Genomic DNA, 53,975 nt, shown 5'->3' with positions numbered 1-53,975 from the left:
ATGCTGATTGTCTTCTAAGAAATGCTGGTACTAAACCACAAGTAGAGAAAACATGTTTATATAATAAGGAAGTTCTGTTTTTCTAGAAACATAAACCATCTGTGAGCTACAGTATATGTGAACTCATGAAATGCACAGAAACCAGAGATAGGCTCCCCCTTTAGGATGCACTCCTTAAGATGGTGAGGGGGGTTTGAGAGTGTTGAAGAAGCTGAGAGCAATGCCATCAGGAGTCTAGACCAAGAGGCTAGACTGCTAGCAGGGTCACCCATGGTGGAATGGTCAAAGCTAAGACACCAGACTAAGATACATCCAAATTCAGAGGAAGGCAATGGTAAACCACCTCTGAATACCTCTTACCACGAAAACCCAATGAACAGAGTGTCCAAAATGCAACACGATAGTGCTGGAAGATGAGACCCCCAGGTCAGAAGGCACTCACCGAGCTACTGGGGAAGAACAAAGGACAAGTAAGAGTAGCGCTGTGACTCATGACGCAGCTGGGTCAAAGCCAAAAGGAAGCCCAGAGGCTGATGTGCACCGATGCGAAAGGAGAGTCCGGAGTTGTACGATGTACACAATAGGAACATGGAATGTGAGAAGCATGAACCAGTTAGAAATTGTCAAGCAAGAAGTGGAATGTATCAACATTACAATACTTGGCATGAGGGAATTAAAATGGATGGGAATGGGACATTTTCAATCAGGCAACTACAAAATATTTTATGCAGGAAATGAGAAATTAAGAAGAAACGGGGTTGCTTTAATAGTGAGAAGTGATGCAGGAAAAGCAATTAGGAGCTACAACACAAGGTCTGAGTGAGTGATGTCAATGAGATTAAATGGGAAACCTATTAATATAACCATTACTGCCGCCCTGGGCTCCTGCTGCTGGAAGGAAGGGCAGGATATAAATCAAATAATAAATAGATAAATCATCCAAGTCTATGCTCCAACTGCAAACGCAGAAAAATAGGAACTGAAGAGATTTTATGCAGAATTACAGGAAGAAATTGATCACACATCAAAACTGTTGCTAGTGCTAAATTTGTTTAAGCAGCACAGCAGAGAGTTACAGCGGTCTGAAACGCAAGTGTGCCAGCGTGTCCATCCATTCCAACCCCCAAGCTCGCAACAGTATGTTTGTTGGTGTTCTTCTTACTTAGCTTCTTTTCTGTGTTACTACTGTTTCTACAAAGAAACTAACCTAGAAAATTGTATTTCTCTCATTATTCATCCTAGGAATTTGTGTCAAATTTATAAAAAGCCTTTTTATTGGTCAATGTCATATGATGGTGAAGACAGCCTTTTGTGTTTCAAACTGGAGGTTATGGTCTATATCTATTTTGGGTGCATTAACAGTTGAATCTGAAACTGCAGTTTGATGTAAAATCAGATTGATTACAATATGTTGCTACTTAAGCAATGGCTCTAGCTGTTGGAAAAAACAAACTTGGCCTGCCCAAGATGCATGTTTTCAGCCTGCTATGCTTAAACTACTCCACTTACAAAAAGGTGGGCATGGTCAATTAAAAACATGGAACACATTTAGAATTTTGCTAGAATACATTTCACCTTCCACTATTTTATCTTCTGCAAACTGACACTCCTCATGTCCATAGGGGACTATTCTGCAGAATAGTCAGTGCCATTATTCCACAATTGTTTTTGGAGCTTTTTTTTTTAGCGTTGCAAAGTGTTGCTGTGCTTCACATATTCACAGAAACAGAAGCAAAAGAAAATGATTTACTCAGCTGTTTTAATATTGTTGCTTCCTCCCTGCTAAAACAAGATCAGCACAGCACGTCTTGTTTCTGTTATTTGGGCTGATTACAGGTGTTACCACCACTCACCGTATGCTCAGTGGCACATGTTACCAAATTAGGGTTGCCAGGTTCTTGGCCTGAGACTGATCCTGTATCTTTAGGAGATGAGAAAGTCAGCCAAGTGCAGGTGTTCTTACAACTCTGTAATGAGAAAACCCACAAGGTGGAATTCTCCCTCCCCCCTGCACAATTTTTAAAGATGCAGAAGACCTCTTGGTTGCCAGGCTCAGCCTCCAAGACGTCTTCCGTATCTTTAAAAGTTGTGGAGGGGGAAGGGAGAATTCCACCTTGTGGTTTTTCCTATTAAAGGGTTGCAAGAACACCTGCACTTGGCTGACTTTCTCTTCTCCTAAAGATACAGGATCAGTCTCAGGCCATGAACCTGGCAACCCCATACCAAATTATTCCAAGCTACACAGGAAGTATATTGGACTGTGAAAGACCAACCCAAATTGTGTTTGCATTTTGACAAATTAGTAGGGTAGTCCAATATCTCAGAGAGGAGGTCAGGTCTCCTGCTCCCCTGGTACATTCACTATAGCTGGCCAATTTCTCTGCTTTTTAAAGTTTGATAGAAATATCTGTTGGCTATAGGTACATTCTTAAACCGTAAGGTTTTTTTTGCCTATTAGTGAATTTCTCTGCTTTTTAATCCGGGAGGTAAGAAATGGGATCCTGTGCAAGTTTGCTGAGAATGGATTGATCATTTGCATGGTTATTTAGTTCAGTGGAATTTACTCCCCGCAATCATGCCTAGGATAGGTGAAACAGACCACAGGGGAGGGGGAGGGGGAGGGGAGCAGAGGGAGGGGAGCAGGCAGGAGGGGGAGGGGAGGAGGAGGGCAGGTTTGATCATTTGCATGCTTATTGAGATCAGTGGGATTTACTCCCATGCAACCATGCTTGAAAATGAAGTGGACTGCCTTCAAGTTGATTCTGACGTATGGTGACCCTATGAATAGGGTTTTTATGGTAAGTAGTATTCAGAGGTGGTTTACCATTGCCTTCCTCGGACGCTGAGAGGCAGTGACTGGCCCAAGGTCACCCAGTGAGCTTCATGGCTGTGTGTGGATTTAAACCCTGGTCTCCCAGGTTGTAGTCCTAGGATAGGTAAAACTGACCATGAGGGAGGAGGAGGAGGGGATTAAAGGGGGATGTGGAGGGGAAGGGAGGGGTGGAGAAAGGGGGAGGGAAGGGGCAAGAGGGAGGGGATAGGAGGGAGGAGGAGAGGAGAGCAGGTTTGATTATTTTAATGCTTTTTGAGTTCAGTGGGATTTACTCCTTTGCAATCATGCTTAGGATAGGTGAAACTGACCTGGGGAAGGGGGAGAGCAGAAAGGAGCAGGGAGGGAGGAAGGGGAGGGGAGGAGATTGGGTGGGTGGACACTGGTCAGAGGGGAAGCCCCTTTCCTTTCCAAAAGGAAAACATTGTGAACAGTATCATTCTTTTTCAGGGTTTCTCCCACCTTTTTATTATACAGCAGGCATATGTAGCCTCCCACTCAATTTGAAACCAAAGCTGTCCCTCGCCACATCCACACCAGACCTTTACTTCACTTTAGACAGTCATGGCGTCTCCCAAAGAATCCTGGGAAGTGTAGTTAGTGAAGGGTACTAAGAGTTGCTAGGACATGCCCTGTTCCCCTCACAGAGCTTCAGTCAGAGCAGTTGACTGTTAAACCACTCTGGCCACTGGAGCTCTGTCAGGGGAATAGGAGTCTCTTCTCAGTCCCTTTATTTATTTATTTATTTATTTATTTAATTTGTATCCCACCCTTCCTCCCAACAGGAGCCCAGGAAGGCAAACAAAGCGCTAAATACACTTTAAAACATCATAAAAACAGATCTTAAAATACATTAAAACAAAACAGCGTTAAAAACACTTGTTTAAAAAAACTTTTAAAAGGGGTTAAAAACATTATTAAATATATATTAAGCAATTTTAACACAGACGCAGACTGGGATAGATCTCAACTTAAAAGGCTTGTTGAAAGAGGAAAGTCTTCAAAAGGCGCTGAAAAGATAGCTACACTTCCCAGGATTCTTTTGGGGAAACCATGACTGTCTCAAGTGAAATAAAGGTCTGATGTGGGTGTGGCCCCCTGATTAGCCAAGCAGCTGTGAGTGTGGCTTTTAGAACACTGACAGTTGGTTCTTACTGAGCATGCCCAACATTATCATTGAGTTCAATGCAAAATTTCTTAAATTAATTAAACAACAGCCAGGCATTTTTTAAACTTTTAAACTGCAGAAGATGAAGATAAGAGTATGGTGCAAGGTCAGTAACAGGATTACAGGTATTCTGTGAACATGGCTGATTTTTAATCAATTTCAACAGAGAACTCATACAGAAAAAAGTCCAAAAGGGGTCTGTTTTTTTCCTCTCTCTTTTTACACTTTGAACTCTAGATTCTCTCTGACTGTTTTGTGTATAGCCATGAAAATGTAGAGGGCTGTTAAGCAAGCGTTTCTGAGTTCAGGACTATACATTTTATAAGGTTTTGTTTTGAAATGAGCTTATGGGAAGCATCAGAATGGCATGGGGGTATTTTCAATTTAACATTGTGGAATGCAAAAAATCCATGCTGACTATAGTATACAGCCACTCTTGTAATAATGCCAGGATCAAACATCAGCCTGTAAAAAAACTGAAATTTTTAAGAGGAACAATCCCAGCTGACCTAATGGAATGAGTGTTGCTATCTGATCTCTCCAGGTGCAGCCAGGTGGGGATACAGTTGCAGTTGCCCTCTAAGTCTTAAAAAGATTTTCCCCTAACATCCCCTAAAGAAGCTAGAAATATTTGTCAGTTAGCTGTAGGTGCCTAAGAGTGACATTTGGGCCCAAGAAAAAAAATCCATTGTGATTCATGCAAGGATACTGGAAGAGATTATGTCAGAGGCGTAGATAGCTCTTATTGAATGAAAGTGTACCCCAGCATTGCATTGGCTAAATAAACTAAGCCATACCTTAGTTCATCCTTCTGTTACAAAAAGAGCCAGGCCTGAATGTAGGCCAGACTGATAGGAACTCTATATTCCTTGAGACACCAATAAGGAATAGAGACGAGACCAGAGTACTGCAAATGCTTGCCTTTATTTGAACCTTTGCAAAGGGAGGGCCACTCTCAAGTGGCTCTCCAGAATTGCTGACAGCCATCATATTTATAGGCTATAGATGCGTCACATACATAACATTAGAAATGCATAGCTAATCAAGAATACATCATTGTTTAATTTCTCAGCATCTGTCTATTCTGGTCCACTTCTCTGTTCTCCCTCCAAACTTCCTCTATCCTTGACCTTTGGTTCGATAAGCTGGGAACAACATTTTTAATTGTTAAAGAAGCTGATAAGTGGAAAACTCCCATACTTTTCATAAGGGAGGCAAGCATATGTTTCATTTAGCATTGTTTGATTTTATTTCAATACAATATTTTAATTTTAACTCATTGCAACACTTCCACAATCTGGTGTCCTCCAGTCCAGACATTTTGGGCTAGGGCTGATGGGAGCTGCAGTTCAAAATGTCTGGAGAGCACCAGGTCGGGGAAGGCTGCCTTAATGCATGCTTATCTTTAAGGTGTGCTTATACAACAGTGACTCTGTTGTAATTTATCTCCATGCAAGAAAAATACTTCACCTGATTACCTTTTTTGCTAGGATGATGTTAAAAGTACATGAAATGGGCCAGGAAAAAAAGATGGTATCCAATATTGCCTCAGGAAGTTGGTGGTAAAGGGAATCTGTTGGAAATAATGAAAGCTTACCCATATTTTAACATCAAAATACATAATATGCAAGCTTGTGTGGCTTTAGACATGCCAACAGCAGTCCTTCCAGTACCTTCCACACAGCTCAGTACTGACTCACCTGGCAGTATTCACTCTATCGGAGTGTAGCACACGGAGAGATGAGAAGCAAGGCCTCTCCATTGGCTCTCCTGAGAGAGCAGTTCCACTTGGCTCCTCATGCTGAACTCTCCATCCATCATTATAAGAACTTTATAATTTTAAGGACTGGTGTCAGAATTTGGCTACTTTCTTCTTCCTTCCCTGTTCCTTTTTCCTTTTATGCCATATCTTTTTTATGCCACTGTCTGCAGGCAATCTTACGCAATCTGTTTTGGGAAGCTTTTTGGCTGAAGAGCAGGGTTGTTGTTGTTGTTATATGCCTTCAAGTCGATTACGACTTATGGTGACCCTATGAATCAGTGACCTCCAAGAGCATCTGTTACAAACCACCCTGTTCAGATCTTGTAAGTTCAGGTCTGTGGCTTCCTTTATGGAATCAATCCATCTCTTGTTTGGTCTTCCTCTTTTTCTACTCCCTTCTGTTTTTCCCAGCATTATGGTCTTTTCTAGTGAATCATGCCTTCTCATGATGTGTCCAAAGTATGATAACCCCAGTTTCATCATTTTAGCTTCTAGAGACAATTCTGGTTTTATTTGTTCTAACACCCAATTATTTGTCTTTTTTGCAGTCCATGGTATGTGCAAAGCTCTCCTCTAAAATCACATTTCAAATGAGTTGATTTTTCTCCTATCTGCTTTTTTCCCTGTCCAACTTTCACATTCATACATACAGATCAGGAATACCATGGTCTGAATGATACTGATTTTGGTGTTCAGTGATACATCTTTGCATTTGAGGACCTTTTCTAGTTCTCTCACAGCTGCCCTCCCCAGTCCTAGCCTTCTTCTGATTTCTTGACTCTTGTTTCAATTTTGGTTAATGACTGTGCCAAGGTATTGATAGTCCTTAACAAGTTCAATGTCCTCATTGTCAACTGTAAAGTTACATAAATCTTCTGTTTTCATTACTTTAGTGTTCTTGACGTTCAGCTATAGTCCTGCTTTTGTGCTTTCCTCTTGAACTTTCATCAGCATTCGTTTCAAATCATTACTGGTTTCGTCTGCGTATCTTAAATTATTGATATTTCTCCCTCCAATTTTCACACCTCCATCATCTTGGTCCAATCCCGCTTCCTGTATGATATGTTCTGTGTATAGATTAAACAAGTAGGATGATAAAATACACCCCTGTCTCACACCCTTTCCAATGGGAAACCAATCAGTTTCTCCATATTCTGTCCTTACAGTAGCCTCTTGTCCAGAGTATAGGTTGCGCATCAGGACGATCAGATGCTGCGGCACCCCATTTCTTTTAAGGCATTCCATAGTTTTTCGTGATCTACACAATCAAAGGCTTTGCTGTAATCTATAAAGCACAGGGTGATTTTCTTCTGAAATTCCTTGGACTGTTCCATTATCCAACGTATGTTTGTGATATAAACACACAAATAAATAAATAACCTTTAACTGCAGTGGCTAGATTCTTCACCTAAAGTCCCCAGGTCATGTCATAACCCCTTTTTAACCCTTGCCTCTGACCTGTTATTAGATGCCCTTATTCATAATTGATGCATCAGTGAATAAACCAAAAATAAACTTTGACAACAGCTTGTGTTTAGTTAGGAAAAGAGCTTAGCATGAGCTGAGGTTTGGGCAACACATTCAGCCAAGCCCATCACAGTGTGGGAGTAAAAAAGACTGGGAGGAGCACTCTCCAGAAGCCCACAGTCCTGATAAGCTATAGTTTGGCTTACCATGATGTGTGAACCAGGCCCGTGAATGAATACTGGCTATAAAAATGATTTTGAAGATCTTAGAAATCAAGAATGTGTGTGAAATCCCGACAAACAGCTTTGGATAATTCTACAGTTTATCTAAATTCTGCAAGAGAGTCAGCCACATTTAAAGCACGCACACACACACACGCACGCACACACAGAGCCAAAGAATCCTGGGAACTGTAGTTTGTTGAGGGTAGCTCTGTGAGGGGTAAACTGCAGTTCCCAGGATTCAGGGCCGGGGGATATGCTTTAAATGTCTGGTGGTGTGTATGCAGCTGTCTTATTCTGCAAGGGAGAATATTCTGCAAGAGAACGTTCATTCTTATCTGCTGAGGGGTATAAACTTGATAGCCTCGTAGACTTTTGCAGCTCCATGAGATAAATGGGATAACCACTCTGCCAGCTATCTGTCATACTCTGGGGGCATCAACTGCCCAGAATGGAACTGGAGCATGTAATTTCCAAAAGACCCCAGTCCTTGTTTAATCCAAGGACCCAAGAACCAAAATGCTGGTTAATAAAAGCCTGTGATGTATTCCTGTTTTTTTACTACCATTATTTAGAGGAGCTCAATCGCATACTGACCCAGGTTTGTAATTTCAGAACCTTTGAAGTTGGCTAACCTGGCCTTTTTTACTGCCTGGGATTTGAAATTGTTCCCTTAAAATGTGCCCTCCTTCCACATCCCTGGGTCACTTTGGGTCACACTTGTTCCTGTCGCTCTAAACATCCCCTTGGCCCCCTTGGTGTTGACATCCCTCCGTTATTTAATGTCTGCTGGCCTTGGCAAAACCAAGCTGGACTGATTTAGACTGTTCAGTTTGTCACGATGAACCTTGCTCCCCAAGCTCCCTCCTATGATTGGTGTGGAGCTCTCATTTCAGTTAAACGGTAATTTCCTTGAGAAGTGACAGAACTGAGAAAATCTCTTTGGGCTAAAGAACTAAGATAAGGCCTGAGATCAGGGTGGAAACTTAGCATTCAGCCAGGACCCCAATTTTCTCATAAACTGGTTTGAGAGGATCTCAGGAGACAAGCCTAGAAGGTGAAATTCCAGGTATGTTGCTAAGAATTTGTAAAGGCTTGATCTGTGTGGGAGAACTAAAAACATAGTTTGATTCTGGATGCATGTGAAATGGGTTAACAGTAGTGATTTAACAGTCCTACTTACTGAAACAGACACTTCCTAGTTATTGTAGGCATCTTATATAATAATTAAGACAGTGACAGTGCAATCCTATACTTGTCTACTCAGAACCAAAGCTCCATCTGCACTACACACTTAAAGCTGCATTAAACCACTTTAAATAGCCATGGCTTCCCTTACGCGGTGCAGTTCCCTGTGGTTTAACAATCCATCCCTCTTCCCAGGGGACTTTGGGAAATGCTGCTCTTCGATGGAAATAGAGGTCTCCTAACAACTCTCAGCACCCTTCATAAACTACCCTTCCCGGGATTCTTTGGAGGAAGCCATGACTGTTTAAAGTGGTAAATTACTGCTTTAAATGTATAGTGCAGTTGGGGCCTAAGTCTTGAGTTCAATGGGACTTACTCCCAGTTGTGTGTCTAGGAATCTGGTGTGAGCTACAAACAGGAAAGCATCCTTAAATTGCCTTAGGCAAGCCGCTTTCTCTCTCTCTCTCTCTCTCTCTCTCTCTCTCTCTCTCTCACACACACACACACACACACACACACACACACACACCCCTGATCTCTAACACAGAGATATAAATTTGTAACTTTGAGGAATTAGCCACCTGAGCGATCTTACCCAGCCCTGTGATTCTTGGTTGTAAGACTGAGGTTTGATCAGGAGAGGATTAATAGAATAAACAAGATTGCTGAAGATGGCTCTAGCAGGGTGGTCAACAAGGACTGCTTCTGTTAAGGCGATATCTCTGAATACCAGGGGCTATTCTGAAAAGAGAGACTTAAAGACTCAGCACTGGAGGCGAGTGTGAAAACAAAATAGTCTTGTCTTGAGGCTGGAGCTAGGGCACACACAAAAGCCACGCCACCAACAATGGTGAATTGGTACTAAGTGTACTGAATAAGTTTCAATGTCATTCTTTGCAAGAGCTATACCTAAGGAATTGGAAAATAGGTGGTGGCCTTGCAGTTAGCACTGTCTTACGTGTTTTTTATTATACTGAATTTGGTGCCTAGTTCCCAGTTCCTTTTTCACGCTTGCTGTGTGAATACCCTAGATAATTTATTTGGCACGACACCACAAGATATGGGATATGATACTCAATATCACACATCTCCATCACTGGGAAACTGTCCCCTTTGAGATGCATCATAATTCCCTTGGGTAAAAGGTGTTGTTTTTGCACAAAGCATATCAGTGTGCAATCACTGCAGTCTGCAGGGAACTGTAGAGGCCTGATTTGCTCTCATGTGAGAATCCAAAGCTGTGGTTCCCCATCACTATTTAGAAATCTAGTGAGGGAGCAAGATCTGTTCGGAACGTTTTGCTGTGAATCTTCTGTCTTATGTTTAGCTTGTACACATGTGTAAACAAAACCATATATCACAAAGACACACCAAGGACTTTTATTCCAAAGCAACCGAACCTAAGGTATACGCTGAGACCCCTGAGATCTCTTACTGCTCAGGGATTGAGGTGCACATAACAATACTATCCTACTATGCAGGGTTGTTTTTAGGTTTATAACAAGATCTTGCACAGGAAACACTTTGAATATTCAAAAGCTTTTTGTTTTTCAGTTTTCTTTTTTAATTGCATTCTAAAGTAATTCTCCTGGTGGAGGAGCTGCATTACAAAATATACTAGATTCACTGAAAAGCATTAATTTATATATTAAATTCAGTTATGATGAATAAGAACATTGGTTTCCAGCCCATTGTTTCTTTCTCACAATAACTGTTGTTTCTCTGATACACAGCGTGTTTAATTAAGGTAATTGCTTCCTAGATTTCACTCAGTCAGTCTTTCCTTGTCAGTCGTATAGGATTTTTCCATCTTAGCCTCACTGTTTTCAAGACTGAGTTGGTTACATCTACTTTATTATTTTTACTCTGGTATCCTACCTCTGTGGCCCGTTAGTGTCCACAAAGAGATCATTTTGACCCATCTGAGTTTACGGCCGCCCCACTCCTCTCAGAGACATTTGGGACAACTACCGTTAAACACACTGCTGAGTATGATCATTTGGGGGAAAGAAATTGACGGGTGGTGCTTCTCACCCAGGATCCAGCTGACCACCATATTAGAGGGTCAGGAAATGGCTAGCTAGTGGGAAGCCTTCCCTTATAGCCAGTGGTTCTGATCCCCTGCTTGAGTCTTCCGGAGCAATCTCTTCTGCAGGCCTCTGAGTGTGATGTAGCTGTCTCACTTCTGCTCTCTGTGGCACTCTGGAATATATGAGTGTGAGTATCTGTGGGGAGATGTTTTGGGGTGGGTGGGTGCATGGGGCTGGACTTAACAACAAAGGAAGTGCCTTATACCAGGCCAGATTAATCTTTGTTATTAGATAATGTTTGGTTACAGATTAATGTACAGGCAATGATGCAGCATATATAATTCCCATAGAAGTTGGGTACATGCAGAAAATGTTTTGAGCAAACAGTAGTAGCAAGCAGTATATACTGTGGCATCCAAGTCCTCTTAGGGAAGATGAGTGGCAGGTCAAGGTCAAAGTCTATGAATGAATTTCAAGAATATTCAGAAAGGAAGATCTGGGTAAAGCCAGTCTGGACGAGTATAGGCTACTCTGACTGGCAGCAGCTCTCCAGGCTCTCGGGCAGAGGTCTTTCACATCACTTGCTACCAGAGCCTTTTACATTTAAGGTGAAGATTGAACCTGGGACCTTCTACATGTAAAGCAAGTGCTCTGCCACAGAACTATGGTCCACCTCCCAAAAACTACAGATTCTCTCTCTCTCTCTGTCTCTCACACACAGAGCGCTCTTCCCTCAGCAGAGGCAGGACTGGCCACCCTAAACTTGATTTGCTCATTTTATTTATATTTGGATAATTTTATTTTGTTTATTGCTGTTTTTAATGAATATTTTATACCCTTGTTATGTAAACCGCTTAGAGGTTTGGGGTTTTGCATTGTCCTCCATTGCATCTGAGGACAGCAGACTAGTTAAGGGTGCACAGGGCAGCCCATGTGTGACGCACAGCAATGTCCTCCCTACCTCACCAGTCTCCTTGCCCCTCAGCATCTGCCATCTGAGGCACATGTCTCACTTTGCCTAATAGAGCTTAGAAGTAATTAGTTACAAAAAACGAATTACTTGTAATTCATTACTTTTTTCAGGAACGAATGGGTAATTGTTCTACATTTTGATTGTAATAGAACAAGGAGTAATTTTATTACTTTTGTGGAGTAATTGTAATGTTTCCAGCATTACTTTTGGGCATTACTTGGGGGAGGGAGTAGGGGAAATCTTCTGCTCCTCTGATTTGTGGTTGAAAATCATGTGCCTCAAACTGGGCTTCTGTGCAGCGTCGCTCTTCCCTCATGCTCTGTGGGTGGGTAGGAGGCGATGAGGGAGGAGGTGGAGAGTGACATGGGGCTAAAGTGGAGAAAACAATGGTTAAAAAATGGACGGAGAAGAAAGGAGTGGAGGGATAAAGGTGGAGAAGGAGGCAGCAGCAGAATGGAGAATGGAGATGAAGAACTGTGGAGGTGAAAGATGACTCTCTCTCTCTCTCTCTCTCTCTCTCTCTCTCTGTGTGTGTGTGTGTGTGTGTGTGTGTGTGTGTACACTGTGTTTGCACTTGGCACACAAAGCCACCTCCACCACCCTCCCTGGCTTCTTGCATTTCAGGGGGAAATGTTTGCTTGGGTAGGTGTCCCTTAGTTGGTGGCAAGGCAGGGTCCAGGAGGTGGTTGAGTGAGAGAGATGCTTGCTGGCTGAGTGTGTGGAAGGGGGGTTGCACTTGGTTTGATGTGCAAAGATCTGAGTAGTGGCCTCTGACTCCCTCCCCTCCTCCTTTTCCAGGGGAGAGACCACAATTGCTATCTTATGAATCAAAAGAATTATTCTACTACCACTGTGTGCGTGTGTTTATTTTTAATGTTGTTTTAGGGAACTTAGTGAGCAGCAGCCAAGGCCAGCACTGTGTAGGCACTCTAGTGTTTTTTAAAGTAACTTAAGTGTAATTGTAGTGATTACGTTTGGGTAACGGTAAAGTAATAAATTCCTTTCAGAACAATTGTAATTGTAATGGTAATTTATTATCTTTTGGGGCCTTGTAACAGTAACTGCAATTTATCCCTTTTTAAACGTAATCTTCCAAGCTCAGCCTAATAGTAGGGCGGCCCTGCACTTCACACATCATTATGTTATGATCACTGGCCTGCCATTCTTTTTGTTAGGGAGACTGCTGGGCAATGGCCCAGGATCAGTGACTGATGGTTGTTCAGTGGGAGTGAATGGCTATGTAATAGCTAATAGTTACATGGGTGGTAAGATGGAGCCACCCTCCTGACACCACAGCATCGCTGCTGTTTACCTCATCAACCGTGTTGATGAGGATGGGGCCACCTAGTTGCACCAAAGGTAATGCCAAATTGGCAGTGGCACTCCCATCAGTGCAACCACCCAACTCAGCCTGGTACAGGTAGGCAGCAGCAACATCAGTGTGAAATGTGGGTGGGTCTGGCCAACCACACACACTCCTGCTGGAAATAACTAGAGACTCTTGAGTGTTTTAAATGAGCAACATGCTATGACAGACCTTTCCCTCTCCTCAGCTAAGGCGAAGGGCTGGTGGATGGTCTCTCTGTGTGAAATAACAATGGAAGAAGTGTTTGAGACCGGGAAAGAGTGAGAGCTTCCCAACAGCAAGAAGTCTGAGAGCCTCTTGAGGGTGCAAGGTGCTTCTCTCTGGGGATCTGGGACGAGGTATCTGATCTGCCTCCTGTCAGGAGTGTGTATGCTACTTGCCTCTAGCTATGTTCTACTCCCATATGTGTCAATCAAATACTACAAAAAGGCTATAAAGTCAAGAAGTTCTGCCCTGCTGGAACTTCTCGCTGCTTTAGGTGGTGGTGTGAGCAACATGCTCGCAGTGGCGTTAGCAGTAGGATTGTATTTCCTTTGAGAGGAACCGGGAGTTCTTGTGCCTGAGCCAAAATGAAGGATGTGGCAGCAACACTCCTAGAGTAATTGATGTTGCAACAGCAAAGCTGGTAGCTTGAAGCAAAAAAGGAAAGAGAGGGAGAGAGAGAGAGAGAGAGAGAGAGAGAGAGAGAGAGAGAGAGAGAGAGATTCACCATCCAGATGACCCTTTTATCTAGGATTCATCCCGATTTGCTTCCACAAAGCTTATGCGGAGGTTACACTATGTCCGCTCTTTACTGAGTATTTGTTCTCATTTAGGAGCATAGGGAGCTGCCTTATACTGAGTCAGACCACTGGTCCATCTAGCTCAATACTGCCTACTCTGACTGGCAGCGGTTCTCCAGGGTTTCAGGCAGGAACTCTTCCCAGCCCTATCTGGTCACACCTGGGGTTCAACCTGGGACCTTCTGCATGCAAGGCAATTGCTCTACCACTGAACTTGGAGCCTTCCCTTTGCTTGTGGGAAGGTTTTGTAACAGTAATCTTGCATTCTTCCTGATTTTCAGGGTATTTTTCACATCTTCCTTTTAATTATTTGTTCATCCCACCCTTTTCAATGCATTCCCCCATCACTTTCGAAACCGCAAAAATTCCAGGTGTTTTGTTTTCATGGATTTGATGTGCTAGGCTGAAAGAGGGCTTTAATCCACTTTAAATGCTGCAACCTAAAGTTCTAGTATGTGCTTATTTATTTATTTATTTATTTCCATTTCTATACCGCCCTTAGCCTATGGCTCTCTGGGCGGTTCACAGCAAGGAATAAAATACAATACAGTAAAATAAAAATCAGATAAAATCACTAAAAACATACAGCTTGAGCATTTAACAACTTGGTATAAAATTAACTTAACATTAAACATTAAAATGCCTGGATCTAAATGCTTAGATCTCTCCCACAAAATGCTGACAGTCTGGAGACACCCAGAGAGGTGGGGGAGAGCCTGCCTGGAGATGAGGTCTTTGGCTGATGAGCAGCTACAAGGAGTCAAGGCCCAGCAGCCCAGCGGAAGAGTACACAGAAAGAGGTGGCCGAGGACACCCACATGGTGGGAAAATAGTCAGCAGCAGAGAAGCAAGTGGCTCTGTCTGTCTCAGGGCCTGAAAGCAAGAAGGTGGAGGGAAAGCCCTAGAATGTGTCATAATGCCCAAGCCAGGCAGTAAAACAGGGCTGAGAACATTAGAGGCCAGGCTATGGGAACTATCAACAACAACCAACAACACAGAGGAAAGTGCAAGTAAACTGAAGCAATTGCTTTGCCCCTAAGGGACCATGTCAAAATTACTAAAGCTGTGCAGTTAGGGAACAACTGTTAGTCCCAACAACAAGAAACATGTATATCATGAAGATATGAGTGGGAAAAGAATTTGCATGAGTTGCAGCTGAAGGGCTGGGCATGCTGAAAATGGACAAAGCAGGTTGCAGAAGAGTGGTCAGTGGGGAGGGGCACCACCAGGTACCTAGCTTCCTGGCAGCGGCGTCACCACTGTTTACAGGGAGGGGTGAGGCTGCAGGGAGATTGGCGCTATGTGGCCACACCAGCAAAGTCAATCTGGCGCTCCCACCAGTGAGCCCACACAGTGCCAAACTCCATGCCCCTCCTCCTCTCCCTCCTGGTAAGCGACACCGCTGCGTGGGAGGCCAGGTGTGCAGTAGCAGCACCCCACACGGCTGATCATTCCTCTGGGTGTAGGTGTCTGCAGAAAAAATGGTTGCTTGCTGGCTGTGCTGAAGGAGCACAATGTTCTTTTTTGAATGAGGTTGGGTTGTCTAGGGTGAATTGGCCCCTGTCCTCTGGTAATGCAGCGTTGATGTCACAAAGTGGAATTCTCATATCCTTGAATACTGTTGTATGGGAACTGGAGGGGCTGTTTGGCCTGAAGGCATTTTAACCTGTTGAAAGCAAGAATGAAGCCGATTGCCTAAAGAACTGTGATGCGTGTGCCGCTGGGATTCCTTTGTTTTGCTAAAGGTGATGGTCTGAATGGGAACTACACAAAAGGGGGGATAGTTTTAACCTAGAGGGAACATGGATTAGTGATGGAGAAATGACTTTGTGATTTGTTACTAGCAGTGGAGACTGTTGGCTCTGATGCCAGCGGGGCAGTGGAATCCACTCCGGATTTTAGTCTGAACTTTCAAGGAGCTGTCCAAGGTACTGGACCTATAGGCTTCAGCATCTGAGACAACTCCTTGAAAGTTAAGACTAAGACCCAGAGCGGATTCACTGCCACACTGATATTGGAGTCACCAGTCTCCACGGTTACTAGCTACCCTTATATGTTTTAAATTTATTTGTTAAGAGACCCATTTATCCTGTCGTCTTTCTTCTTTCAGGAAGAGCTTTTAGCCCTTTTGAACTAAGCTGGGGATCTAGAAGTTCTGTTTTGAGAGAGGTGCTTGGGCTAGTGGTCAGCTGAATGCTTGACTTTCCCCGATGGGAGCTACAGCTATAAGTAATAGCAGTAAACCAGCAGTGGGGACCTCCGAATGAGGCCTGCTAGGCCACCCATGAAGCTGTTTTGTTCTGGCCACTCCTACCTGTCATTCCCTTGACATCATATGGCATCATGCATGGGACAGAAACAGCAGCATATGCAGAAGAACCATCAGAAGCCTCACGTTACTTTGCAGCCCCAGCTCAGAGCTCCCAAGTGGATTCCATCCCTGCTGAAAGCAGCAGGACTTGCATTTGGCACCAAATGCAATCTCCCACATTTTCAGGTGGGATAAGATCCACCTGATGTCAAGTGATGGACACGCGGGTGTCCCTACCCACTTGCTTGTCCAATGTGCCCTGTAGAGTGCTGGCCACTTTTTTGATCCAGCCCACCAGCCAGAAGTAGCTCCTCACCCTTGCCATAAACCCTCAGTTTAGTGTTTTGAATGGGAAAGACTGTGGGAAGGTGATATACCTATTTGCTCCCCACTCCAATGGCGGATAAGGGGAGATGCTGAAGGAAGATCTGTATGTTGCTCTTCACGTCACTGAAATAAACAAAGGAGAAATCACACATGATGTGAGAGATCCATAATCACATCTTCTAGCTTGCTTTCTTTTTACTTTCAAACTGTGGGGCTCCAAATTTCACCAGAGCAGTGGCAAATAGATACATATGCAAAGTTCATTGTATTAGGACTTTTTCAGAGGACATACACACTAAAAAAGGATCTCCATGCCATATCCTTCCCTTCCCTATAGGGCTAATAGTAGGTTTGGGGGAGATTTAGATCAAGGAAAGGGAGCTTTACATCCTTTCTTCAATATAGGAAGTGGACTTTTAGTGCTGTGGTACCTACCTTTTGGAATTCCCTCCCCTTAAATATTAGACAGGCACTATCTCAGCTGTCTGTTTTGAGCCTACTGAAGACTTCCTCTTTCAACAAGCCTTTTGTAGAGCAAATAAATTCCAGAAGAAATCTTGATATACAACCGAGGAGCGTAGGGTGGCATGCCTCATTCCCCCTGTCCTATAATTCTTGTCTCATACCCCTGAATTATGGGGTGCTCATTGCTTTTGCAAACTGCTTGCCTAGTACTGGAGTCTGAAATGTTCTGTTTAGAGCAACAAGCTCAAATTGCAGGCTTCTGATGCTGTTTAGGAAGAGATTTTTCACTCTGTCAAGAATAGAGACTGACAAAGGATGTTTAATTAGTCAAAACGAGCAGGAGAAAGACAGCTTTCACACACTGACAGGTGGGGAAAAGTCCTCCCAACTATATTCTCAGCTCTGGTGAGAACAGCTCCAAGTTCATTGTGAGGTAAACAAAAGTCAAATGTGTGGAATCTAAAGACACTTGCTCCTGGGAAATATAAAAATCTCACAGGTATAGGTGCCACCTGCGCCCCCTCCCAGAGGGTCTTTTTGGTATAAATAAAAGACCCTCGATCTGGGCAGATAGGCCTGACCACTGGCTAGAAGCCTTGGCACTGGCCTGCAGGGAAGAGTAGTGCAGTGTAAATTTGAACAGGGCCATAAGGTATCTCTCTGTCCTGCTGTCTGAGGGGCTTCCAGCAAGAAAAAAAGGGGAATGTAAGATAAACTCTGTGCTCATTAATTGTTGAGAGTATTTAGGGGCTGCTTGTCACAACTAATAGTTTTTTTGCTTCATTAAAGCACTACATTTTCCTTCCTCATCAGTGTGTTTCATGGTCATTCAGATCTTGAACTTTCTTGTCTCAGGGAAGGGAAAAACCTTTGGCAAAACACTTTTTGAATAGAGACCTTGTCTCAGCCTGCATTTGTGTCAGAATTGGTTTTTAAGATATTTCTCAATATGTTTTTAATTTTTTTTTTTAAAGATTTTTAAGATGTTCCGTTTTAAAATATGTTTTTACGATATTTTGTTTTTAAGATGTTTTATAGATGTGTTTAGTGTTTTGTCTTTTGTTTGCCACCCTGGGCTCTTCAGGCAGTGGAGACTGGTGGCTCAGATGTCAGTGGGGCAACAAATCCAGTCCAGGTTTTAGTCCAAACTTTCAAGGCTCTATCTAAGGAGCTGAATCCTAATTCTCAAATAGGTTCAGCACATTGGACAGTTCTTTGAAAGTTCTGACTAAATCGCAGACTAGATTCACTGTCCCACCGACACTGGAGCTGCCAATCTCCACTAGGGCAGGATATACATTTAATAAATAAATAACTAAATGAGTCATTTCCTTGATCTGAATCCCTCCTGCTGCCACTGTTATCCGCACAGTGGGAAAATGCAGATATGGCTTTTTTTTTTTTTGTCCCCTGGAAAGGCTTTAACATAGGAATAGCCAGCAAGGTGCCCTCCAGATTATGTTGGACTACAACTCCCATCTCCCCTGACCATTGGCCATTCCAGCTGGGCTGATGGGAGCTGAAGTTCAACAACATACTGGCTGCCCCTGCTCTAATGCAACTAGCTTCCAATGTGTGAATCTATTATAACCGCTGCTAGCCATTTAAGAATTTTTCTTCTCTTCTTTCTAGCAAGCATGATGGATGAAAACTCTCCAAAATGTCCCCCTGGGAAAACAGTTTGTTCAAACTGTTTGAGGCCTTGTCAACAACCAGCCATCAAATCCTGCGGGCACAGTTTTTGTCAAGCATGTTCCAGCCATGTCTGGGGAGAAGAATTAAAAGAGAAGGTCGCCTGCCCTGACTGCAGAGAAATCTTTTTGAGAAATAAACCAGGCTCTAAAGTACCTCTTGGGAAAATGAAAGAGCCCACTAGACTGACAACTATAGATGAAACAAAACTGTCCGTTAAGAGTATCTGTGAGTTACACAAAGAAATTTTAGATCTCTTCTGTGTGGAGGATCAAACCCCTCTTTGTTCAGTCTGCAGAAAATCCTGGGATCATTCATTGCACACTGTGATTCCCAGAAACCAGGCAGCTGCGACAGACAACCAGGTAGGTCAAAATGATCATCATTAATGGAGTCCAGGAAGCCAGTGTGTAAATGCACCAGTGCTTTTATTATGTCCTCCCATTTAGCCCCCTCTTCCAGATGGTTTACTGCCACTATCTGTACCAGGTGAAATTCCTGAATAGTCTTCATGGGCAGCCCCACATAATGCACAATAAAGTAGTCTAGCCATGAGCTGAGGAGAGGCAACAGTGATGGCTGCTGTGTCTGGCAGAAAACATCATAGCTATAGTATCAGAAATCTATCAAGCCTTTGGACATCCTCAGCTTTTGTGATACTAGAAACAAAAATGCTTTTCTTTGGCAGCTGCAGCAAAATATTGCTACCCTATACAAAACCCTAGCAGAAACCAGTTATGATTCAAAACGAATGCTGATGAAAGGAAAGCACAAAAGCAGGACTACAGCTGAACGTCAAAAAGTAATGCCAACAGAAGATTTATGTAACTTTAAAGTTGACAACAAGGACATTAAACTTGTCAAGGATTATCAGTACCTTGGCACAGTCATTAACCAAAATGGAGACAATAGTCAAGAAATCAGAAGAAGGCTAGGACTGGGGAGGGCAGCTGTGAGAGAACTAGAAAAGGTCCTCAAATGCAAAGATGTATCACTGAACACTAAAGTCAGGATAATTCAGACCATGGTATTCCCGATCTCTATGTATGGATGTGAAAGTTGGACAGTGAAAAAAACAAGAGAAAAATCCACTCATTTGAAATGTGGTGTTGGAGGAGAGCTTTGCGCATACCATGTACTGCATAAAAGACAAATAATTGGGTATCAGAACAAATTAAATCCGAACTATCACTAGAAGCTGAAATGATGAAACTGAGATTATCATACTTTGGACACATCACGAGAAGACATGATTCACTAGAAAAGACAATAATGCTGGGAGAAACAGAAGGGAGTAGAAAAAGAGGAAGGCCAAACAAAAAATGGATTGATTCCATAAAGGAAGCCACAGACCTGAACTTACAAGATCTGAACAGGGTGGTTCATGACAGATGCTCTTAGAGGTCATTGATTCATAGGGTCACCATAAGTCAAAATCGACTTGAAGGCACATAACAACATATAAAACCCTATTCTAGGCAACTATCTAGGGTGGCTGAGGATGGAGCAGCAAGTAATCCTTGCACATGCATGTTGCCAAACTCATATTTCCTGAGATAATGCACATGCAAGGGCTGGAAGGGACATTTATAGGGAAGGAACAGGACGAGGGATAAAATCACCAAGTCTTCCCTGGAAACACACCCCCTCGCAGCTGTTTCCCCCCAGACTGGAGTCAGCTAGGTTGAAAAAAAGTTGATTATTTTTGTGTTGATGTAAGCCGCCTTGTATAGTGTTTGATGGAAAGGCAAAACAAAAATATTTTAAACAGGGATTTTCAGAGCCTCATTTATTAGCCGAGGCAGGATTAAGAGACCCATTCCACTTGCCAGTTCTCCCCTGCAAAGAGTTCCTGCCCTGATTTTCATATATGAAGATAAGAGAGTTGGGAATCCTGAGTTTTTTTGTTCGGGTGTATTCAGGCAACAGTTTGTTCTGTTTTCCTGATGTTTCCTTACTTGATGATGTCTGCATTTTATTTTTCAGACAATGTATAAACCACTTCTGGGAATCTAGTTGAAGTTTAGTGCTCATTTCCATGTTAATTACTTCCAGAAAAGAAAAATCCACTTGCAACACCATTCACCCAGAAAATTGCAGGAGTAAAGTGACAAAATTTGGGGCAGTATACTGGCATAAGTTCTTTCCTGCTGTTTTCATGGAGGAATCATGGGGGGACAGAAGTGTACATGTGTGGCAAGGGTGAGGGAGTAGCGACATGTCCAATGATATTCATTGTTGTGTCACACCACACCCACTGGTGTGAATGAAATTTAACATGACATGGCAGTGTATTGGTCAAAAAGCCACAGTTCAGGACAGACAAAAGAAAGTCCTTCTAAACAAAGCACATAGTTAAATGATGGAATTCACTCCCACAAGAGGACGTGACGGCCATCAACGACGGCCATCAACCTGGATGGATTAGACAGCATTAGAGAAAAGGGCTGTCAATGGCTACCAGCCATGATAGCTATGCTCTGCCTCATAGGTGGAGGCAATATGCTTCCAAATACCAACTGCTAGAAACTGCAGGAGGGGAGAGTGCTCTTGCGCTCAGGTCCTGCTTGCAGGCATCCCATCGGCAACTGGTTGGCCACTGTGAGAACAGGATGCCGGACTGGATGAGCCGTTGGCCTCATCCAGTGGGCGCTTATGTTCCATAATGGAATAGGTACCACAATGTGATAGGAATGTTAGATATCGGGACAGAAGCGCTACCATTACAGTCAGTAAAACTAATGCAATAAACCTCATGTCTGAATGCAGCCTTAAATGTCTTGTTCTTCCCTGAGAGGTACTGTAAATAAGTAAAACTTTATAGCTTTTGCAAAACCTCTCAACTAATTTGTTCATAAGCTGTCAGTGGACAGAGTGCAATGCATACTGATAGTGTGACTGATATCAATGCCTACAATTTTTTGCCACAATAGATCAGTTCAGTTAAAAACATTAAGATTTTTTTAAAAAAAGCATGCATGTAGTTTCCTACCGCTTACCATGAAAACCCTATTCATAGGGTCACCATAAGTCGGAAATGACTTGAAGGCAGTCCAAATGTAGTTTCCTACCAGCTGTGGCAAGCTATGACTGCTATACAAATGCAGCAGAATCAGGTGATGTAGTTTGTCCTGATTGTTTAGATCACTTCCTCTGAAAACCACAACTCCCCATCAGTTCAATGTATTTGTTTCCACCGTAAGCCAAAACAAGTTAAGTAGAGTAAAAGTTTAGAACAAAATATGGTGAACAACACAGAACTTTTTTACCACCACAAAAAAAACATCAGGCACTCATAAGCATATTATGGTATCTGTTGCTCAGAGGAATCTACTTGAATGTAGTCCATTTCATTTCCATTGCCTAAAACTCAAAAGGCATCAGCTGGAAAGAAAGAAGGAGAGAGGAGGGCAAAATCATTTATTAATGAGAACTGCCTAATAATCAAATTTCTCTAAAAGTTACCAAGGAGAGGGCCTTTTCAGTGGTGGCACCCTGACTATGGAATGTTCTCTCTCTGAGGCTCATTAATAGTTTGTGGTCATTTTCACACCAGGCAAAGACCTGTTTATTTTTCTAAGGCCTTTTAAGACCTCTTAAGATCTCTTTTAGGCTGCAATCCTATACTCACATATTGGAGTAAGCCACATTGAATTCAAAGGGACTTGCTTCTCAGTAGACACACAAATGTTTGTGCGTTGATCTTTTAAATTCTGTTTAATTCTGCTGTTTTGTTGTGTTTTTTAATGGATTGTGGTGTTTTAATATTTTATTGGTACTGTAAGTCATCCAGAGAATGTTATTATTGAGAAGCAGGCATATAACTGTGATAAATAAATAATCAAAACAAATGTGACTTTCTGCCATTAAAAAAAAAGGCAGCTGCAGGGGTCCTGTGGTAAGGCCCAGTGCCAGTGGATGGCCAGGTCGGGCACTGGCTGAGGGCTCCTGTTGCTAGCTGAGGGCCCTGAGGCTGAGAGGGTAGAGCTCCAGCTCTGTAATCTCCACCAGCGTTGGGCTGTGGGCTGCAACCAAACAGTGGCATGAATTGAGGAGGAGGAGCTCTGCTGTCCCAGCCAACAGCACACCTGCATGTGTGCACAGCAGCTGGGTGCTTAAATATGTCTGGTTACTTCACCTTGTGCATCAGCACACATGTCTGCCATCACCCAAGACGGTGGCGGGGGTGTCAACATGCCCCTGTCACCATCTTGGATGATGGCAACCATGCGTGTGGCGTGTGAGGTGATACAACCAGGTTTATTTAAGTGCATGTACTGTATGCACACATGTGTACAAACACACATGCAGTGGGGAGGTGGGGACCCACAGCAGGCTGGTGTCAGCCCTGCTTGTGGTGGCTGAGGGTGAGGGGCTTGTAGTCCAAAATATCTGGAGGGCATCAGGCTGGAAAAGGCTGTTCTCTTCAATTTGGTAACAGCCCTCCTGTATGTGTGTGATATATATGCTGTCATTTTTTATTTATTCTTTTCAGAAAAAAATACAATAAATGTGCTAAATAAGTATTTTCTCTCTTTCTAATTATTTCTTTTCTAGGAGACTGGAAGCCCAATGAGTGGGTAAGTGACACCCTCTGATGTATCATTATGTTGGGAGGGATTTATTTATTTATCCCTTTGGAAGATTTAGACCTCACCTTTTTAGCCAAATGATTTTCTTAAAACAGATTACAACAATAATATAAAAAACATTTTTCCAGGAGTCCTTGTTCCTCTGGCCTCTAGAGCAAGGTTGAGGAAGCTTTTTGAGCCTCAGGGCCACGCTCCTTTCTGGGCAAGTTTCTGAGGGCCACATGCTAGTAGTGGGCGGGGCCAGGGACAAAAGTGGATGGAAGAACAAATGTAAATGTTCCCTTTGCAGAGTAGACTAGTTTCTACATGCTCTCACACACCCCTCTGTATCCTCCAGGGAGGCAAGCATTATCTGCATTCCAGGACACATTCCAGCTAGACAAAAACACTTGTGGTGCAAATCAAGGCCAGTGAGGGGTGTGGCCTGGAGAAAGAGGGGGGTGGCTTAACCTCAGAAGGTTCTCATAGCCAGCCAGTCAAGCCAATGCTCAAAGTAGGGTGCTGAGCAGAGGAGAAGTGAAATATGTGACAAACTGTTTTTGAACGAATGTTCCTTTTAATAGAATCATAGAAGAGTAGAGTTGGAAGGGGCCTATAAGGCCATCGAGTCCAACCCCCTGCTCAATGCAGGAATCCAAATCAAAGCATTCCTGACAGATGGCTGTCCAGCTGCCTCTTGAATGCCTCCAGTGTCAGAGAGCCCACTACCTCTCTCTAGCATTGCATCTCCGCCATCTGTCTGAATTAGATAACATTTACTGAATGGATAGGCTGTTATGTTTTGATATTGCTATATTGATGTGAACATCCATTGATATTGTTTGAAATCTTATTAATATGCTTTTTTTTTTTTGCATAGCAGCATCCCCTCTATTTCTGATGTTCAGGTGTGAGTGACGTTGCTTATGTAGCCACAACGGCAGCATCCACTCATAAAAAAGAGGTTCAGCAGGCTGGGGGGGACGGGGCACCCAGACCTGCAGAAGTACAATAAAAAAAACTTCAGGAGAAAAGAAGCCTGAGGGGGAGTAAAACCTCCAAAGAGACCAATGAGAATTTAGCATATTAAGTGGCCATAGAATGCTGACTGTCTGTTGAAGGGAGGACAGGAAAACAGGTGGGTGGGGAAATGGAATGGAGTGTCCTAGAGGAGGGCATTGAAAAGCAACACTCGACTGCAACACTGTAAGTGCCACCTGCTGCTACTGTTACCTTTTGTAAGTGCACCTGCCTTGAATAAAAGGATACAAATAGTTAACGCTTTTTTGGTAAAAAAATAAATTAAAAAAATGAGGTGCCAGTACTCATATATTGATAAAAGTGCCTTTGGGTGCCAGCATAAAATGACTCCTCTGGTCAGCAAAAATAAAGATTCCAGTATCTGTTCCAAGAGTCCTGTCACAAAAAAAGCCCTGCAAATAGTAAATCAAATCATACTGTGACATTTCAAAATTCAATTGTTCTTACATTCAATGCCATCCCCCCCCCAAAAAAATTCACACTTTAAATTTTTTTAGCATAAAATTCAGGAGTCTTTTGCTCTACAGATGGGAGGAAGGTTTTCCAAGGTCGGAGCCCTCCAGTTCTGGCGTTATAGGATACTCAAACGTGACAACTGGCTTCAAAGGAAAAGGTAAAGAATCTGGCATTGTGCTTTAAAATGGACATAGGAATTATTAGATAAATGTTTGGAAGTAAAAATACAGTTCACCATAATGCTGTTTTATGATTCCATGCCCTGCACCTCATCAAGAAGGGGAAATTCCAGGGCAGCTTTACAGAAGCACTTTATTTTGGGATGGGGGGGGGACAGAAATCCAGAGCTTGGAAACGTTACTTTTTTGAACTACAACTCCCATCAGCCCAATCCAGTGGCCATGCTGGCTGGGGCTGATGGGAGTTGTAGTTTTAAAAAAGTAAGTTTTCCAAGCTCTGCAGAAATCTAGAGGCTTAGTGGTCCTGATCCAACAGAGTGCCTGCATAGCTCTTCAAAGAAAGATAGAAGTACACCAATCAACTTATTGGGGGCAGAATGGAAATAAAGTATCTTGAATTTGCACCCACACCAGTTATTTCATGTGTATCCCTGGGTATTGAATCAGACTGGGAAATCTCACATGTGACATCTGAACATGTAATCCCATATTTAGCTAAGAATCCATGCACTGAAGCCTTTTTTCTTGCACATATCCCTAGCTGGAACAGCGTGACCATTTTTGTAACGTGTTTATTTCCAAATGCACAGGGTGAGCAGGTAGCAAGCAAGCTGGTACAAACAAGCAGCATTAATTCCAAAGCACAGCCTCAGACACCATCACCCCAGAAATTTAAAGATTGTCCATATTTGATCTCACTGCTTACCAATTACACCTGAACAGATTAGAAAACCTATCTAGAGAAGGTGTTTTCTATGGCCATGAAAGGTACAGCCACAATTCATGTTCAGTTTCTGTTTACTCTTCAAAGGAGAGGCCCTCAAAGGGAATGAGAAGGAGGATGCAGATAAGCTCCTGCTGATCGACCAGTGGGTTGACTTCAACTTGGAAGAGAACAAGGAAGAAGGTAAAAAGTTGTGGCTAAGAGCACAAGAATCATGTTTCTCAGAATGCCTTTGAATACCAATTGCTGGGCAGGCAGCAGCCAAAAGCCTATCCAGTCCAGCCTCTTGTTCTCACAGTGGCCAGATGCCCATGGGAAGGCCGCAAGCAGGACCTGAGCACCACAGCCCTCTACCTGCTTATGATCCCCACAGAGACATGCTGCCTCTGACAGTGGAAGTAGAGCATAGCCTTCATGTTCAGAATGGCCATCAGAAGGCTGCTGCCTCCACGCTTTGCTTGTGAGCTTCCCACAGGCACCTGGTTGACCATTGTGGGGACAAGGATACTGGACTTGGGTGAGCAGCAGCAAAGACTGATGTGGAAGAGGTTGAGGAACGGCTGTAGCCCAGTGGTAGAGCATCTGCTGTGCATGCCGAAGGTCCCAGGTTCAATCCCTGGCATCTCCAGGTAGGGCTGGGAAAGTCACCTCTCTGAAACACAGGAGAGCTGCTTCCAGCCAGCGTCAATAATCCTGAGCTAGATGTGCTAATGGCCTGACTCAGTATAAGGCAGCTTTCTCTGTTCTGTGAGGAACCAGGGAACGCTTTCCCCAGAGAGGCACGCCTAGCGCCTTCTCTATCCATCTTTAGGAGCCAGGCAAAGACCTTCTTCCTCACTCAGGCTTTTGTCCCTTGATGTGTACTGCCCTAGTTATCCTTTTTTGTTATTTGATGGGTGTTAAGATTTTATTGATTATGTATATGGCTTTTAAGGTATTGATGAGTTTTATCGATTGTGTTTTTATCCATGATTCTTGTTTTAAATTTGTGAGTGTTTTTAATCTGTTGTAAATTGCCTAGAGACCATTTGGTATTAGGTGACTAACAAATGAAATAAATAATAACAATAACAACCAGCTGCACCATAAGGACCAGGAGCGTAAGCTGTGGAGGCGCTGAGACCTAGACCCAAACCCAAGGCAGACCTGTCACCCAAGAGCCCTCAGCTCAGAGCACCCTGAGCTGAAACCCCGTCAGAGACAGCCCTTCCTAAGCCACATTCCTCTGAAGACTTGGCCCCCTTTTACACTGGGGCCTCCCAGTCCCTGGGGCCTGCTCACCAGGGCAATTGTGTATGTACTGCCTTCAAGTCGATTCCGAGTTATGGCGACCCTATGACTAGGGTTTTCATGAGGCTGAGAGGCAGAGACTGGCCCAAGGTCACCCAGTGAGCTTCATGGCTATGTGGGGATTCGAACCCTGGTCTCCCAGGTTGTAGTCCAACACCTTAACCATTACACCACACTGGCTCTCACCAGGGCAAGCAACTACTCAAATGTGAGAAAGGACCGAGAGGCTATGGAGTGCCAGGCTCCCAGCCAGTGTATTGTCCCTTTAAAACTCTCCAGGAAGATGGTGGAGCCTGGTTGGTGTATTGTTATTTATTTATTTGACTTATTAGTCGCTAGTTACCCAAAGCTCTCAAAGTATAACGTTGTTAAAAACAAGAATAAATGTATCTACAATAAAAACAAAACAATAAAACACCAGCAGCATCCTCCATAGAGCCACAGGAAGTTTTGGCAGCACATTAAGAACAAATAGTATCATCTTGGTCTATCAAAAGTCTGGGGGAAAAGGTAAGTCTTTACCTGGTGCTGAAAAGATGTCAGTGAAAGCACCAGGCAGACCTCGCTGGGGAGAGCATTCTGCAGACAGGGAGCCACAACTGAAAAGGCCCTCTCCCTTGTCGCTACCCTCCAAGCTTCCCTCAGAGGGGGGACCTGGAGAAGAGCCTCAGAAGAAGATCTAATGGTCTGGGTAGGTTCATATTGGGAGAAGTGTTCCAGATGATACTAAGGTCTTGAGCCATAAAGAACTTTAGAGGTCAAAACCAGCACTTTCCATTGGGCTCAGTAGTGTAATCTGACCCAAGAGGGATCAAAGGTCTCAGCTGACCTTCAGAGCTATCCAAGGTCCTGTAGCCTTATCTGCCCCGTCTGGCACCTCCAGATGACCTCTTTATTGATTTGTTTGCACAAAACTCACAGAGAAGTTAGACTGTGTCCAGTCTTTATTCTGTATTCTTTCTGATATGTTTGTGGGGTGGTTATACAACTGATTTGCTTGTGGGGTGTTTACATATCTTCCCATTGAACATTCATTCATTCCATATTTTTCAATGCATTTCCCCATCACTTTGCCAATTGCAAAAGCTCTGTGCTTTATTTTTAAAGTGGATTTGTTACGCTAGGGCAAACCTAAATTTCTGCTATGTGCTTGAATCTCTTTTGCAAAACAATGGTAGTCTGGGGGCACCCTACATTAGTCTCACACATCTGGCATAGATGGCCTAATGGTCTGAATCAGTGTAGGGCAGATCCCTATGTTCCAAGGATGCTTCATCTGCCTGCAGAGTTTGCTACATCATTGAAGTGACTGGAACACATCCTTCTATAGGCTTCTGTTCATTATTTTGGGCTCCCTGGAGTTCTGGGTAACATTATCAGTCTCCAGAAGAATCTTTCAAGCGATCAGAATAACTTTCTTTTAATTTTGAGGGGTGGCACCCAGATTGTGAAGTGCTCTCTCCAGAGAGCTTTGCTGAGGCCGCCCACATTATTGCCTTTTCAGCACCAGGCTGTCTTTTTTGATTCTTTTAGACCTTAAACAAAATAATATTGTGATACTTTTAACCATCAGTCATACCATTTAGTGTCTTAATATTTTATTTGTTCTTGACTCTACTATTATAATGATTGGCTGTGGGGTTTATGAGATTGTTTTTAGCTCATACTATGATAAGATCTATGTGGTGTAGCTGGTTTATGTTCATAGTGTTGTTTGCTGGGTTTTAGTATTATATTGGTTACACTGTATGCTTTAGGTTTTGTTTGTTTTGATTTTGTTTTAATTGTGCTTTAATTGTATGTCACCTAGGGAACATGTGCTGTGCAGCGACTCATGTACACAGCAAAAAATTAAATAAATATGTATCATGTATTATCCTTCACAGGTGCTCAGTCTAACTCCAGGGTCCAAAACTCCATCACATGGATCGTTCTGATACTGTTCATCATCCAAATTGTGGGCTTGGTGACAACCGTCTTTGTTTTTACCAGTGAGTGGGAAACAACTGTGCATATCAAGAGATCCAGTTTACAGAACTTTAGGAATTCCCTTTAAAAAGTTCAAATATCCATTACTTGCAGGGTTTTTTTAAAAGAATCCCCCACCTATTTTTCAGAGGAAAATTAAGGGCCTGTAACCAATAAAAAACAAATATGAAACCATCCAGTCTGATAAACAATCAAAATATTTAGTGTACAAAACATTAAAAATAACCAATTGCAAAACACCCACCAGAATTAAACAGTAATTCTATTAAAACAAATATTTAGAACGGCTGTGTATTTGAAAAGGCAGGTGTATCTATTTTGCCATGTGTAGGTGTTTGCAGAACCACTCCTGCTAACACATGTGATTTGTGCACATGATGTTTTTAAGTTACACCCCTGTAAGTATAAAGCAGGCACTTGGCCCTTAGTACAGCTGAGGTTTTTAGTACTCTCCTCCACCCTCTCACAATGCCAATAAATAGTCTGAAAATTTGCAGCAATCGCATTTTGAATACCAATCCAAAAATTACTTTGTATAATTTTTCAGGTTGAAGGTACGGGGGAAGAGGGGAATATCAGGTTTAATATTTTTCTGAAGAAATTACTTGCTTCAGTCATGTTCCCCCTCCCGCTGGTCACGTGATAACCTTGAGAAATTTGGTGCCCAGTCCCAAAATATCTAAGTCCAGTCCCAGGCATTATGCCTGAATATGAACTTGAATGGGAGGCACAAAGCATCCTCATGTGCTGGAAGTCAGCTCTACTCCCTCTGTTTCCTGTGTTGAACAGAGAAGGTATGAAGGGGACAGTCTAACCACATTCGCTGGAACACCAATTGAACCCGTGTGATCAGAAACCCTGATTAAAGTGGGGTTCCTGATCATACGGAGGCTTCTGCTCATGAATATGGGTAAAAGCATTGGGTTGTATTTAACTAAGTTCTACTCAGAGTAAACCCATTGAAATTAATGAACCTAAGTTAGCCATATCCATAATGTCAGTGGGTCTACTCTAATAAGGTCTAGCATGAATATTACCCACCCTTCAGATCTTCCTTGTTCAACAAGTGGGGGTTGAGTGGTCTCCTGAGTGGAATTTATTTATGACATACTTGTATTCAACTCTTCTGTATCACTGCATAATGAATTTATATAATGATCAGGTAGAATGGCCACTGAAGGAGGCAAGTACTGTAAGGAGAGGAGTCTAGTGGCAATTGGTCCCAGCCAAGCCAACCAAGGGAGCTTTACTGTATCACCTCAGCTAGTTAGAATGCACAGTGTTGGTTATCTTGTGATGTCATTACCTTGTGCATTTCCCTGCCTCACCTCACTTCATTGGCTGTTGGCAGTGGCTGTCATGACATCATCCTACGCGGGAGGCAGGGAGCTTCATGTCTCTTGCAGTGTCTATTTATCCCAGCCCCAGCTCCTCAGAAAATGGACAGGGTTATATAACAAATAAAACAGTGCTAATTTTCATTGTCAGAGGCTAAACCTGTCCTGCCAGCCACCATCACTGTCAACCCTTGTTGCCCCCTTGGCTGGATCATGAACCAAGGGAACTGCTATCATGTCTTGGAACTGGAAGGATCCTGGGATGCGGGACAGCAACACTGTTCCTCGCTGGGTGCATCCCTGGCTGTTGTTGATAACTTAGAAAAACTGGTAAGACAAGGATCTGCGGAAAAATTGTTTTATAGTTTTTTGAAGACCATCTTCTAGAATATTATTGTTGTTATTCTTTATTGAATTCATATCCCGCATTTCCTCCTGAAGGAGCCCAGGATCTCAAACAAAGCAGTTTAATGAGAAAAAGAAAAGCATACTAAAAACATTTAAAAACATCCCAAAAATGCAATTACGATAAAAAACATTCTATAACACAGTCAACATATTCTAAAACATTGTTAAAAGCATTCTTTCATCAGTGATCTTTGGGTTGTCAGAAGAATCCCCTTCAGCCACTACGTGCCTGGGTAAACAGGAATGTTTCCAAATTCCTCCTGAAAGTCAATAGTGATGGAGGCAGATGCACCTCACGGGGGAGGGCATTTCACAAAGAACCACCACTGAACAGGCCCTGTCACAGGTCAGCACCAACCAGGCAGTGCTCAGTGGCAGCACCACTAATAAGGCCTCATCTGCCGATTGTTGGATCTGAGATGGTTGCTACTGGGAAGGTACTCTTTTAGATACTTGGTCTCAAGCCATTAAGGGCTGTATGTGCTACTACTAACACCTTAAAATGGGCTCAGCAGCTCACTGACAGCCAGTGGCACTTTCAGGACCAGTGACACATAGTCCCATCGGGCTGCCCATTTACCAACCTAGTAGAGACATTCTGCATTAGCTGCAGCCTCCAAACAATCTTTAAGAGCAGCCTTGCATATAGCACATTACAGTAGTCCAGACAGGAAGTCATGAGAGCATGGACAACTGAGGCCAGGCAATCCCAGTCTAGGAGTGGCTGCAGCTGGCAAATCAACCTCTGCTGGGCATAAGAATGCCTAGCCATGGAAGCCACTTGGGACTCCAGTGACAAGTTGGAATCTACTATATATCCACTATTGCAGCAGATTGCTAATATGGTACCCTCCATATGTAGTTGGTACAACGCCCATCATCCCTGACCATTGGCCATGCTGGCTGGAATTGATGGGACTTCGAGTCGAGCAATAACTGGAGGGCATCACGATGGCTATCCCTGCACGGTTGCATCCAAACTGTCTTCAGTATTCATGTTTAAGTGTTTGCTGAAAACGTTTCTATGCTGCCAGGCATAGTGTTTTGTGCTTGTGGTTTTTATTGTATATATATTTGTTGAATACCATGAAATTAGGGCACAAAAGTATTTCTATTAAATAAATGAATAAATGTGTGAGCTTGGTGGCTTATTCACAATTTCCCTGAAATAAAACCTTGCCGTTATCTCTCAGCTATGCTCTGACTTTCCTATACACATACATTCATGCATTTGTCAGCTAGCCCAGAGTTTAAAAATGATTAAGCTGATTTTTTGTTGTTTTTGTTTTGGTCAGGTCACTTGACAATTCTAAATGTACAAAATCCAGTTCTAAAACATTCTAAATCCCAGTTTTTCTTCATTTATAAATTCAGAATGTTGCCGTGCAGGACAAAGGCCCCTTCAACCACTGGGTTGGCCTCCTCAGAGAGTCAAGTGAGATGTGGAAATGGACTGATGGGACTGTGTTCAACAACCTGTGAGTTCATAGTCCCTTAAGTTCAGCGTCTCTTTCTGCTGTTTATCCAAATCCACAGACCATCCTAAAGGAAGGGGTCATAGATCAACGGGCCTCTAGCCCTGTTCTTTACATGTAGAGCCAGGGAGGGGTGCAATGACCCACAAACAACTGGAGGAATGGCCTCCTGGGGAAACTTAGTTGGGTCCCTTCCATGTATCCAACCTCATCAGCTGTCGGAAGGCAGAGCTGGGGTCCCAATCCCGGGGATCTGGATCCTGGAGAGTTGGGAGAAGAGTATTCGGATGGATGGCAGAGGGAAGGGGGAGGAACTTCCCCCCTTTGGAGCGAAGATGAAACAGAGGAACTGCCAGTGATAAGGTCACTTAGCAACGGGGAGCCTGAGCCCTCCCTGGACATTCTCATGCCTCCCCCTCTTTCAGGCTCAGAGCAAGAGGGGGAAGAGGGAGGGCTGCTCACAGCCGAAAAGCGGGGAGGCAGTTTACCATCAGCCCCTCCCCTATCCCCCATCCTGGAAACGGAAACTTCAGAAGAGGAGGGGGTGATGCTTCCCCCCTCACCGCGCACACACAGACAGCTGAAAAGACAGGAGAGAAGGGGGGGAAGGCGGGCAGTACCTGAAGGGCAGTTAAGGAGGAGCGAAAGATTGCGCGCCCGTTTGGCCCCTTCTTAAAGAACAGGCGGGAAGAAGTCCCTTGCTCTGTCAACTTTCTCCCAATGCCGCAGGACCGGTATCCCTGTATTGATTCATGAGAAAACGCAGTCTTTGTTTGGACATTACCCTAATAAAACACGAATTAACTACAATCGTTGGTCTGGTTCCTGAGTCACATCCTGGGCCTGACAGCTTGACAGAGCCACCTAAATCACCCTCAACGCTCTCTTCACTTGACTGGGACAAGATGTCAAAGGGAGCAGCGGGGGGGACGAACCCCACTTCTGAGATGGAAGAAGTGGAACTCCTGAGGACTAAGGTAGCTGATTTGCAGACGGATGTTCAAGCCCTGCTAGCAGCAGTCAAGGCGCTGAAGACGGATAATCAAACCTTGAAGGCCACGATAGACCAGATGCGAACAGCCCCTCCAGCTGCCGTAGTAAAGGTTCCCATTGGATTGCCCCCAAAATACACGGGACAAAGTGATCAGTTGGCAACCTTCGTGGCTCAATGTGAGTTATATCTGGATGTCAGGCACACGGAATTTCCAGACGATGGGGCTAAAGTAGCTTTCGTGATTAGCCTCCTGGAGGGAGAAGCTGCAAAATGGGTGACTCCGTATCTCGTGAGAAAGGATACTGTCTTAGGAAGGTACAGAGGATTTATACAGGAGATGACCGAGATGTTTCAAGACCCGCAAAGGGCTGAAACAGTAGCGCGGCAACTAGGCGCTCTGAAGCAAGCTAAAGGGACTGTTTCCGAGTACACTAACGCTTTTAAAATTCTGTCCCAGGAAACTGGTTACAATGACGCCGCCCTGATGTTTATGTACCGGAGTGGATTAAATGCTGAAATCCTGGATGAGTTGGCCAGGACCTCCCCCCACGCTGACCTACCAGGGCTCATCCGGCTATGCCTACAGATAGATCACCGGATGGAAGGAAGGCGCCTGGAAAGGAAGCAGGAGGTCCCGAGATACTCAGCCTCGGCATCCCGCAACAAGACCCTTCCCACTACAGGGATGGCAGGTAATGCAACTGAGGGACAGGGAGGGGCTAGGCCAAGACTGTCGGAAGAAGAAAAGGAAAGACGACGCCGGGAACGTTTATGCTTTTATTGTTCAAAGCCGGGCCATGTGGCCAGAGACTGTGGACTGAAAGGGGGGAAAGCCGAGCTGTCGGGAAACTAGAACACCCAGTCCACGTGCAGGCCGGTGGACTGGGGGCAGCGTTGTATAAAGGCCCCCCAACGATCCAACCTCCCTCAAAGGGGGTGTTGGTCTTGCCTATTCGGATTACAACTTCCAGAGGAGTGGTGTTTAATTCCACGGACTTAATTGACAGTGGAGCCTCCACAAATTTTATTGATGCAAAGTTAGTCAAGCGTCATGGAATTTCCCGGTGGAAACTGGACGCTCTCCTAGCTGTGGAGACTATCGATGGGAGACCCCTGAAGTCAGGAGGGGTGACACAAGCTACGGAGGAAGTGAAACTTCAAATCCCTGGGCACGAAGAGTTCATTTTGCTATACGTGTCAGATCTCTCAAACTTTGAGGTGATTCTGGGAATGCCCTGGCTAGCAAAGCATGAACCCAAAATAAGTTGGAAGGAGGCGGTGGTGTGGTTCACCTCACAGTATTGCCAGGAGAACTGTCAACCTGAAGGAATCAAGAACACCTTAGCGGGGGCAGTGCAAGAGATCGAGCAAGTGACCCTGCCGCCAAAGTATGAAGAATTCAAAGATGTGTTTGATGAAAAAGAGGCAGAGACTTTACCCCCCCACCGCCCTTACGACTGTGCGATTGATCTAGTGCCAGGAGCCAGCATCCCATCAGGGAGAATCTACTCTCTCACAGAGAATGAGAGGGAGGCCCTGAAGGAATTCCTGGATAAAAACCTGAGGCGAGGATTCATACGCCCCTCACAATCCCCTGCTGGAGCGCCACTATTGTTTGTGAAAAAGAAGGGGGGAAACTCAGACCCTGTAACGACTATCGCGCATTGAACCAGATCACCATCCCCAACAGCTACCCGCTGCCCCTGATCTCAGAGTTGCTGGACCGACTGCGCTCTGCAAAAATCTTCACGAAGTTGGATTTGAGAGGAGCGTACAATCTGATCAGAATGAAGGAGGGAGATGAATGGAAAACAGGATTCTTGACCGCTTACGGACAGTATGAATACCTGGTCATGCCGTTCGGGCTTTGTGGAAGTCCAGGAATTTTTCAAAAATTCATGAACGACGTGTTTAGAGACTTGTTGGACACGTATGTAATCTGTTACTTAGATGATATCCTGGTGTTCTCAAAGAACCAGGAAGACCACGACCAGCATGTGAAGACGGTGTTGAAGAGACTGAGAGAAAATCACCTGTATGCTAAATTAGAGAAATGTGGATTTGACCTCAAGTCTCTAGACTTCCTTGGATATCGAATCTCAGCGGAAGGCGTGGAGATGGACCCAGGGAAAGTAAGCTGCATATTGGACTGGGGCCAACCTGTCACCAAAAAGGATGTACAACGGTTTTTGGGGTTTGCCAATTATTACAGAAAGTTCATTCCAGGGTTTTCCAAATTAACAGCTCCTCTGACTGACTGTTTAAGGGGGAAGAAGAAGTTTCAATGGACAGAGAATGCCACCGAGGCCTTTGAGGAGCTGAAGAGAAGGTTTGCTACTGAGCCCATTCTGCGCTTTGCTGATCCGAACTGCCCTTTCGTAGTGGAAGCAGATGCTTCAGATTTTGCCATCGGGGGGGTCCTGCTACAATTAGACCAAGAAGGGAAGGAGCTGCACCCCTGTGCGTACTTCTCTCGGAAGTTAAAGCCTGCAGAGAAGAACTACACAGTTTGGGAGAAGGAGCTGCTGGCCATCAAGGACTCTTTTGAAAACTGGAGACAATACCTAGAGGGGACCTCTCATCGAATTGAAGTGCGCTCCGACCACAAGAATCTTGAAAGCCTCCAAACCGCCAGAAAGCTGAACCAGAGACAGATAAGATGGTCCCAGTTCTTCACTAGGTTTAACTTCCAGATTACTTACCATGCCCAAGCCAAAAACCAGAGAGCGGATGCCTTATCCAGACAGCCACAATACAAAGAAAGTGAACCCGAGGACCAGCCTCAGTACGTGATCCCGCCAGATAAATTAACGTTGGGAGTATGCCAGCCTTCATGGGAAGAGGAACTCAAAAAGGCACAACAAGAAGATGCAGACATGCTAAAATATCAGCAGGAGACGGGACAAGGTCAAGACTCAGAAGTAACCTTTCACTGGAGAAATGGACTGTTATGGTTCAAAACCGCCAGATATGTGCCAGAAGGGGAATTAAGGCTCAGAATCCTACGCCAGTGTCATGATTCCATCACAGCGGGACACTTTGGGATTTACAAGACCATTCAGAACGTGGCCAAGGACTTCTGGTGGCCTAAAATGCGTCGGGATATTGAGAGTTATGTAAAGTCCTGCTCTGTCTGTCTGCGGACAAAAACACAAACAGGGACACCAGCAGGACTGTTACAACCGTTGCCTGTCCCACACGAACCCTGGAAGGACCTCTCCATGGATTTTATAACTGATCTACCCAAGTCCCAAGGAATGACAGCCATCTTAGTAGTGGTGGATCTACTTACCAAAATGGCACACTTTCTTCCTTGTGCAGGGGCCTTAGAGGCTAAAGAAACGGCCAAGTTATTCATAAAAGAAGTCTACCGGCTGCATGGATTGCCAAACAGCGTAGTCTCAGACCGAGGAACTCAGTTCACAGCCAAATTTTGGAGAGCAATGTGGAAACAGTTGCAGACGGAATTAAAACTCTCCTCCGCCCATCACCCCCAGACAGATGGGCAGACGGAACGCTTGAACGCCGTTTTGGAAAGATATTTACGAAGTTATGTGTCCTATCAACAGACTGACTGGGTATCATATTTGCATTTTGCAGAGTTCGCCTACAACAATTCTCTGCACTCCAGCACTCAACAAACCCCGTTCTTCGCTAATTATGGATTCCATCCTAAAGTCTTTCCAAGCAGCTCAAAAGGAATGCTGGTACCGGCAGCTGAGAACTTCCTTAAGGAATTGCAAGCGGCGCAACAGACACTGAAACAGCAGTTAAACGAAGCCAAAACGGAGTACAAGCGAGTTGCTGACCTGCACAGGAAGGAGGGCCCCCCCCTTCAACCGGGAGACCAGGTATGGCTGTCCACCCGCTTCCTCCAGATGCCGGGCAAATGTAGAAAATTACAAGACAAGAGGGTGGGTCCTTTCGAAATAGAAACTCAAATCAATCCCGTGGCGTACTGACTGAAGCTGCCTGACACGTTTAAAATACATCCTGTGTTCCATCGATCCCTCTTAACGAAAGCTGCCCCTCCCAGTGAATTACAGCCGGAGGAACCTCCCGGAGCTCCACTCCTGGTAAATGAGCAGCTTGAGTTTGAAGTTGAGGAGATCTTAGATTCCAGGATCAGACGCCACAAGCTGCAGTACTTGATTCACTGGAAAGGCTATGGGGTGGCTGACAGATCATGGGAAGATGCAGCTGATGTGCATGCTTCAGAATTGGTAAAACTTTTCCATCAACGTTTTCCCCACCGTCCCAAGCCAGACAAGGGGAGGGGGGCACAGCCTGGGAGGGGGGATGGTGTCGGAAGGCAGAGCTGGGGTCCCAATCCCGGGGAGCTGGATCCCGGAGAGTTGGGAGAAGAGTATTCGGATGGATGGCAGAGGGAAGGGGGAGGAACTTCCCCCCTTTGGAGTGAAGACGAAACAGAGGAACTGCCAGTGATAAGGTCGCTTAGCAACGGGGAGCCTCAGCCCTCCCTGGACATTCTCACGCCTCCCCCTCTTTCAGGCTCAGAGCAAGAGGGGGAAGAGGGAGGGCTGCTCACAGCCGAAAAGCGGGGAGGCAGTTTACCATCAGCCCCTCCCCTAGCCCCCATCCTGGAATCGGAAACTTCAGAAGAGGAGGGGGTGATGCTTCCCCCCTCACCGCGCACACGCAGACAGCTGAAAAGACAGGAGAGAAGGGGGGGAAGGCGGGCAGTACCTGAGGGGCAGTTAAGGAGGAGCGAAAGATTGCGCGCCCGTTTGGCCCCTTCTTAAAGAACAGGCGGGAAGAAGTCCCTTGCTCTGTCAACTTTCTCCCAATGCCGCAGGACCTGTATCCCTGTATTGATTCATGAGAAAACGCAGTCTTTGTTTGGACATTACCCTAATAAAACACGAATTAACTACAATCGTTGGTCTGGTTCCTGAGTCACATCCTGGGCCTGACATCAGCTAAAGGAGTAATCAGCAGTTGCTACACTTCATTGGGAATTACAATTTATGGAGATCTTGTCGTGTATTGGTGTTGTTTGTTCTGGTTTTTAAATACCTTTATAATTGTATTATGGGCTTCTCCACACAACGTGTCTATTCAGCATCCATCCTGATTTGTTCGCACATAGCTTACAAGGAGGTTAGATTATGTCCAGTCTTTATTGAGCATCCATTCTGATTTGTTTACAGGATGCTTATATGACAACAAACATTCATCCCAATTTGTTTGCAGGGTGTTGTTTATCCCACACTTTTCAGTGCATTTCCCTGTCACTTTCATAGCCATAAAAAGTCCAGTTTTTTTAAAAATGGAGTTTTGCACTAGGGCAACAGAGCATGTAATCCACTTTAGTTGCAAAATAAATTTCCTGAAAAATAGTGACAGACTGGAGACACCCACCATTGGTTGTTTTGTTGGTGTTTTGCTCTTTACATTTTAGTATGTGTCACCTTGAGCTAGGGACGGCAGAGAAATTAAATTCAGTTCTCATTTAAAGCCAAATCTATCAAATCCATACTTTCTGACATGATATGAGAAGCAAAACAAAGCCATCCTTCAAAATTCACACTTATCTGAATTTTGCAATGTAGTTCTCCAACCAATGTTTGCAAAAATGCATATATTGGGGGAACTATGCATAAAAATGAATATATTGGTGAAAATAACATACAAAAATACATTGTATTAAGGGAAATTTCTTGCAAAAATGTGTGCACTAGTCAAAACTGCATGCACAAATGTCTTTATTCGGAGAAATTGACACTAAAAATGCTGAATAATTTTCATGAGGATTTTTTTAAATGCTAATTGCTGCAGAAATGTGGAGAACTGAATTTAAGGTTGGAGAAATTATAAAATGAGAGAAGTGAAATGGACAGATCTTTCCATCCCTACCTTGAGCCTATATGTTGGGAAAGCAACACAGGAATTTTACAGACAAACATCTGTACATTCATATGTCTCTTTTCTCTTCCTTTATAGCTTTGAAGTGGAAGGAGACGGGCGGTGCGCTTACCTAGTCAAGGGGGCTGTGAGCAGTGCTGACTGCTCAGTTGAGAAGAAGTGGCTCTGCAGCCAGAAGGTGAAGACAAGTGGAGGGTCCCATGGCCGCTGCCGGGGGACGTGAGCTTTTAAGAGCTGAACTTGTACCAAAGGAACTTTCTGTGCTTTACCATGTTACTAGCTGCCACTCCCTCTGTGTGTGGTGTGTGCAGTGATAAATGTCAGGCACCAACTCAAGTGACCAATCTCTCATCCTTTAGGTAGTCTCGCCTTGCTAGAGATTGGGCATCTGAGCACCCTTAGCATCTGAGCATGAGATCAAAGCTGTCTCATGGTATGACTACTAAGAAAGCTGGTAGACTGAAAAATCAGGCTTAAGATGATGGAGGAAAACCTAATATATTCTTATTCTTTAAAAAGAAATTATCTTCTTTTGTTCTTACAGCTGCAATCTAGAAGCGTACTTCCTTGGGAGTCAATTCCATTGAACTCAGTGGGATTTACTTCTGAGTAACTATGCAGAAAATTGTGTTGCTAGTGCATATTTTAGTGCAGACACTCTCTAATCGGATGAAGAGTGCCCTGACATCTCAGCTTTCCTTTCAGATGAAAACACTGCACGTTCCCACTCCTCAGGATTGTAGGTGAAACCCTTCAGAACACCGCCCACCTTTCAGTAACTGAAAAGCTCAAAATCAAAAGACCAATTAAACAAGCCTCAGGCTCCATCAGTTCTAAAACCCTGTGATTCCAAGATCTGCCTCACTCAAGATTCTTCAGACCTGACACTCTGCTGCTGAATACTCAGGTTAAAACTAGCCAGTTATCATCATTGTCATCGTCATTGTCATCATTTATTATTCCTGCTGGGAGGAAGGGTGGGATGATGATGATGATGATAATAATAATAATAATAATAATACCCGCCCTTCACTTAAAGTCCCAGAGCGAGTTACAACAATTTAAAACATGACATTAAATATGACATTAAAAACAAAACAACCTAAAATCCCAAAATAGAGTGGGTCCTAAAAATACGTGTCTCAGGTGTCAAAGGCCAGGGTAAAGAGGTGCGTCTTCAACATTTGCCTAAAACTGTACAGTGGAGTTGCCAAGCACACCTTGGTGGGGAGTCAGTTCCACAATTTAGGGGCCACCACAGAAAATGCCCTCTTCTTGGCCGCCCCACCACCCCGAGCTTCCAAGGGTGGCAAAACTACCAAAAGGGCCCCCTCTGCTGACTTCAACATGCCAGAGCATCTGTAGGAAAGGAGGTGGTATTTCAGATATTTGGGACCTAAGTAATTTAAGGCTTTAAACATTAGAGTGAGCACCTTAAATTGGGCCCAGAAATGAACTGGCAAACAATTAAGCTGTTTTATAAACGGGATTATACGAGTTCTAAAGGGAATCCCAGCCAGTAATCTGGTTGCTGCGTTTTAGACCAGTTGAAGTTTCCAGGTTGTCTTCAAGGGCAGCCCCATATAGAGTGCAATGCAATAATCGAATCTGGAAGTTACCAGAGCATGGAGCACTGTGGCCAAGTCATCTCTATCTCAACTGGCAAACTAGCCGGAGCTGGAAAAAGGCACTTCTAACAACTGAGACCACCTGAACCTCCAATGACAGTGTTGGATCAAGGAGTATACCCAGGCTGCAAAACTGCTTCTTCCAGGGGAGTGCAACCCCATCCAGAACAGGCCATCTCCCCAGAGACAGAATTTGGGGTTTTATCATGAGACAAAATGTTGTATCGTCAAGGTTTTCCAGGCCAGGTGTGTGTGTATGTGGGGGGGATGTTTCTAAAGAAATGATGGTTTGGAAACTTTTGATGCTGCAACTAAGTTATTTATTTCACTGTTGGAAAGGAAGTCAATGTGACCTATATAGTAAGAGTATAAAAGTAGAGGCAATCTGCTGTTAGTCAATGTGGAACCACTTGTGGCTTATTTCTGTGACTGCTTTATTGCTTCGAACCTTTACTCTACAAGATGGAATATTTCAGAGAATCAGTTCCTGCATGAGCCATGCTGGCAGCCCATGTCTGCCTATCATATTCATGCGTGTGGAACATAGCTGTAATACTGGGCATAGATAAAGTATCAGTTACTCAGGCTAAGAGAATAACACAGCCCACTGTGGAGCAGTATGCAAACTCAGCCAGGGAGAAGAGAGCTAATAAAAACAGCATTGCCAAACGCCTGCCTCTCTACCTTATTCAAAACTGCATAGAAAATGTTTGTGTTGGGAGAAATTTATATTAAAGTGGTGAAGAATTTTCATGAGGTTGGTTTTTTTTTAAAAGCAAATTGCTTCAGAAATGTGGAGAACTGAATTGAAGATTTAATTGAATTGAAAAATGAGAAACAGAGAGGACTGAAATTGAGAGATCTTTCCCTTCCTACCTCTAGGATAGGATCCTCATAGACTCGTTACATTTGTGGAGTAGAAGATGCCTCCCCACTGCTCCAGAATCCCATCCCGATTTGGGAAGAAGAGAACCCAGGAAGATATCATTTTGTTCTAATGATGCTTTCATCCCAGTCCGTGCACCTGATTCTGTACGAGGATGTGCTATATGCAAACTCACTTCCAGAACAGATGGCTAGTACAGAGAGTGAGGAACATACAGGAAAGTAAAGGCCCCTCCAGACTCGTGGAGGTTTTTGCAAGCGTATTCTGCAACATGTCATTGATGCAATAATAGTGTATTAGTGGTCGGTTTATACTGAAGTGTGCACACATCATTCCGCTTTTTATTAGTTATTCCGCAATGCTTCCCCAATGTTACTGCATTATTGCTGTTGGGCACTCTTGCACGCAACGAAAGCGGGACAAAAAACCAAACAAACCCTGGAATGTTTGCAGTATTAAGTTACAGGATTTCAGCAGGAAGCTATCGGACATGCACTGACTGTAAACAAGGCAATATGTCTGCCCTGAAACTTTTGCAGGCACACACATTATTGAAAGCGGGATGGTGCATAACCTTTCCAATACATGGTGAGCACAAGTCCTCATAAATGGGCAAGAAAAAGGATGTCTGGAGGGGCCCTCAGTTTAGAAGTGAGCTCAAGTGTAAAACATTTGAGAGTCCCCACATCAAGATATTAAGCAGCAGGGTTCTGTGCAACAACTGGCTTTGGTCACTATGTGGCAGTGTCTACTGACATTGTAGCTCCCTGGGTCATTTCAGCTTGGGTTACATTTTAATTTGCTTTTACGGAAAATTAGTACTAGCAGCAACAGTAGCAAGGTTTTGAAAAGACAGGGGCATTCAACCAAAGCTAGATGAATAGAAAGCAGGCTTGCAACTTTTTCTGTTATTTGCTCCTGGTGCAAATAAAGAAAAGAAAATATATTCACTGATAGGCAAAAAACCTTGCAGTTTAAGAACGTACCTATAGTCCACAGATATTTCTATTAAACTTTAAAAAGCAGGGAAATTGGGCAGCTATAGTGAATGCACCAGGGGAGCAGGAGACCTGAACTCCTCTCTGAGATATTGAACTGCTCTACAAATTGGTCAAAATGCAAACACCATTTGGGTTGGTCTTTCACAGTCCAATCCACTTCCTGTGTAGCTTGGAAGAATTTGGTAACGTGCCTCTGAGCATATGATGAGTGGTGGCAACACCTGCAATCAGCCCAAATAATAGAAACAAGACATGTGCTGTGCTGATCTTGTTTTAGCAGGGAGGAAGAAACATTATTAAGATATAGTTCAGATAGTCACTTTAAATATGTCTGATTTACTTTGCAATTTTAGTGAACTTTCCTATAGGAAATCATTTTCTTTTGTTTCTATTTCTGTGAATATGTGAAGTATGGCAACACCTTGAACTCCTCTCTGAGATATTGTACTACCCTACAAATTGGTCAAAATGCAAGCACCATTTGGGTTGTCTTTCACAGTCCAATCCACTTCCTGTGTAGCTTGGAAGAATTTGGTAACATGTGCCTCTGAGCATATGGTGAGTGGTTTCCCCTGCTTTTTAAAGTTTGATAGAAATAGCTGTGGGCTATAGGTACATTCTTAAACCACAAGGTTTTTTGCCTATTAGTGAATTTCCCTGCTTTTTAATCCGGAAGGTAAGATATGGGATCCTGTGCAAGTTAGCACCAGCAGTAACAGAAATAGTTCAGCAGTGTATTTTAAATGTTATATTACCATCAAGAATGCCTTTACCTTTACAAGAGGGTCATGGCTTAGTGGCAGAGAACATGCTTTGCATGCAAAAGTCCCCACATTCAATACCCAGCATCTCCAATTAGGGCTGGGAAGGATCCTTATCTGAAACTTTGTGAGTCAGTACTGAGCTAGGGACATCTATTGTTATAGGAGAAAGCATTAAAAAGGATCTTATTCTCAACCCAGCAGCAAAAAAAGAAGGAGGGGCATGGCTGTGACTATCATGAAGAGACCCTGCACTTTTTAATTTGCTACTGCACTACTGGTCACAAACAGAAAACCACTTGGCCACCTCATTAGTACAATATGGTATTACACTAACTGCAAATGTTTGATGCCCCTGCAAATGTTTGATGAAGACCTTCTGTTCTCTGCAAAAGATGAAGAGGAAAATGCTTCTTCCCTATACAGCAAAGGCTTTCACAAAAGTGGGAGGCCACTAGTGGCCAACACAGTACTAATTTTAGATGGGGCCTTCAACACAGGACTAATTTGAGGTAGTGAGTGAGTGAGTGAGTGAGTGAGTGAAAGAGATTTAAGATTAAACAACCAAGAGCTAAATTCAAGATTAAAGTGTTAAAAACAAAGAGTCGCATCAAATCTCAAAATAACTACAGCAATGTTATGAGTACAGGTCAAACAGCCACACACACTTCAAACAAAAAGCATTTGAGGATTTGTCATTTATAAACCCATTTAAAGATTTATACCACCAGCATCAACCCAAACACAAGAAGCCTCTATTTTTCTCCCATGAGTGGGAAAGCAATGATCCCTCCACCCATTGCCGCCCTGGGCTCCTTCTGGGAGGAATGGTGGGATATAAATTTAATAAATTAAAGAAATAAATGCTGCTGCTACAGTCAATGTAAAAGTTCTTTTCAAAAAATAAAAATAAAAAACACAAAACCAAGAGACTGAGCAACACTGGACTACACTTCAGGGTTGTCATACACAACACCCTCTCAGCCCCCCCCAATATCTGTACAGCCACACTAGGCTACTTTGCAGGGCTGCTGTAACCTGGCTGCTGTAACCTATGCATATATCCACCCCTCCCCACTGCTGCACTATGCATATACTAATGTGTATGTGTGTGTGTGTGTGTGAGTGAGTAAGAGAGAGAGAGAGAGATTTAAGAACCAAGAGCTAAATTCAGGATTAAAGTGTTACAAACAAAGAGTCTCATACAATCTCAAAATAACTACAACAATGTTATGAGCACAGGTCAAACAGCCACACACACTGCAAACAAAAAGTATTTGAGCTTTTGTCATTTATAAACCCATTTAAGGATAGGGGGTGGGGGTGGCAGGGCGATTGAGCCAGCGGAAAGAGCAGGCTGCGGGAGACAGCGGGGGTGGGAACACACACACACATCACCGTCACTCACCTTCATTCTGCTGCTGCCTTCTCCGTCATCCTTGCCCTCTGGCTTTCTCCCTCCACAGGCCATTTCTCTCTCTCTCTCTCTCTCTCTCTCTCTCTCTCGTGCTTCCTCACACTGAGCACGAGGGAAGAACAAGCTCAGCAGAAGGCCAGTGTGAGTCACATGTCTGTTGCCCACCAATCACAGGAGCAGACTTCCCCTGCTTCCTCCAAGTAACTGGAAGGGGAGGGGGAGTGAAACTAAAGAACTTCTGCTTTCTACTGCACCTGTGTGATGTGTGTGTGATAACCCACGGTAATGCACTTTTTAATCTATTAATTAAAAACAAACCATGCTTTTTTTTTACTTTAAACCTACTGAAGATGAAGATCTGTGTTTGGGGCAAGCTCAGGGATTTGATTAGAGATACCTTACAGTCATCTCTGATTTTTAATGAATTTCAACAGATTATGAGAATTTGTCAAGAAAAAAGTCCAAACGGCTTCTTGTTTTTCTCTCTCCCGTTTTTCACTTTAACCTGTGGATTCTCCGGGGGGGGGGGTTGTGTATCACCAAGAAAACTTCCAGAGTTGTAGAGCAAGCGATTCTGAATCTAACAGTATAAGACTTGTAAGTTTTTGTTTTGAATTGGGACTATAGAAAGCACCAGAAAGGGGTGGGGGTGGTAGTTTCATTTAACATGGTAGAACGTGAAAAATCCCTACTGGCTATAGTATACAGCCACTCTTGTGGCTGTATAATAAGGTTTTAGCTAGGTATCTGCTAAAATTCCACCCAGTTAGGATTTGGTACCAAATTTTCTATTAATTTGCTTATTCTCTGTTGTTGCAGATTGGATTTCTTTGTAGCAATCTTCTGCAGCTATTTTCAAAAATGAGGTTTTTTTAATTTAAAAAATCTGCCTCTAAAATATCAATATAAAAACAATAATTTTATTGATATTTATTTTCATGTATTGAGATTTCCTTTCAAAAATATTAATATTAATATCATTTTTTTTTGCGAGAGGAGGAACAGATTGGTAAAAGAGCAGCTAGCAGACAAAGAACAAACCCGAATCGATACTGGCCTGTTAGTTTATCAGAATCCTTTCAAACCACCATCAGCCAATGGTTCCAGTAATACATGGCAGGTGCAGCCATTCCTCTTCACACCCACATACCAGCATGAAGATACAGGGATAAGAAAGCTTTGCCTGTTGAATTAGTACATCATGCCACTGTTAAAGTTCAGGAGTCCAGCCAAGGGGGAAAGGACAGCAATTCTAATCCAGAGCATGATTCTGTGAATTATTAGATGCAAAAGAGGGCAGGACTTAAGTACATGTAACAGTTGAGTGCGTGGAAGAAAGACTTTCAGTAGTTTCCACTTAAGAAAAATGATTTTCCCAATCTCCTCATGACAAATTACACCTCCTACAAAACTGTAAAAGGTCCTGCTTGCCGGCTTCCTGTAGGTATCTGATTGGCAACTGTGAAGACAGGATGTTGGACTAGATGGGTGACTGGCCTGATCCAGTAGGGCTCTTCTTATGTTCTTAAAAAGTACAGGATCCCTTACCTCCTCTGCCTAATCAGGGCAGGACCTAAGCTAGGAAGTAAATTTAGTCATCCAAGGTCTTAATTCCAAGGGGGCTAAAAACATGAATACTGGATGGGTCCTAGACTTGGAGATCTAAGAACTCACACTCACTGACTGAGCAACATAATGTTGTGCTGTGCAGTGAAAAATCACACCTGGAGAGAGAATTCAGCTGGAGAGGTAGCTGGGGCAAAGGAGCCCAGCTTTGCAAATAAACCCATCAAATTTGCTAGCCTACAAAAAAAATACTTTCTAGGAGGTCTGTAGCTTGTTACTTATTTTTTTCAGTATGGGGAAAACCCCTTTTTATTCGCTCAGGCTCTTAAAAATGCTTTTAACTGAGAGCTCCTCCAGGCGACCCACTGATTGAGCATTCGAGCCACCGCTGCCCTGTTGTTGTGACCACTGTTGCTGTCGTCTGCCATCTGCTGGAATGCGGCTGCAACTGGAGAGTGGACTTTAGACCCTTATCATTGCTGAAATTGGTGCTGTTCTTAATATCAGCTGCTGTATCATCGTGACCACCAACCTTCGTGGCTGTGAGCTTTGGCTGTGAATTTATCACAGCTGTCTGTATTCCATCTGCAAGCCCTGTCTGTGAGCATTATTTACGAATTGCCTTGTCATTGCACAGAATTGTCATCTTTATTATTGCCACCACTGCCAAGACTAGGACTACTTGTGTTGATTTTGGGCTGATTTTGACTGTGGGGATGTATGGATGCGTGGATGTGTGGTTGTGGGGGAATTGTAATGACTTTTAATTTTAATTTAAATTTAATTTAGCAGTATCAGAGTGTTAGAGGCGGGTCTCCGGCTCATTATTGTTTTAGGGTGGGTGGACTGTCTGATTGGCGAACAGGGACAGGGGCATGTGCAAGTCAGGGGGGGATGTGACAGGGAGGGTGAGGGGCCAAACTATAGAAAGAGTGGGCGGCAGACGCTGGAATGGTACTGTTGGCAGACCATGCCAGATGAGGGGAACACGGGATAGATGTGTAATACCCATCCCATGTTCCGGGTCTGTTCAGAACCAGACGACAACTGGGGGATGCAGGATTCCTACTGACCTTCGATTGTTGTTGTGTAATGCCAGGTCTGTAATACAAAAAACATCGCATATCCATGATATAATCTTGGATGGGCAAGCAGACCTGGCATGTATTACGGAGACCTGGCTGGATGAGGCCTCAGCTCCCATTCTTGAGGCTATGTGTCCGCCGGGTTTCCGTTATGCACAACAACCGAGGGTGGAAAGGCGGGGAGGGGGTGTGGCAGTCATCTATCGGGAGTTTCTAGTTTTTACCAGACCTCCTCTTCATAGGACTAAGTTTGTTGACTGCATGTACTGGAGGTTGGGCCCGAAGGGCAGTTTGGGGATCCTGCTTGTGTACCGCCCACCCCGCTGCACAGCAGACTCCCTGGCCAAGGTGTTAGAGGTGGTCTCGGCTGTACGTGCGTTGTCCCCAGAGCTGTTAATTCTCGGGGACTTCAACGTACATGCTGAGGCCACTCTCGTAGGAGCCCCTCGGGATTTCCTGGAAACCATGGCTTCCTGGGAACTGCACCTTAGTAATATTGGGCCCACCCATGTAGCCGGTCATGCTCTCGACCTTATATTTGTCCTGGGAGGGGAGGGAAGTGTTCTGAAGTTTGGGGTGGCTTCTTCCACCCCTGTGTCATGGTCAGACCACTATCTGGTAAATATAGACTTCTCGATACCACACACCCTCCGTAGGGGAAAAGGACCTATTAGAATGGTCCGCCCCAGACGCCTAATGGATCCAGAAGGATTCCTGACTGCGCTTGGGGAATTGGAACCTGCTGAAGGCCGCACGGTCGATACCCTGGTGATGGAGTGGAATGAGGGGATCACCAGGGCTCTGGACCATGTGGCGCCGAAACATCCTCTCCCCCTGAAAAGAACTCAGTTAGCACCATGGTATACTCCACGGTTGTGAAATCTGAGACAGGAGGTGAGACGACTAGAATGCCGGTGGCGGAAATCCCATTCCGAAGATGTCCGGACACAGGTTAGAGCAGCAGTAACTGCCTACCAAGTGGCAATAAAGGCAGAAAAGAAGAGGTTCTTTGCTGCCTCTATTGCGTCCGCAGAGTGCTGTCCCAGGAGGTTGTTCCAAGTGGTCCGAAGCCTTGTTGGTCCAGTTGCTCAGGAACCCTTGGAACAGTCTAAGGCCTCCTGTGACAGATTAGCAAAGCACTTTGCCGACAAAATCGAACATTTACGGAGCTCGATTCTGTACGCCGTGGATACAGTAAATGAAACAGAGTTGGCCAGTTGCAACCTGGTCAAATGGGATCAGTTTCTTTTTTTTTTTTTCATTAATTTTTATTCAAATTTTCAAAAACAAAAAACAAAACAAAACAAAAACAATCAAACAACAAAATAAAATGTTGGCTTCCGATTTGTCGCAGATCAATTATAAGTCTACAATATATAACAATCCTATCTCTAAAATTATATTATAGAATCACTTTCCTCCAGTAGTTATCTTAATTAATCATCAAATCTCATAAACATTATTTTATTCTTTCTACAAAAAGTCAAAGAGAGGTTTCAATTCCTTGAGAGATATATCTTTCAATTTTTCTCCAAATAAACATGTCACTTAATCCATCTGATTCAAATCTGTTAGGCCCAATAATTTCAATAGCCATTCTTCCATTATCTATATTAATTCCATCTTCCATCTTCAATAATCCTGTTAAGTCCAGTAATTTCAGTAGCCATACTTCCATTATCAGTATCCCATAATAATCTTGTTGTCATAACCATAGTCCAAATAAACATATCGATTAATCCATCTTGTCAAATCTGTTAAGTCCAATAATTTCCATAACCATTCTTCCATTTTCAATATTAATTCCATCTTCCATCTTCAATAGTCCTGTTAAATCCAGTGGTTTCAGTATCCATTCATCCATTATGTTAAGTCCAGTGGTTTCAGTACCCATTCATCCATTATCAGTATCTTATGATGATCTTGCTGTCATAGCCATAGTCATATAACAAGAGTCTGGTGGGAATTTCCCCCATCACAAATATGTCCTTGCCATCAATTCTGAATATGTTACTGAAATATTGTTGTAAAGCCACATCTCTATTCTGGGTACATCTCTGCTCTGTCACATATTTGTAGTTAATTCCATAGATTTTTTCTATGACAAGCCCCATCACATCATTCCAGTCAAGAATTCTGAATATGTTACTGAAATATTGCTGCAAAGTCATATCTCTGTTCTTCTTTTTTACAAAATGCACTGGTTCATCTCTTAAGAGTTTCTCCACTGTCACATATCTGTAGCCAACTCCATAGATTTTTTCAATGTCAAACTCCATCACATCATTCCAGTCCAGAAAATTATCCAAGGCATTGATAACTTTACCACCAAAATCTTCATTAATTTCTTCAGAGACAACTTTGAATTCCAAACAGTAAACTTTATTTCTAAGATCCATAAACTCCAAATCTTTTTCCAATTTCACACTTATTCCAATCTCCAGGGCTTGTGGCTTCCCTTTAATTTTTCTTTTTTCATCTCTAATCCCATCAAACATCTCTTTTACAGAATCCCCTATTTCTTTAAGCTCCTGTGTCATTTTGTTAAATTCAATTTTCATCTCCTGTCTGCCCTGTCTCAGGGTTTGTTTTGTTATCTCAATCTCATCCATTATTTTCTGAAACATAATTTCTTCCATGGTCTCAATCACTTTCCTGATTGCCATTCTTAAAACCACAGAAACAAAAATTATTTCAGCCACAATTGGGTTAATATTCCAGGCTGCTGATATCAGTGTAGACAGTACAGCCTGCCTTATCTCTATGTGTTCAGGAATACAAAACAAACTTAGTTCCCAACATCAAGACAATTAGTGGCGTCGTGAACAAGCAGATTCGTCAAAATGAAATAGACCAAAAAAAGTTTTTTCCCCCTCCTCGAAATAGAAATCCCTCTTCCGTTGGTATCTTTAGAATGCACCTCCAGGACAGCTTTTTGTGATAAAAGCAAATATAAGCTTTTTTGATTTCTTTCCTCCTTAATTTCGTAAGTGAATGAGAAAAGCCATAACTCACCTAGGAATTCTTCACAGCTGATTCATTGACAAATCTCTTTTTTAACTGCACCAATTTAAACCAAGTGAAAAAAGAAAATAGAAAGAAGGATGCTTGTTTGCCTGTTAAAATCCGTTTTTTCTTTGAAGAAAAGATAAACGTGTCGCTATAATCAGCTAGAGCTTGATGAAAGTCCGTCCGACATTGCAGTTTGAACCTTTTCTCATAAATAAATGAAATCCAGTCCTCCCCACAAAAACATGCTTTGTGGTTAATCTCACGTTTCTCCCTGACCGGGAGAAAATCTTTACCAGTCAAAAAAGACGTTCTGACTGATTTTGAAGCTGAAAAAGCTTCTTCTGAGACAAGAGCTCGGCTCAGAGGCAGCACAGGCAAAGCAACCCTTCCCGGAAGTCCCAAATGGGATCAGTTTCGACCTCTTCCTTCTGAGGATGTGGACAAAGTGCTCTCGACTGTGAAGCCTACCACCTGTCTAAATGATCCTTGCCCATCGTGGCTCCTTGTGAGCTGCAAAGAGAAACTGGGCGAGGGGATTAAGGCAGTGGTCAATGCATCCTTGGAGGAGGGTGTAATGCCATTAGCACTCAAGGAGGCAATTGTAAAGCCCATCTTAAAGAAGTCCTCCTTGGATCCCCAAGTTTTGAATAACTTTCGCCCAATTTCGAATCTACCATTCCTGGGCAAGATCATTGAGCGAGTGGTGGCTAATCAGTTGTCGACACACTTGGATGAAACAGATTATTTGGATCCATACCAATCGGGTTTCAGGACTGGACATGAAACTGAAACAGCATTGGTCGCTCTGGTTGATGATATGAGGAGGGCATTAGATAGGGGAGAATTCACCTTTCTTGTCCTCCTCGATCTCTCAGCGGCTTTTGATACTGTCGACCACAGTATCCTTTTACATCGCCTGGAGGAATCGGGAATAGGAGGCACTGTACTACGGTGGTTCCATTCCTTTCTTTCCGACAGGCATCAACAGGTAGCATTGGGGGAGGAGGTTTCAGACCCTTGGCCTCTCAATTGTGGTGTGCCACAGGGCTCTATCCTCTCTCCCATGCTATTTAATATCTATATGAAGCCGCGGGGACAATCATCAGGAGATTTGGGCTGCAGTGTCACCAATATGCGGATGACACTCAGCTCTATCTCTCGTTTAAATCTTCACCAGAGTCAGCTGTGGAGACCATGTCCAAGTGCCTGGAATCTGTGAGTAGATGGATGGGAAGGAACAGGCTGAGGTTGAATCCTGATAAGACTGAGGTGCTACTCGTGGGAGACAAGGGAAGGTTGGGAGATGTTGACCTGGTGTTCGACGGGGTGAAATTGCCCCTGAAGGACCAGGTCCGCAGCCTTGGGGTTGTTCTTGATTCCAAGCTGTCCATGGAGGCTCAGATTTCGGCAGTGAGCCGGGCAGCTTGGTATCAATTACACCTCATTCGTAGACTGCAGCCCTACCTTCCTGCTCATCAGCTCCCACTGGTGGTACATGCCCTGGTCACCTCTCGGTTGGATTACTGTAATGCGCTCTACGTGGGGTTACCCTTAAGAACATAAGAAGAGCCTGCTGGATCAGGCCAGTGGCCCATCTAGTCCAGCATCCTGTTCTCACAGTGGCCAACCAGGTGCCTTGAAAACGGTCCGGAAATTACAACTTATACAAAATGCTGCGGCTCGACTACTTACAAACTGTCGCCGCCGGGAACACATCACTCCAGTGTTGTTCGACCTACACTGGCTTCCAGTTATTTTCCGGGCCCAATTCAAGGTGTTGGTATTAACCTTTAAATCCCTATACAGTCTCGGCCCAGTTTACCTGATGGAGCACCTCCAGCGCCACCAACCATGCCGCCCAACAAGATCAGCCACACAGGACCTTCTCTCAATCCCGCCAACTAAAACAGCTAGGTTGGCGGGGACAAGAGAGAGGGCATTTTCAGTGGTGGCCCCCACTCTCTGGAACTCCCTCCCGTATGACCTTCGACATGCCCCTTCCCTGAATGTATTCCGCCAAGCTTTGAAGACCTGGCTCTTCAGACAGGCCTTTGGGACTTCCGGGGAGGGTTAAATTTTTACGACGAATAGCCTACTACTCTGTACTGGAATTGTTTTATTGTTTTATTGTTATATTGTATTTTATGATGTATTTTATTATGATGTAATGTATTGTTGTTAAATTGTATGTCGCCTAGAGTGGCCATTGGCCAGATAGGCGACCCACAAATTAAATTATTATTATTATTATTATTATTTGATTGCACAAAGCTTAAGCGGAGGTTAGATTATATCTGGTCTTTATTGAGCATTCTTTCTGGGAGGTATATGAAAATAAGCATTTATCCTGCATTCATCCTAATCTGATTGTAGGGTGCTTATACATCTTCCCATTGATCATTAATCCCACACTTTCCCATGCATTTCCCCATTGCTTTCCTAACTGCAAAAAGGCCAGTTCTTTTTTGAATTTGTTGGCCTAGAGCACTTTCATCCACTTTACTTGTGTAAATCTCAATTTACAATATGTGCTTGAATCCCTCCACAAAATGCTGACAGTGGAGACCCTTTGACTGTTAAATATTGGGTGATATCCATCTCTAGCTATACTCAGAGTTGGCCCATTTAAATTAATGGACTTAAGTAACATAAATCCATTAATTTCAGTGGGTTTACTCTGAGAATGACTAATGTTTTGGACATCCCTCGTGATTTTCATCTGCCCTGGAAGTTGAAGGTGTATACAAGCTGTTAGGAGTTGTGTGAAATAACCCATTGCACATTAAATCTACGTTGCCCAAACAGAAAAATATGTGAGGTAATAACTGCACACAACTTTGCCCCCTCCCACCTGTAAGAAAATGCCAAAAGGGTGCTATGCCTATAAAACAACAGAGGTAAGAAAAGATTAAAGTAATATTTGAGTTGCTGGTATTAAATTGAAAGCTGCCATTGGCCACACTTCTCTATGGAGGAATAGAGTAGCATCTCTCTTTTCCTGTCTCTCTGTGACAACAGTCCTATTTTCCTGGTATATCCAAATCTATTTTAAATTAGAAGGACCGAAATGGAGCTGTGAAGCCTCTTGTTAGAAACTGTCCACTGTCTTTGTGGAGGCACTTTGGTGTGGAATCCTATTATTCTGACACACACATGCAGATTTCTTCCACCAGGAATCAATGTGTTGCAAACACAGAACTCAACGGTATTATCCAAACTGGGACTTAAGAGAAAAGGTTCACATGGAGATCTGCCTAATTTTAAAAGTGTGTGTGTGTGTGTGTGTGTGTGTGTGTGTGTGTGTGTGTGTGTGTGTGTGTGTGTGTGTGTGTGTGTGTGTGTGTGAGTGAGTGAGTGAGTGAGTGAGTGAGTGAGTGAGTGAGTGTCCATCCCCACTCATCCCTCCAAACCTTTCTTTTTATAACATCTCACCTGATAAAGAATAGAGGTGGAGATACACTGGAACTAGCACAGCAGTAAGTGTGTCTCTACCATCAGTCTAGCCTATCATTCAGGATTGTTGTGGGAATACAAGGCAGCAGGAGAGCTCATGTTGCGTTGAACACCCTGGAGGAGAAAGGGATGAAAATGCAATAAACAGATATAGTGGTATTCAATGCTAGTCCTACTCAGAGTTGACCCATTGCAGTTAATGGACATAACTAATTTAGGTTCATTAATTCAAAT

At 43.6% G+C, this 53,975-nt stretch overlaps 1 protein-coding gene across 2 annotated transcripts; it reads left to right on the top strand.

The window, feature by feature from the left end:
- Positions 1-8,266: 8,266 nt before the first annotated feature.
- Positions 8,267-41,708, top strand: LOC133380963 (uncharacterized). 2 transcript variants are annotated; one of them, XM_061619247.1, is made up of 10 exons: positions 8,267-8,517; positions 18,523-18,947; positions 23,140-23,162; positions 24,722-24,807; positions 25,641-25,736; positions 28,730-28,834; positions 30,321-30,499; positions 31,952-32,055; positions 39,011-39,110; positions 41,443-41,708. In XM_061619247.1, exons 2-10 carry the CDS (start codon positions 18,528-18,530, stop codon positions 41,638-41,640), a joined length of 1,311 nt encoding a protein of 436 aa, XP_061475231.1. In that variant the 5' UTR covers positions 8,267-8,517; positions 18,523-18,527; the 3' UTR covers positions 41,641-41,708. The 2 variants fall into 2 exon arrangements, with proteins under 2 accessions (XP_061475231.1, XP_061475232.1); XM_061619248.1 differs by lacking the exon at positions 41,443-41,708 and having other exon boundaries at positions 39,011-41,311.
- Positions 41,709-53,975: the final 12,267 nt, after the last annotated feature.

The sequence above is a fragment of the Rhineura floridana genome, chromosome 3 (genome assembly GCF_030035675.1).
Source record: "Rhineura floridana isolate rRhiFlo1 chromosome 3, rRhiFlo1.hap2, whole genome shotgun sequence".
NCBI classification, from domain to species: domain Eukaryota; kingdom Metazoa; phylum Chordata; class Lepidosauria; order Squamata; family Rhineuridae; genus Rhineura; species Rhineura floridana.
Note: the sequence above shows the minus strand (reverse complement) of the source record. Positions and strands in the feature narration are given on the sequence as shown.

Bases quoted from the DNA above. Each gene is read 5' to 3' on its own strand.
- LOC133380963 (XM_061619247.1), top strand. From the start codon at position 18,528: ATGATGGATGAAAACTCTCCAAAATGTCCCCCTGGGAAAACAGTTTGT. The intron at 18,948-23,139 runs GTAGGTCAAAAT...TTTCTTTTCTAG, and splicing joins CAGCTGCGACAGACAACCAG to GAGACTGGAAGCCCAATGAG. The intron at 23,163-24,721 runs GTAAGTGACACC...TTTGCTCTACAG, and splicing joins ACTGGAAGCCCAATGAGTGG to ATGGGAGGAAGGTTTTCCAA.